The following is a 72,089-nucleotide window of genomic DNA, read 5'->3' on the forward strand; positions in this document are numbered from 1 at the left end:
AATTGTATTTTTTTAACTCTACAAGTAGGCGACAGTGGCAGACTCTTACATTAGTGGCCCTCATAAACCGTATATTTTAGTATACGCATTCTTGGGTAGTCTACTCTCACATCAGTGCAGCTTGGCCATGTGATGTAGTTTGACCAGTGTGGCATCAGGAAGCTTGGTACAAACAGAAATGCTTGTACATTTGGACTTGCCCTCCAAATGCTCTTTTAGACCTCTAAACCACTCTGTAGAGATATCCAGCAACTAAGCGTCCACATAGGAAAAGAAAAACAGATATAGTAGTTATTTTTTTAATGTTTTCAATTCAATTTATTACTTTAAATATTGATTTTTACATCCATATTTTATAAGGCAAATGTGTATTCCAAGTCACTGGATTTTAAATTCTGTTGACTGGCACTACCAACAGTCTGTTAAGGAAATTTTCTTTCTTTTTATTTTTTTTTCCTGGCAAATTGTCTTTTTATTCTTTATTTTTTAATAGTTTTTCTTCAGGTATAATTGACAAGCAAAATTGTAATATATTTAAGGTGTACAGTGTGATGATTTGGCATACATCGTAGAAAGATTCCCATCATTAAGTTAACGCATCCGTCATCTTATGTATTTTTTCTTTTTTGTGTAGGAGATCACTTAAGTTCTACTCTCTTAGTAAATTTCAATTATACAATACAGGAGCACCTGGGTGGCTCAGTCTGTTAAGGGACCGAGTCTTGATTTTGGCTCAGGTCGTGATCTCAGTGTCATGAGATGGAGCCCCAAGTTGGGTTCCACACTCATCAGAGAGTCTGCTTGAGATTCTTTCCCTCTGCCCCTCCCCTAATTCATGTGTGCATGTGCTCTCTCTCAAATAAATAAATGAATCTTTAAAAAATAAACATACAATACAGTGTTATCAATTGTAGTCACCATGTTATTATACATTAGATCCTCAGACTTTATTCATCTCAGTGAAATTTTCTTGAATTTTGATTCTGTGCTATTTGGCTGTGGTAAATTTAGGGGAACGCTAATGGGGCTTGCTGAGTTGCTTTTCTCTAAGGAGTATTTGTTTTTGCTTAAGCCAGGCAGTTTCCTACTGGCAACTGCTTCAATTTAACTTTTAAGCTTTGGATATTCCAGACCATATGAGTAATATGTGCTTTTAAAGCTGTGTCTATTTATCATGGAAGATGTTTTCACCTGCCAAGAGACATGGCTGAGATCATGGAAATTGTATATAATCTATTCCTGTGCCTGGGTCTTCATGTGATATTTTCAGTTCCAGTCTCACATCTAGTAGAGGCACAATACCTGTCTTTTATCCTCATCACAGATGCAAAAACTCATGTTTCTGTTTTTCTGTATGACAAATGCCAAGCAAGGGTCTAGTCTTTGTTTTGTCTAGTTTTCAACATTTAGTTTATATATATATTGGTGTGGTTAGCACAGCCTGGAGTTACTGAACAAAGTGTGGGGCAGCAAGCTCTTGAGATTGTCGTCTGTTGATACATGGCTCCACTGTTAACCAGAGTGAACCACACAGAATATAAAACCCTATGTATTAAGGAAACACTACCTTAAAGAGCCCATCAGTGTACCCATACTGAATTTATTAATAATTTTTTAAATTTTATTTTATGCACCTGAAGTTTCAACATATCCTGCATGAAGTCCTACTTGATGTCTCTTTTCACTGTCTCCAGCTATTTAGGGATTATAGTTTCTTGTGCATTTTGACTCTAATTTTAAGTATTTTTAAGGTCATCAGGGTCTATATTCTTGCATTAATCTTTAGATAATTACTTAACTTTTCTCAATTCAAGTTAACATTCTGATGTATGAAATACTGCTGGAAAAGAGAAGTATTTTAGAGGAAAGAATGTCTGAATGTGTATCTAGGACAACAGCACAATGACATTATAAGAGGATCATTCTTCTCTATATTAAAGAAAGCTAAAAATCTTACAATTATAAAGGATATTTGACCTTACATTTCTAAAGAGAATTCAGGGTCACAATTATATCAGCCAAAACATGAAAATACAAAGCAGATAACAGAATAACAGGTGAGAAAACCACAAAATTAAAATATTTGAAAATAGTTTATTAGATTTAGATACCTTTTTATTGTTTCCCTGAATTTTTTAAACAAAGAAAACATACATATTCTTTAAACTTGTCTTGGGTAAAAATAAGATTGAAGACAAGATAGAATTTTTCCTGGGTGCCTGGGTGGCTCAGTTGGTTAAGCGACTGCCTTCAGCTCAGGTCATGATCCTGGAGTCCCGGGATCGAGTCCCACATTGGGCTCCCTGCTCAGCAGGGAGTCTGCTTCTCCCTCTGACCCTCTTCCCTCTCGTGCTCTCTATCTCTCATTCTCTCTCTCTCAAATAAATAAATAAAATCTTTATTAAAAAAACATAGAATTTTTCCCTAAATAACAACATTCTTTGAAAGGCAATGTGGTATAAGAAAAATACATGGGACTTAATGTCAAGTAACACTTTGGCTCAATCTACTTTTCTTCACTTAATAACTGTCTCACTTTGAGCAAATAATTGAAACAATATGACTTCTAGTTTTTCTATGAGAATAAGAATAGTTATAGTTTGGATTGGTAGGGAAAGATTCACTATAATCTGCTTCCTAAAGGAGTATAAATCATGTGCAAGGTGAGGAGTGACATAGACCTTGCTCTTTTCTAAGGGGAAAAGTAAGTATGTAAACTCAGCCAAATATCCCAGAGAAGCTAAAAAGCATGTTATGTCAGCCCCTAGGGATATATACCTGAGACAAGTATGAAGTATGAAATAAATCAATGGTCTGCTTGGCATTAGAGTCAACCAGAAAGTAGTCCAGTAGGTAGGTGATCTAAAAATCTGCAAGCTTTAGTATCAATATTAAAAAAAAAAAATGATCCCAACTTCTATTAGAGTAATATAGAAATTATATAAATCAGCTCAAGCTGCCAAAACAAAATATCATACCATAGACTGGGCGGCTTAACAACAGAAATTTATTTTCAGCTACAACCCATACTACATACTATGTACTAAAACCTACTGAATAGAATAAGAATCAATGAATACACATTTGATATAAACAAGAGGTAATGCTCTATCTTGCACTATAAACTCAAAATGTAAACTTGGAAGATATGGTGACATTATAAACTCACTGTCTGGCAACAACCATAATAATTGATTTAAGCAAGAACTAACAATTGATAAAATTATTGGATAATAGCTTGATAAGTAATGGGTTATTTACATGGTCTCAACATATCAACTTATATTAATTACAATGGGACAATATTGACATAATGTGCCTTCTGATCTAATTCACTTAGAAGAACACAGCATCATTTCTGTGACGTTCCCGCTATTAAATGCATAACATAAATTTAATCATGGGGAAACATCAGACAAAACCACATTGACCAGCATTCTACAAAATAATTTCTCTGTACACTTCAAAATTATAAATGTCATAAAAGTAAAAGCAAAACTGAGAAATTTTTCCTTATAAAAGGGAACTGTTGAGAAGCAACATGATCCAGGATTTTCTTTTACCACAACATTACTAAGAAAATGGAAATCTGAATAAATGCTATGGACAATAGTGTTTGTATAACTTTTCTGTGGTTAAGTAAGAAAAGATTTTTGTTTAAGAAATACACACTGAAGTATTTAGAGATAAAGTGAAGTAATGTTTTCTAATCTAAAATATTACAAAAAGCATGCAAAAAGAGAGAGAATGATAAAACAAAAGTGGTAAAAGGTTGACATTTGGGGAAGCTGAGTGAAATGGAAGTTAGAATTCTTTGTATTATTCTTGTAACCTTTCTGTGTTGGATATTTTGTCAAAATAAAAATCTAAAAGAACAATGTTTTCAGTCTTTTTCAGTAATCTGTCTCTTACTTTATTTTTCATTTCTACACTGGGTAAGTGACATTTACAAAAACTTTCAACCTGTCTTGAGACTCTGCATCTAGACAATGATAGGTCACCTGCAGTAACTGACCTTGTAGACTACCCACCTGCAAGAAAAGAAAACTTGGATTATGTGTCTTTCCCATACAATATATCTTTCACTGATTGTTATCACTCCAGAAATAATTGGCAAGGGAGAAACTATGTGAAACTCAAATCTCTTCAATGGTTTTACTTTCAGAAGCTTGGTAAGAGAGTTAGTTGATACCAACTGCTAAAATTAGGTTTAAGGATTATCCATGGATAATTCCTTCCCAATTTCTCTGTTATTATCTATGAAACCATTTATCTGTCACCCAAAAATGGGCTTATTTTTTCACTCATCCTTCTCTGTGAAAAACCTTTGATTAGTTTCTAAGTCCCTTATTTTTTCCCTTAAAATTCTCTTTATTTTTTGCATTCTTGACTGCATAACTTTCTTTTTGTCTTTTAAGCCACTTTATTGAGGTAGGATTGACATGTAAAAAGCTGTATATATTTGATATATACAACTTGATAAGTTGGGGGTTGAGGGCATAACTTTCTTTTTAAGAACATTTTAATCTCTCCCTTTTTGCTATTGGTCGAGTCCAGTTTCAAACACTTCATCTCTATAATCATACCATATCTGGATTGATAAATTATTTATATCTAATATAATTATTTCTACTTTTTTGTTTGTTTAACTTTAGTGTTATTTTTCAACTTGATTTTAAATAAATTTTAAGCAAGTTCTCTTCTTCAGTAGCTTCATATACCCATTATATACATATTGAGCAAGTACTCACTAAATACTGATTAATTTATTTGAAAAATAAGGAATGCCTTTTGTATACCAGCTAATAATTCTACACTTGGTATATGTCAAACTGATCTTTTGAGTTTTGTCTTGTAAAAGGAGTAGACATATACAAGTCCATTAAAAATATGCATAAACAAGATAATTTCAGACTGAAACATGCTGTTAAGGAAATTGAAGTATGATTGATATGTGTGACCAGCAGGAAAGATTGACTTAGATTGGGTGGTCCTTAAAGCCTTAAAGCCTGGGAAAATGGCATTTGAACAGTGAGCATCTCTAGTCACCTAGGTTTGAGCAGAATCAAAGCATGTGTATAAAAGCAAATGTACGAACAATTTTGGTGTATTGGAAGAGACAGGCAATCTGACTATACCTTCGTCAATGAGGGATAGAGGTAAGTTAAGAAAAATAGGCAGTCGGGCACCTGGGTGGCTCAGATGGTTAAGTGTCTGCCTTCACCTCCGGTCATGATCCCAGTGTCCTGGGATCAAGTTCCGCATCGGGCTCCCTGCTCCTTGGGAGCCTGCTTCTCTCTCTCTCTCTCCCTCTGTCTCTCATGAATAAATAAATAAAATATTTTAAAAAATAGTTAAAAAAGAAAAATAGGCAGTAGGAGTATGGATGTTTTTTCAAAAAGCAATGGGAAGAGAAGTTGGAGTTTTCATCTTGGGACTGTCATAGACCAATTTTATTTTTTAATCACTCCAACTGGATGAAAATAGACTTACTTTTTTTTTAAGATTTTATTTATTTATTTGACAGAGAGAGACACAGCAAGAGGGGGAACACAAGCAAGGGGAGTGGGAGAGGGAGAAGCAGGCTTCCTGCAGAGCAGGGAGCCCGATGCGGGGCTAGATTTTCAGGACCCTGGGATCATGACCTTAGCAGAAGTCATATGCTTAGCGACTGAGCCACCCAGGCGCCCTGAAAATAGACTTATTGTCGGAGAAAGAATTTGGAATAAGGAAACTCGTGAGACAGTTATAATGATTCAGATAAATAATAGTGGCTTGGTGTGGGTTTATAGTGGAGATTCAGAAGAGTTAATAACATTTGGATATTAAGAGGACTAAGTAATGGATTTGATTTGGTCATTGTGGAAAAGGACAATAAATGAGTCCTAAGTTTTGAACTTTAGCAAGTAGGTTAAAAAAAAAAAAAAAAAAAAAAAAAGACTGAGGGACCTATTCTGGATATTTGAGAATGAGTGTATGGGGGAGATCAAGGCTACTGCCATAGTCATGTTAAATTCTGTCTGTGGACATCCAAACTGTGTTACCAAGTAAGCAGTTTGAAATCTGAGTTTGGTGCACAATGAAATAACAAGGCTGGAGACATAAATTCAGGAATCATTGACAAATAAATTTGGTATTTTAAATAAACTTTTATTTCCTTAGATAAAAAATTGAGTATCAAAACCTTTATTTATTATAAATACAGAATGATCCTAATGTAGTTTTGCACTTACATTGCTTATTTCCTTCAGAAAGTAAAATTTACTGAAAGCTTTTATTTCAAAATTAAACTGATTTTTATACTCTAAGGGCAATTCATTTTCAAATTAATTTTAATTCTGGAAGTTATTTTTCCAATAATCATGTTTAAAAAAAAACAACAAAACCCTATTTTGAGATTTCATGGAAAAAACTGAAGTATATTTTCCTTTCTTTACAAATAAATATTTTTCCTAAAGTAATGATTTCATTTATTCAGATTTTTTTAAATAGCCAGAGTAAAAATAAAGCACAGATAAGGAAGCACTACTTATCTGGTAACTTTTTGCTCAGGTCTTTTATAATGTCGACACAAATCAAAGTCAGAATTCAGAAACTATTCTAGAAGTATTTTCTCTCAAGTCCCATTGGCTGAATTGTGGCTGGTAATGGTCTGTAAAAGGAAAGTCAATTTGCCCCTTGATGGAGATTACTGTACCAAATGTAGCAAAGAGCTTTAGAAAATGTGACACGCTTTCTATTCAACAGTGAAAAAGTCGATTAGTTTCCTAGTTTTTCTTTTTGTGCAATGGAAATAGGTCTTGCTTGTTAATTCTCTTTAATCTCCCACATCAGTTTCTTGGCATTGTTGTTTATTTCTAAACCTGCATAACTGTATCTAAAACAAAGTGTATAATGCCACATGTTTTAAAACTTTAATTCATTGGTAAATGAGTAATTATTCTTAAAACTTGATTTGTAAGGTTAAAAAACTTTATAAAATATTTATTATAATTATAAATGGATGTTTTTGAGAGGAAGATGCATTATTTCTTCAGCATTTCTAAATTTTGTAATATCAATTAATATGACTTTGTTTCCCCTAGATTAAGATTTCTTTAAAATTTCCTGGTCATGCTATAGTCATCCACATAGTTAATATCTATGAAGATGTAGCCTTTATTTTTAATGCACTGTAGCACAGAAAAATATAAAATGCACTTGTTACATATGACCAGTATGTATATTTATAAACCTAAATCAACAGATAAATTATGAAATTAAATTGAGAAAATTTCCATCTTTCTGCTCATTTTAATATATATATTTCATAGTTATATCAGATACTGTTTTCTAACTAAATTATAAAGCAAATTGAGTCATCCTTATGCTAGAGATGTCTTTTAATCAAATAATTTATTGAGTTGAAATAAAGATTGAAATTATAATTCTGATGAATTATATAGATTATAAATAAATATAATACATAAATATGAAACATAAAGCTAACAATTACTTTATGTGTTTATACTGTGAAAAATGAACTCATAAATATAAACTTAACAACCATGCCTCTAAAAATGTCACTTAAAATATTTAAACACATAACATCTTCTGAGGTGTCATATTTTGTGTTTACAAAAAGCTATCATTGCAATAAAAAATTTAAATTAGAAATGTTCACAAATATTTTTATTAATTAATATTGACATATGTAGAAAACTTCTTATAGGAGGAGAGAGCAAAATAATTTTATGTAATTTACTGTGAAGTATATATATAAATTAATATATTTTAGAATATCCTGAAATTGAGATCATGGATAAAATGGCAATATAAGAGAATAGAGCTTTCCCATCCCTCCACAAAGATCAATGACTGGACAGCTATCCATGAATAAATACAGCTTTAGGATACCTCTAGAGTCTACTTAGAAGTTTTAGCAGCATCGTGGAACAAAAATTTGAGAATAATTACACAAGAGAAGGAAGAGAACTTCATTTTGCCTGCATCAATCCATTGTTCAACGCCAAGAAAAAACTTCCTAGCTAGAAAGAATTCTTTTTGCCAAGAAAGGAAGAGCAGGGTGAATAACCACCTTCAGCCTAAGGGCACATCTGGAAGGTCCCACTTGGTTTAACCCCACTCAGACCCAGCAAACCCGAGAGATACTGAGACGGCTAAGAACAGGATGAAATTTATAGAATCCTTGGATTTTGAATAGATCTCAAAAATATAAAGTTCAAACTGCTTGATAGCATAGGACTCCTGATCCTGAAGGTAGTCATTAGTGTTCTCTTTTAACACTGACAAATCTAAAAAAATGATGTTATTTCATGGGGCATTTATTTCATTCATTGAGCAAATATATACTGATTGCCTCCTCCAGATAGACAATGGTTTAAGCACTGAAAATAAGAACAAATCACAAATGATTCCTGTGCAATAGACTGACCACATGTGAACACTCTACTCCATTGCAAACTATACATGGGGGGAGAGTGGGCACCAAGTACATGAGGAAGTGCCACTCACATGGAGAATGTCCCAGAGGTAACACTTGAGCCATGAAAGAAGAGGAGCTTACTAGTACAAGAATGACAGAAAAGAAACAACATAAGCAGATATACACAAGAATATAAAAAGGCATAACATTCAGGGGAATGCAAACATTTGCTCATTGCTGGTATAGGAGATACCAGGAACAATGGCATATAGTAATATTGAGGATGTAGTCAAAGATGATATCATGAAAGACTCATGCTAGTTTCTCAGTTTCTAGCTGTGAGTCAATCATTTTTAGAAATCACTCCTATGATACTGGTAAATTAGTAGACAGACTAATAAAATAGAATACAAAGTCCAGAAAGAGAAAAAACAACTATTGAGATTTAAATTTTTTTGGCATTTGGATCACCGAGATGAAGATCAACTTAAAGTAACTACGTTGTAAGAACTCATAGTCATTGAAAAAAAATTGGATCTGTGTCACACCATATGCCAAGATAAACACCAAAAGAATTGAATATTTAAATGTAAATAATAAAATTAGACTAAAACAAAGCTGAATATGGGTAAATTCATTTAAATTATTGGAGTAGAAGAAATTTATCACTCAAAATGCAAAAGTTATAGTAAACTATGTTGATAGAATTGAACAATATTAAAAATCAAATAAATGAAAAATAGCTGATAAGCAACATGAAGGACATACTTGTAGGGGGAATGTAAGCAATATCAGAGATAAATAGTTATTGTAAAATGGCGTTATCAAGATAAAGGATTAATCTCTGTTACAGGATGTATTGTCTCCCAAAAATTCATCTGTTAAGACTTAACCCCCAGTACTTGAGAAAATTATTATTATTATTATTTGGACATAGGGTTTTAAGGAGGTAATTAAGTTGAAATGGCCATTCATGGAGATCTGACTGATTTCCATATAAGAAGAGATTAGGACATGCAGAGAGATATCAAGGATGTCCACACACAGGAAAAAATCCATGTGAGGACATAGGGAGAAGGCAATGGTCTGCAAACCAAGGAAAGAGACCCCAGGAGAAACTAAATTTACCAAAAACTGACCTTGGACTTCTAGCCTCCAGAACAGTTAGAAAACAAATTCCTGTTGTTTAAGTTACCCAGTCTATGTTAATTTGTTATGGTAGCCCTAACAAACTAACATAACCTCCCTTACATGCAAAGTGGGAAAGATGAAGAAAAAAAAATGCCCCAAACCCAACTGAAGAATGGACAAGAGTCATGAAAATACAGTTCATAGAAAAACATAAATGTTCCTTAAACATATGAAAAGTTTCTTAAGCTCATTCATAATAAAAGTCAAGGGCACGAAACTGCAACAGAGACACTGAGTATCACTGTTCAGAATGACAAAAACTCCAAAGATGTGGGAAAACTGGGGTTTTTAGCAAGGTCATCTCTCCCTACACAACCATGAAGACTCCATATTATGTTTATAAGCCAACCATAGGATTGGTAGGTAGTTCTGGTCGTGTAATTTATTCGAACTCCCTTAAATTTTTTAAAAACACACAGAACAAATTACATTTGAAAAATGACATCAAGAATATAATGTAATACCCTATACTTGGACACTGAGAATTTTTCAGGAGCAAGATTTTTTTTTTCCTAAATCAGAGGCCCACTATTTTGTTCACTTACTTACATGGCCACCTGTTTCCTGGTCTTGCACTTGAAGACCTAAGATTTGTCTCATTATTATTTGACTGCAAGTCTAACCAGCTTTTCAAGACTGTCCTCAAAAGCATCAAGATAGTTTTGACCTTTCCAAGACCCGCAGACCAATCCTCATCAGGACACTTTGCTCACTCAATTCCCTAGGGCAGGCTCTTTAAAAAGCATGCCCTCGGACTTGGAGGCAGGCAGTAAAATTTTCTCAGATTTGTCCCAATGGAACTGCCATCTCTCCTTCCCCATGTTGCTCACTTCTTTCTCTTTCTTTACTTTTCTTCTCAAGAGAATCATCTGAGGGAGAAAAAAATGTGTCAGGATACCAATGGAAGTTCAAAGGTTGGATTCTCCCCACTGAAAAATGCAGTGGTCTGGCCATAGCTCTCTAGTATCAGATTGTTACAGATCTGATGATTCTCTCTATATATCACATTTCCTCTTCAGTTTGCTTGGTATTTTATTCATACAGATAATGCATCAAATGGATAAAGCTTTCTGCTCCCTGAGCAGTATATATTCATAAAAGTTTGCATATATAAAACTACTTCTACGAAGAGGCCATATCTTGTGACTTCTAGAAAATTATCTACAGTCTTTTACATAAAAGACTATATATGTCCCTTGTGGTGAACATAGAATAACTATAAACTTGTCAGATCACTATGTTGCATACCTCAAACATGTGAATTTGGGATCACAAAGTTGTATTTCTTTTTAAAGATTTTATTTATTTGAGGTAGAGAAAGAGTGAGAGAGAGAGCATGAGCAAGGGGGCAGGGGGAGAGGGAGAAGCATGTTTCCCCCTGAGCAGGGAGCACGATGTGGGGCTCAATCTCAGGACCCCAGGATCATGACCTGAGCTGAAGGCAGATGCTTAACTGACTGAGCCACCCAGGCAATATCTTAATATTGCTCTTTATCATCACACTTGTTATATGAACAAATACCGATTTTCTAATGGTGTTTAATTTTGCATTCAGAAAAACTATCAATATGCCATAGTTTCTTCAAAAACATGGTAGATCTCCTATCTAAACTTTAGAGTCTTGCTTTCTTTTGAAAATGGTAAATTTGGACTCTTTTTTTCCAGAGTTACATTTTGTTATATTTATCTTGTAGTTCTTTATTGAATATTCTGTTTTTCTGTCTTCAATTTATCTAAGGTGTGACAATTGAAAAGATACTAGAAAAAATTATTTTGAGCAGAAAAATCATGATGCTTACTGTAGAGAGGATTTTTTTTCTTGTCTTTTATAGTTTTGTCTTTACTTTCATTTTAATTAAAGGAGATCAAAAATACAGAGATACAGGGGTGCATGGGTGGGTCATTTTGTTAAGCAACCAACTCTTGATTTCAGCTTAGGTCATGATCTCAGGTTTGTGGGATCAAACCCCATATCAGGCTCTATACTCAGTGGGGAGTCTGCTTGGGTTTCTCTCCCTCTCCCTCTGCCCCCCCACACATGCTCTCTCTCTCTCTCTCTCTCAAATGAATCTTTAAAATAAATCTATATCTATCATCTATCTATCATCTATCTATCTATCTATCTATCTATCATCTATCTATCTATCTATCATCTATCTATCTATCTATCTATCTAGACTTACAGACATGTTAAAGATACTTTGGAGTTTTTACTGCTCTCCAAAAATACTGAGTTTTATGAAACTTTTTGTTTTAGGAGATTCTAAGTTTATGAATTCATATTATCGTTTATGGCTTGCATAAATGTTAAAAAAAACTTTCAGTCGTGTCCACTGTATTGAGTTTGTATAATGGAAAGCTAGGGAGTCTCTGAACATTGTGAAACAATGGGAATATTTTATAATTACCTGAATTACTATAATTCAAATACATATATTTGACTATATATTTCTTTGAATATTATAAGGATATATATATCAAAATACAGATATATATGGATATAGGTGTATATATATGGATATATATGGACATATATAAGGACTAATATAACCACAATAATAATCATAGCAAGCAAGTGGTCCCAAACACATATTAATATATGTATGTGTGTGTGTGCATATGTGTGTATATATTATAAAGAATATAGGAATATATTATACATGTGTATATAATACATGTATTGTACCTTGTAGAGAATGTATTTTTACATATTGTATACCCACATATAAAGTAATTGTTCTAATTCCTAATATTTGAAACATTATATTATTTTAAATATTTTACTTTTCAGGTTCTTGATGTTTGCTATTATTCATATCATAAAACCCCTTAATATCAATAGGTATACTTTGTTCCTGTAAAAAATACAGAAATTCCTGGTATTCATTGTTAAGGAAAAAGTATAATTTAATTTATAGAATATTGACACCTATTTGTGAATTAGAGAATATTTATTTTTGAATTTTGAAAAAAATTCTTTTTCATAAAAAAGATATGACATTTATTTTTTTTGTTTCAGTTTTTTATTTAAATTCTAGTTGGTTAACATATAATGTAATATTAGTTTCAGGAGTAGAATTCAGAATTTAGTGATTAATCATTTACATATAACACCCAGTGCTCATCACAACAAGTACCTTCCTTAGTACCCATGACACATTTAGCCCATCCCCCATCCACCTCCCTTCCAGCAACCCTCAGTTTGTTCTCCTCTATAGCTAAGAGTCTCTTTTACGGTTTGCCTCCCTCTCTTTTTTTTTCTTCTGTGTTCATCTGTTTTGTTTCTTAAATTCCACATGAGTGAGATCATATAGTATTTGTCTTCCTCTGACTAATTTCACTTAGCATAATATACTCTAGCTCCATCCATGTCCTTGCAAATGGCAAAATTTCTTTCTTTTGATGGCTGAGGAATATTCCATTGTATATATATCCCCCTTCTTTTTTTTAAAAAAGATTTACTTATTTATTTTAGACAGAGAAAGAAAGAAAAAGCCTCCCTATCTTCCCCCCTCACACGGATGGGGGAAGGAGCAGAGGGAGAGGGAGGGAGAGAATCCTCAAGCAGGCTCCCTGCTGAGTGCAGAGCCCAACTCGGGGCTCAATCCAGGACCCTGAGTCATGACCTGAGCCAAAATCAAGAATGGGATACTTAACTGACTGACCCACCCAGGCACCCCTATACCCCCTCTACTTTATCCATTCATCAGTCGAAGGACATCTCAGCTCATTCCATAATTTGGCTATTGTTGATAATGCTGCTATAAACATTGAGGTGCATATGCCCCCTTTGAATCAGTATTTTTGTATCCTTTGTGTCAATACCTAGTAGTGCAATTGCTGAGTCGTAGGGTAGTTCTAATTTTAACTTTTTGAGTTACCTCCATACTGGCTGCACCAATCTGCATTCCCACCAACAGTGCAAGAGGGTTTCCTCTTTCTCTGCATCCTCACCAACACTTGTTTCCTGTGTTCCCTATCTGTCATTCAAAGCCATTGTTTCCTTATTGATTTTCTGCTTAGATGATCTGTCCATTGTTGTAAATGGGGTGTTAAAGTCCCACACTGTTATTGTATGTATTATTACTAATGAGTTCCTTATGATTGTTACTAATTGTTTTATATCTCTGGATGCTTCCAAGTTGGAGGCATAAATAATTACAATTGTTAGATCTTCTTGTTGGATGCACCCTTTTATTATCATATAGTGCCCTTCTTTTTCTCTTGTTACAGTCTTTCACTGAAAATTTAGTTCATCTGATGTAAGTATGGTTATTCCATCTTTCTTTTGACATTTTTTAGTATGATGAATGGTTCTCCATCCCCTCACTTTCAATCTGCAGGTATCTTTAGGTCTAAAATGAGTCTCTGGTAGGCAGCATATAGATGGGTCTTGTTTTCTTATCCATTCTGACACCCAATGTCTTTTGATTGGAGCATTTAGTCCATTTACATTCAGAGTGATTACTGATAGATATGAATTTGGTGCCATTGTATTATTTGTTAAGTCATTGTTTCTGGAAATTTTCTCTGTTCCTTTCTCGTCTTTGTTGCTCTTGGTCTTTCTTTCCCCCTCAAAGAATCTAGCAGGGCTGGTTTAGTGGTCATGAACTCCTTTAGTTTTTGTTTGTCTGAGAAAATCTTTATTTCTCCTCCTATTCTGAATGACAGCCTTACTGGATAGAGTATTCTTGGCTGCATATTTTTCCCACTCAGCATGTTGACTATATCCTGTCAGTCTCCTCTTGCCAGCGAAGTTTCTGTGGCGAGATCTGCTGCTAACCTTATTTGTCTTCCCTTGCAAGTTAGGACTTTTTTTCTCTTGCTGCTTTTAGTACTTTTTCTTTATCTGTACAGATATTTTGCAAATTTAACTACAATATGTCTTGGTGTTGGCCTGATTTTTTTGATTTTGATGGGAGTCCTCTGTGCTTCTTGGATTGGATGTCTGTTTCTTCCTCAGATCAGCTATAATTTCCTTAATGAAAACTGCCCTTTTTTGCCTGTCTTCTTCTTCTTCTGGGACACCTATGATACAAATATTATGCTTTATGGAGTTGCTGAGTTCCCTAAGTCTACATTTGTGATCCAATATTTTTCTTTTCCTCTTCTTTTCAGCTTCATTATTTTCCATAGTTTTGTCTTCTATATCACTTATTCATTCCCTGTTTTTTCCATCCTTGTGGTCATTACATCTAGTCAATTTCACATCTTGGTTATAGCATTTTTTATTATGGACTGACTAATTTTTAGGTCTTTTATCTGTGTGGTAAGGGATGCCCTGGTGTCTTCTATGCTTTTCTCAAGCCCAGCTAGTATTCTTATGATTGTTGTTTTAAATTCTCAATCAGGCATGTTACTTATGTCTGTTTCAATTAGATCCCTGGCTGTGACCTTTTCTTGTTCTTTCTTTTGGGATGAATTCCCTCGTCTTGGCATATTGTTTAGGTCTTTATCCTCTTCTGTGTGTTAGGAAAGCCTGTTATGTTTCCTGCTCCTGCAAATAATGGCTTTATGAAGAAGAGGTCATATACTGTCCAGGGTCTGGCACTTCAGGAAGTGTGTCTAGTGTGTGTTGTGTGCACTCTGCTGTTATGTTTTGGCTCATCTTTCTCTCAGGTCAGTCCTCTGCAGAGTTTCTCCTTGCCTACAGTGAGGAATGCTTGGACCTTGTCCAGAGGGTGGTGAGTTTTAACTAGGTGTGCTCTGGTCTGCTTGCTAAAAAGAGGCCTGCTCTTATTTCCACTAGAGCTGAAGCTTTACAGCACTCTGTGGTCAGTAGCCTTGGTGCATGCAGGAGAGTTTGTGCTGGTCCTCTGGAGGAGGGGCTTGCTGCTGTGGTTCTCAGACATACTTGCCCTAGTAAAGAAGCACACAGAGCACCGGAGGGTGGTGCTTGGTGTAAGCAGCTCAGGCCTCCACTGTTGGTGCTGTGCTGCTCACTGAAGTCCATCTGTGCTGATGGCAGAGGAGAAAAATGGCACCAGCCCTCATCCTTGTCCCTAGAGAGGGAATTTTGCACCTGCCGCTGTCCGTGAAGTCCTCAAGAAGAGCAAACAATCTCCCCTCATGTGTCCCAGGTGTCCCTCAGGTCTCTGTCTTCCCCCTGCCTGTATCCAGCTATCTGCCCACCCAGCAGTGCAGTGTGCCTGTTTTATCTCAGGCACCCCAGCAGAGGTTCAAAACTCCAAACTTTATGACCCTAGCACAGTGTGGACCCATGCTGGTCGTCTGGGAGAGGGTCTTGCTGTGCTGTGGCTGATGCTGGTTTGTCCCAGAAGGGCAGTCACACACACAGAAGCTTAGAGCTCAGAGTAAAGCACAGCAAAAAGCCTGAGTCTAGGTTAGCTGCTCTCAGCAGGTATCTCTGCCCCAAGCTTAAGGGGCGGGGAGTGCTGTGGTGCCCTCTGGCTCTTTCGTCCCCTGAGAGGCAATGCCACCTCTCCCAGATATACTCCAAGAAGGGGAATGGTCTGTCTCTCCCCGTGTATCCCAGGGAATCAGATTGTACTGTCTGCTCCCAGGTCTCTGCTCTCCTTCTCCAGAGGAGCAGGGCAGTGCCCACCAGGCTCAACACCAACCACAACACAGACTTCTAAATCTCCAGTCTTTGAGCTCTGCCAGTTGTAAAAACTCATGATAGTCATTCCCTCTTGTTTTCCCAGTCAGTGGCTTTGGAGAACTATTTTCCTTATGCGATCCCCTGTATGCTTCCCGCCCCCCACCCCTTGATCAGGGCTCTCTTTCCTCCACAGCACCCACAATCCTTTTCTGTCCCAAGTCACATCTCTGTACCTCCTACCTTCCAACATGCGGCCTCTTCTCTCTCTCTAGTTGTGCAGTTTGTTCTGTCAGTCCTCAGATTGATTTCTAGGTGTTAGAATGTTTTGATATTTATCTAGCTGTGTTCAAGGCACAAGGCAAGCATAGGGTCTTCCTAGTACTCTTCCATCTTAACTGACACTGAAATTTGAAAAAATTTAATGTATCATCTTCTTTTCATCTTAGAGAATAAAAGCAACAAACTAGTATAAAGCACTGAGGAATTTCTCTTAGGCTTCTTTCTATTTTCTACTTTATTTATTTCAAGATTAGACTGCTCAAATTGCTGGCATACCTTTATCGTGCTCCTTGTTGAGGCCCTAAACAGAATCTGCTAAAAACATACAACTTAACACCTTATATCATCAACCATTTTTTCCAGCTTTATTGAGATATAATTTAGATATAATTTTCCCAGCTTCATTAAGATATGTATTAACAAATGACATTGTGTAAGTTTAAAGTGTAGAACATATTGATTTCATACAATTACATATTGCTATATGATTACTACCACAGCATTAGTTAACACCTCCATCGTATCACATAATTACTATTTCTTTTCCTTCCTTTTTTTTTTTTTGTGATGAGAACATTTAACTTTCCTAGCAATTTCAGGCATATAATACAGTATTGTTAACTATAATCACAATGCTGTATTTTAGATCCCCAGAACTTATTTATCTTCTTCTTTTTTTTAAAGATTTTATTTATTTATTTGAGAGAGAGAGAGAAAAAGAGAGAGATCACAAGCAGTGGGGGAAAGGTGGAGGGAGAACTGATTCCCTGCTGAGCAGGGAGGCAGATACAGGACTCGATCCCATGACTGTGAGATCATGACCAGAGCCAAAGGCAGACGCTTAACTGACTGAGCCACCCAGGTGCCTGAACTTATTCATCTTCTAACTGGAAGTCTAAATTCTTTGACCAATGTCTACTACCATAAGATCCAGCAATCTCACTTATGGGTATATAATCAAAGGGAAGGAAAGCAGGATATCAAAAAGATGGCTCATTCCCATACTTCCATGTTTATTGCACCATCGTTCACAAAGGCCAAGATATGGAAAGAACCTAAGTTTTCATCAGCCATTTTTAATTTCTAGTTTTTGATCAGACAATGTAGTTCGAAGCTCCTGGATCATAGTATTTGATGCTGAATATTGTATATACACTAAAAATAAAAATAAGTAACACTATTGTGGGGTCCCCCGATCAGATGGGGGTCACCAAGTGTGGGGTGACCTGATCAGGTGGACCCCAACAGTGCAGGCGGCAAAAGAACTCACTTAAGGCAGAACAAAGAAGATAGAAGTTTGTGGAATACATTGCAAGGGAACTGCAGGCAGGATAGCAAAGCAGATACTGTCTGCCACAAGGCAACAGGGAGGTGTAGTTAGAGGGGGAAGGTGAAGAGGTATGGAATGTATAGAATCTTCCTCTTTTGGTACTTGTGTCCTGGTGTAAGTAACCCATTGATCAGCTAGGGCTTATGGATATTTTGAGGTGGGTCTCCTCATGGGCCTGTTTGTATTCAGCCATAGGGGTGGGGGTCACTGTGGGCCCTTCTACCTTACTCAGATTTCCATTGTTCAAGTTGGTTGCCTAAAAGTAGCCTCTACAACTATGAAATAGGAGAAAGGTTTTGATGGAAAGAGGGAAAATGAAAAGAACAACCAGACTCATTCACACAAACACACGCGCGCGCGCGCACACACACACACACACACACACACACACACACACACAGTTAGTGCTTATTCACTGTGTTTGTTCGTTTTGTCTCTGGACAGTCTTTGTATATTTTCCTCCTTTCCAATGACATTGATAATCAAAGACGAGATGCTGCCTTACTTTCTCTTTTAGGAGTTGCGTATAATAACGCAAAACCAAGGGAAGACTGAGGCAGGAGTGTGCTTGCATGCCCCAAGGACACAATGAAGGCCAGCGATCTTAGTGAACATAGGGGAGGGTAGTGGAAGGTGAAGTCTGAAATGTTGCTAAGGTTAGAATAGGGTGGGCAAAGATTATGGTAAGGATTTGGGGTATCATCTTGACCATAGTGGAAAACTATTGGAAAGTTTACAGCAGGAGTGTAATAAAGTTAGATTTACATTTTTGTTTCTAAAAAGCAATCTGCCTCAAGTGCAATGAATGTATGGAAGGGGATAAGACTGAACACAGAAAAATGGTTATGAGGTTGTTTTATTTATCCAGGTGAGAGAAAATGGTGATTTTGGTGTGGTTTGTTGAACCAGAGATGGCACAACTTATTCACATTTGGGTATATTTCACTTATATTTGACACGTAATTGTAGTTAACTACGTGATCATTTTTGTTCTGGGAATAGTGTTTGACAAAAGAACAGCGAAGAAAGAGAAAGAAAAATCAGCAATTTTCATATTTTCCTAGGTATAGGTCCAGGCGTGGGCCAAAATTAAAATATGCTAAGCATATACTTTCCCTCGTCATGTCTTTATATGTTATCTTTTCACATAACCTGTTCCCCGGAGTCCTGGGCTTACTGTGTCCTCATGCGATTCTCATTTCTTTGTGACATCGGAAGAAAGAAAGAAAATCTCAAGGGTTCCAGTTTGCTTTCTCTATATAATTTCTCAAAACATCCATTACCTCTGGGAGGGAAAATGAATGATTGTGTAAATAAAGAGGTAAAGAAATAGGATGAAAATAATTTTATGTAATTTCTGAAGGTGTGCTAGATCAGTACTCCTACCAGAATGTTCTTATTTTATTCATTGCTAGAAATGAATCCTGAGCTCACAGAGGATGGCAGGGTATAACCAGCTACTACCCTGTAAGTGTGGAAAGTAGACAATGAGACTTAATGGATCGAAGAAGACAGTTTATTGCTTACAGCATACCAATAATGAGCATTAACAGAATTAGATTGGTCCCCCTGTCCTCACGTCTCAGGTGGTGGCTTAGTAGTCACAAATAGATACCAGACACATAGTGGGTCTTGTGCCACAGCTAGGAAATAAGAACTTAAGTAATGAACACTTTTATTGGAAACAGAAAGCAAGGCTGCAGTTTGAAGACAAACAGGTAGGAACATGAAGGGCCCCGAGAGGACTACCTTCCAGCACTCCAAAGTGTATGTGTGTGCATTTACTTATTCGAAAGTAGTGTAAAGAAGAAAAGTAAAAACATTTGTGAAATATGAAGTAGGGATTATTTTGACCAACCAGCTGAGTGACCCCCTCATCAGGATTCAATACTCAAGTTTTACCTGATTTCAAAATTCGTAACTTCCTTAATCTAAATTCACAGAGTTCTAAAACTTTGAGTCTTTATTTTGTTTTGTTATATTTTTGGTATCTTAATTGCTCCCATAGAGGCAACACTCGGAGTTTTAGTAGGGAGAAAGGCTGCTAGGCCGGAGTGTTGTGGGTGGCATGGGAAGGGGAGAGGATTGCAACTGTTGGTAATTCATATTTTTGTAAATCAAGGCCTTCCTGCATTCATGAACTGGAACAATACATGTTTTTATAAATAGGAGTAGCTCCTACTGCGTCCGAAGGGATGAAGCTCAGAGTATATTTTCATTTACTGAGGTTTGTTTTTGTTTTTTTTCTGTGAATGTGATCTTGTAAAAGCTAGGAAGCTGAATGAAAAAGATAAAACATATAACAACAATATATATGCCTACTACTCACTCTATGGTCAGGCTCAAAGAAGTCCTTTGTCTTTTTCTTAATTAAAATACCATTTTTTCTCTATAAATTCAACATACAGTATTTGTTTAAGAAGGCAAACATTATCTCATACAGTAGTGGTTATAACACCTGTATAGTACCACCACGCTTACCCAGAAGAGATTTGGTTTATAATAAAATGCACTAAAACCTGGCCCAGGAACCCTGAAAAAATGAGATATCGTCATGCCGACTAATTATGCCAAAACGTTTAAAGAAATGCTCAAAACTAAAACTACTACAAAAGTATCTGTGATAGCAGCTGCATTTGTAAGCTATTTTGTGGCATATCCAATAAAATGAGAATTCAGTATCTAAATTGCAACACAACTTCCACAAAAGCTAAATACTATTCTCACTAGAAATCAAATTTTGAACCTCATGTTTTCCCCAAAGCCATTTATTAACAACTTAGTGGGAGACAGAGACAGAGATATAGAGAGAGACTGAGACATAGAGACAGAGAAGAGAGATATTAACCAGAAAAAGATGTTTCCTCGTTTTATGGAGTTTAAAAGATTTGATTCAATAAGCGTAAACTTTAGAACACTCAAGATGGTATTTCCAGGTGAGCCAATTAATTCTGTTCATAAATTTAACAACAAAAAAAATTAATGTATAAAGTAAGGATTGATTCCTAACAGAAAAATCATAAAATATGCCAACTTCCATTCTGATGTTGGCAACATATTTGCTCTCCGTACAACCCAAGCAGAGGAATCTACAAATATAAAGAGAGAATACTTAGATACATTATGCTTACTTAGAAAGATTGTCTCTAGAGTGAACCAGTCATTCTAAGTGAAACTACAGTCAAAGATGGTACAACTAATCATTTTCTTAGTGCAGAGAAAATTGTAACATCTATGATACTCTGCCAGATGTTGAATATATTAGATACTGCCAAGTAGTAAATTATTTTCTGAAAGTAAATAAAACAATTAAAAAGATAGGAAAAGATTTTCTTGTTATTCATTGTCTTAATAAATGGAGAAAGCATATTTATAAAACACCGAATTCATTTTAATGGAACAGAATAAGTAAGTAAGAGTTTGTCTATGTATCTGTGTGATTGGGCCTGAAAATAAGTATATATTTTCATTAGAAAGCAATGTAACAGCCACAGAAAAAGTTCCAACAAATTCTGGATTCCCGGGCGCCTGGGTGGCTCAGTTAGTTAAGCGACTGCCTTCGGCTCAGGTCATGATCCTGGAGTCCCGGGATCGAGTCCCGCATCGGGCTCCCTGCTCAGCAGGGAGTCTGCCTCTCCCTCTGACCCTCTTCCCTCTCGTGCTCTCTATCTCTCATTCTCTCTCTCTCAAATAAATAAATAAAATCTTTAAAAAAAAAAAAAATTCTGGATTCCCAAGGGTAGTATTATAGAACTATTTTTGTTTTCTGATGGACACAGAGTCCTACATGGTTTCAGTTGAAACTTTGGCAATTCAAAATAATAATAATAATAATAAATCAGAGATAGACATAAATATTAATATATATTTTCCTAAGAGGAGGAATGCCTGTATTGCCAGATTTATGAGAAGAGAAGCTTTGAGGGAACAAGGGATTAGAAGATTGTATTTTAATGGACTTTGATTAGTAGGCAGAGATAGTATGCATGTGTTATGTGGAGAAAATAGGAATTGATAGCACTTGAAATTAAGTGATAAATGAAATCCTAGACTTACAAAATCACATAAGTCTTCCCTAAATTGTTAAAAGAATTATTTATTTATTTTAGAGAGAGAGAGACAGACAGACAGAGAAAGAGCCTGCACAATGGGGGGAGGGGCAGAGGGAGAGGGAGAGAGAATCTTAAGCAGACAACCCAGGGCTTGATCTCATGACCCTGAGATCACAACCTGAGCCAAAACCAAATCAGATGCTTAGCCAACTGTGCCACCCAGGCGCCCAAATCTTCCCTAATTTTTAAAAATAGTGAGAGAGAAATGCTAAATCCACCTAACTCAGGTTAATTACAATGGAAGAAAGGGATATTGAAGTCTTCATGGCTTTTAATCAAACTGAAATGACAGAGGCTAGATGGACCACAGATGAGTTTCAATCACATATATGGGAACTGTAGCTCAAAGGGAAAGATGAAAAACTAGAAAAGAGGAAAATTCTGTTCCTCCAATATGACATCAGACAGACTGAGTCTATGAGGTCAACCACATAGCCCTAGGTGTCCCAAGATGACAGACATTTCAGATGACTGTGAGTAATGGCTGTTACACATACCTATTTCATCAGTCAGCCAGTTAGACATTCCACATCATTTTCTTTCTTTCTTTATCAGGTCAGGCAGCCAGCCATCTTTGTGTACTGCTTTACTTTTAATGAAGCTTTGTCACCTACATGCTTCATTTAATTCCTTATCTCCTCAGGTGAGGTAGGTTTTGGGTAAAAAGCAGTTTTTGTACATCTAAGCTGTAACATGCCTACATGCATGGCTAAGCAGAAGTTTCTAGGCTATAGGTCACAGAACAGGGAAACAGAAGCAATATGGAGATAGACATGCTAAGTTTCTCCCTGTTACATATATTTTACATAATTTTATGGTGATTTTTGGCTGATTATTTTTTCATATTTTTTGTTCAAATGACTTACCACTATTTTTTCTATTACCAAGTATAAAATCTCTACTTGGAATAGTCTTGGTTCTACCATCTATCTTCTTGATCACTTCTGTTGTATTCTTATTATTATTCTGAAATGGTGTTTCATTTTTAGAAATCTTTTAAAAATTCTTTTTTTACCTGTGACAAATGAGTTTAATTTATTCAAAATGATATAATCCATTAATCTCCTTCCTGATATATGGAAATTGAGTAAGTGTAACTATTAACATCACTAAATACCACACTTCCTCCTTAAACTCAGACTACCTCTAGGAAGTCACATGATCGATGGCAGTCTGGTAAATATACTGATTGAGAGTACCTACATCAAATCTTGTATCAAATGTTAAGAAAGTTGAAAATCACTATATTTTATAGAAATTATCTCGAGAGATATCACTACTTGCTCCCCATACCTCACTTGATCATCATAAAAACTGTTTGCCTTCTTCCAGGATCAGATTGGGGTGGCATTACAATTTGAAGAAAATTCACCATGAAGAGCTCCTAACAAACAGCTCAGATATGGCATTTCTATTTTTGAATGCTTCAGGGGCACCCTCTTTGTGGAACTTAATGATATCACAAACTTAGAGCAAAAATTCAACATAGTCTCTGCAGTTTAGCTCTCTGATCCTAGAGAATGAGAAGCAATTCCCTATTAAACATCTACCTTGAAGGGCACCTGGGTGGCTCAGTCAGTTGATTGTCTGACTCTTGATTTCCCCTCAGGTCATGATCCCATGGTAGGAGATCAGCCCCACGTTGGGCTCTGTGCTCAGTGGGGAGTCTGCTTGAGATTCTGTCCCTCTCCCTTTGCCCTTCCACCCACTCTCTCTCACCCTCTCTTAAAAAAATAAATTTTTTTAAAAAGTCCACTTTGAAATGACACACTTTTTAATGAAAGTACATTAAGCATTTCCCTCTTAAAAAATAGTTCATCCCATATTTCTTCTGGATCACACAAACTGTTTTAAAAATATCATATGACCAATCTACTAGAAGTAGAAATTTTAGGTAAATATCTAGTCATAGAAACTTAAGTGAAAGTTAATACTATTGTTAGCAGAAATATATATATCTATGAATAAAACTACTATAATAATGAAAACGTTTTTTAAGCCATTCAGATCAAACCATCAATGTCAGTAGGCTAAGCCATTATCACACCAGCCTACTCCATGTAAAAGTTCTCTTATGAGGGATTCATAAAGTCATAAAATTCTTAGGATGATGTAAAAGAAACTAGGCATGAAATCATGTTTTATAGGAATCAGGTTTTCTGCCCTATTTGTGTGTCTCCTATAAAAAGCCTTTAAAGCAATGTGAATACTAAGCTATTAAAGCATGTGTATTATATTTGTAGAAAGATGAATAAATACTTTATCTACAAAGGCAAATTGTACATTTTAATCTGGAATCATATGTCATTTTTTAGGCATGCATTTAAGTGGTGATTTCTTTGTCTACCTTTTTTATTTTTAAAATCGGTTAACATTTACAATCACTTTGCTGAGAATAACTAAAAAATGGGGTCCTGGGGTAAAATTTAATATTAATTTTCAATATTATGTGAATGGAGAGTAGTATGTGATCAAGATAGATCATGAGTGAAACCGGGCCTTGTTCTATAGCTGTTGATAAGAAAGTCTACAAATCTTGGAAGCACAGAGAGACAAAGTTATCCTTCTTAAAAATACTTTCTATCTGTCAAAGTACAAGCTCTGACCACACTCTATGCTAATAATAAAAGCCCTTTCCTTTTGCCCCTAAATTCTTCCAATCAATTCTTCTTTGTTCTTCCTTTAAAATAACACTTTGCACTTAACATTAAGTTACCAGAAGGTTCGGTGAATGCCAACCCACTGAAATCACCATCGTCCCAAAACCTCGGCAAGTAATAGAGCTCAAAATGGAATCAGCAGATAAATTACGAATGGCTAGAAAAGCATGTCTTTATGGTATCATCTAGGCTGATTGCCGTAGGGTTGAACTTTAAATTTCTAAAATATTCGTGGGAAGTTTAGAACCATAAAATTTCAAACCCATGATTTTTTTGTATCGTTATGGATCAAGTTAATAGCAGACTCATCATTTTAATAATGCATCATTAATCCATATATTATAGTAATTGGTATTTAATCTTTAGGAAATTGGACATTTTACCTTTGACTCTATTGACTTATTAAATTTCCTTGAAAATGGTAAGATACAGATAGAATGTTTTAGAAGGAACACATACATTTAAAGAAACTATAGTTCTAGGTCAAAGAACTTAACAAAACTATGGAAATACTGCTCATAACATATTTGAGGAGGGATAATATTCTCTTTTTAACATATCTCTAATAGGTCCCACATAAACTATCATCTGAAACAAATTTTATCCATGTGCCATGTCAAATTAATACAAAAATGAAAGGCAGTTTCTTCCCATAATTTCAAATCTGATTTATTTCTAAATCCGCAATCACATATTCTGAACATTGTGTGTGTATGTTGTGCTAGGAGTCAGAAGAAAAGCAAAACTGTGAGTCAGAGAAAGAAATACTTTGCCTAAGAGTGTATTCCTGGTACACAGCATGCAGAGATTGACATTCAGTTTGTCCAGACCTCCAATCCCTTCAGAATAGTATTTACTCAGCCTTGACCCCTATGGCAGAGAAAACCCACATTTATTAGAAGGGCACTGCTGATATTAAGTTTCTTTCTCTCCTATGTAAGAACATCTATCAAAATGAAGCAAAGGAAGTCACATTCTCTGCACCCTACCCACTCCCTGCCCCTAACCTGTAACTTCAGTTGTCTCATCTTTAGTTTCTTTCCCCACCCCTTCTTTTAGTGTATTTCTCTGAGGATTTTTTTCTTTTTTAATTCTACTGTACAAAATTCCATTCATTCCTGAAGATAATTAAGCTTAAGTGAGGATCATAATTCTTTCTTCCAGATTCCTTCAAGCACAGAGAATTCCAAAATGGTGAGTCCTTATCATATTGTTTTTATTTGCTTTTGTTTCTAAAACATCTTCTCCTGGGATACAGGGGTGGTATGGAATGGCTTTTACTTAGAAGGTTTATTTCTGTCTTTCCCCTGAGATGTTCAAAATATCCATCCTATATCAAATTTATGAGATATTGGTACAGTTTTTCAGGATTCTGCTTACTAAAATTTTGCCAGTAACTTTCCATCAGCAGGTTAAGTAAGAGTGGGTTGTAGGTACTGGGGTTGTAGAGGCACATTGGTAGATATTTCCCAATGACCATACACCATTGCCAGAAGCCACTTTTAAAGCTGAAGCCATGATGTTGTACCTCCTTCCTTCCTTAACTGCTACTGCTAATTCTTTATGCTAGAAATTCTGGTTTCGAATTTAATTTATCATTATATCCTAGAAATGTCTCACATCATCTGCTAACCTAAAGACCTGTCAAAAGAACATGTCTAAAGGAATTTGGGAAAGAACACTTAGATTGCTTAAAATTCCTTTTTCGTTGGAGAATGTACAATGTATAATGAGATAACCCTGTATTAAGTAAATTGTTTGACATAATTATTATTTTTTTCTTGAAGAATGAATCAAGCTTTTAGCTAGCCATACCACTTGACACAATCCCTGATTTTTCTTTTCCTCCTTTTAGGTCTTTGTAAAAAAAAAAAAAAAAAAAAAAAAAAAAAAAATTCATGTCACCTACTACCTTTGGTTTCAGTTACCTTTATTCCTGTGAAATAATGTTTAACTTATAAATTTAGATTATTTCAAACACACTTAAAATTAACTTTCCCTATGGAAGTTCTAGGAATGATGTGTTTTGATTATTTTAAGTATTTTAAAAAACATCAGATTGCTTTGACTATTTGAGGTACAAATCTTAAAACTGAAATTTAGTATCTATTTCTCTCATCGGTAAATATTATGTGCCTGGTGCGCACTACTACACTAGGTGTTGCAGATGCAAGGTTGAGACAAGCAAGCAGACAAGGATTTCTGCCTTCATGTAATTTAATTTTACTGGGGTGTATATGCTTAATCCCACTACAAAATGAATAAATGTGTAACTATTTTTAATAAGTGCTACTTTTTAAAAAAGAAATAAACTGTGCTATGACTATGCTTGCAAGAGGGAACCTGACAGTGAAGAGAAGAAAGATATGTGATTTAAAGAGTAAAAAGAGGTTAACTAGGGAAGATATAAAAATGGAGGAATAGGGCAAAAAGAGCAGTGCGTGCAAAGCCGGCCAGGCAAGAAAGGAGAGCCCAGTGCAACATAAGATGGGGTGATTGGAAAGTCCAAACCATGTAGACCCTATAGACGGAGGCAAAGAACTTTAATTTTTGTCACACAATTCATGGAAAGCCATTGGATTTTTGTTTTGTTTTACAGATTTTACTTATTTTAAAGTAATGTCTATGCCCAATGTGGGGCTTGAACCCACAACCCTGAGATCAAGAGCCTCAGGCTCCACTGACTGAGCCAGTTGGGCGCCCCAGCTATTGGACCTTTTTAAGGAGCCAGACGCCATGGTCGTTTTGCCTTTTGGATAATAGATGGGGGAAAAAATGTGTGTGTGTGTGTGTGGATGGACCAGTAAGAAAGATATTACAGGAGTCCAAGGAGAAATTATGGTACATTGGACTGGACTGTGGTAATTTGAAGTACGTAAAAAAAGTTCTATGTTTTTAACTTTTTTCGGTCAAGGGCCTGATCATAAATGTTTCATACTAGACGGCCTCTGTTAGCTCCGCTGTCAGAGCACAGAAGCAGTCTTAGGAAAAACGTTAACAAGTGAGCGTCGCTGTTCCAATAAAACTGTTTTTTTACAAAAGCAGGCAGTGGTCATATTTGGCTGACAGACTAGTTTGTCAACCACTCTTCTTTTTTTTTTTTTTAAGATTTTATTTATTTGTTTGAGAGAGAGAGAGAGTGCGCGCGGGAACGAGCACGAGTAGGGGGAGGGGCAGAGGGAGACTCAGGCTCCCTGCTAAGTGCAGAGCCCCATACAGGCCTTGATCCGGGGACCCCTGTCAATCTCTGTTCTAATGAATAAACCAATAATGTTTGCGAGGCTTTTTTGTCACTATGGAAAGTCATATTCAAGGTTAAAGACAGCTTAACCCATGAATAACACTTTTCTTTGATAAAAAGCACATTAATTTTTTTGTCAAATCTAATTTGTAATATAAAATAATTATATGAAAAATGGTTAAATTATTTCTTTTTTTTAAAGATTTTATTTATTTATTTGTGAGAGAGAGAGTGTGAGAGATAGAGAGCACGAGAGGGAAGAGGGTCAGAGGGAGAAGCAGACTCCCTGCTGAGCAAGGAGCCCACTGCGGGACTCGATCCTGGGACTCCAGGATCATGACCTGAGCCCAAGGCGGTCGCTTAACCGACTGAGCCACCCAGACGCCTGGTTAAATTATTTCTTGATAGAGCTGGGAATATATGTGAAAACTTTCCTTATGTGTCTTAATATAAATATTTGATATAAAAAGTGTTAAGCCAAATGCATGAATTACAAATTTGAATAAATATTTGATATAAAAAAATGTTAAGCCAAGTGCATGAATTACAAATTTAAGGTTAAACATTATTTAAACGCATGCACAGTGCACAGCTGGCATGTCATCATTTCTGCACATTCTCTGATTTTTTTACTAGACTTTATTATATCTATTTTTGTGGAAATGTAGGAGAGGAAACTGGTATGGACACAAAACTCAATGAGCCATTAAATAGGTGACAATAGTCATGATAGTCTCTGTGCATATTAATTAGCATAAAGATACACATACTGAAATTATCACTTATCTTAGCCTAAAATGAACATTTCCATAAAATCTAAGTTACAACCAAGAAGGGAAATTATATTTTTGTTTATTAGCAACTGCTTTAAGTAGTTGAATAGCTGAATTCAATTTTAGGATCTGTTTAAATATATCTCTTGATATTTATACTGTAATTTTTTTCCAGTTTTATTTAAATTCCAGTTAGTTCACATACAGTGTAATATTAGCTTCAGGTGCACAGTATGGTGATTCAACACTTCCATACAACACGCAGTGCTAATTCACAACAAGTGACCTCCTTAACTCCCATCACCTATTTCACCCAATACCCCTGCCCACCTGACCTCCAATAACCATCAACTTGTTCTCTGTAGTTAAGAGTCTGTTTCTTGGTTTGCCTTTCTTTCTCTTTTTTTTTCCCTTTGCTTGTTTGTTTTGTTTCTTAAATTCCACATTTGAATGAAATCCTATGGTATTTGTCTTTCTCGACTGACTTATTTTGTTTAACATTTTTCTCTCTAGCTTCATCCAAGTCATTGCAAATGACAAGGTTTCATTCCTTTTTATGGCTAATATTCCATTGAATGTATATATACTACCTCTTCTTTATCCATTCATCAGTTGATGGACACTTGGACTGTTTCCATAATTTGGCTATTGTAGAAAATATTTCTATAAACATCGGGGTGCATGTATCCCTTTGAATTACTATTTTTGTATTTGGGAAAATCCAGCAATTGCTGGATCATAAACTAGTGCTATTTTCAACTCTTTGAGGAACGCCCATACTGTTTTCCACAGTGGTTGCACCAGTGTGCATTCCCACCAGCCCCACCAACAGTCCTTTTTCTCCACATCCTCGCCAATACCTGTTGTTTCTTGTGTTGCTGATTTTAGCCATTCTGACAGGTGCAAGCTGATATCTCATTGTAGTTTTGATTTCTATTTCCCTGATGATGAGTGATGTTGAGCATTTTTTCATGTGTCTGCTTGCCGTTGAGATATCTTCTTTGGAAAAGTATCTATTCGTGTCACCTGCCCATTTTTTTATTGAATTATTTGTTTTTTCAATGTTGAGTTTTATAAGTTCTTTATATATTTTGGACACTAACCCTTTATTAGATATGTCATTTGCAGATATCTTCTCCCATTCCATAGGATGCCTTTTAGTTTTGTTGATTGTTTCCTTTGCTGTGCAGAAGTTTTTTATTTTGATAAAGTCCCAATAGTTTGTTTATTTTTGCTTTTGTTTACCTTGCCACAGGAGACATATCTAGAAATAAGTTGCTATGGCCGATGTCAAGGAGGTTACTGCTGCCTGTGTTCTCCTCTAGGATTTTGATGTTTTCAGGTCTCATATTTAGGTCTATAATCCATTTTGAATTTATTTTTGTGTTTGGTGTAAGAGAATCATCCAGTTTCACAGCATTTTGCTGTCTAGTTTTTCCAACACCATTTGTAAGGAGACTGTCTTTTTTCCATTGGCTATTCTTTCCTGCTTTGTCAAAGTTAGTTGACCATAGAGTTGTGGGTCTGTTTCTGGGGTCTCTATTCTGTGCCATTGACCTATGTGTTTGTTTTCATGCCAGTACCATACTGCTTTGTAATACAGCTTGCAGTCTGGAATTGTGATGCTTCCAGCTTTGCTTTCCTTTTACAAAGTTTCTTTGACTATTTGGGGTCTTTTGTGGTTCCACACAAATTTCAGGATTGTTTGTTCTAGCTCTGTGAAAAATGTTGCTGATAGAGATTACATTAAATGTGTAGATTGCTTTGGGTAGTAGAGACATTTTAACAATATTTTTTCTTTCAATCCATGAGCATAGAATGTTTTTCCATTTCTTCGTGCCATCTTCAATTTCTTTCATCAGTGTTTGATAGTTTGCAGAGTGCAGGTCTTTCACCTCTTTGGTTGGGTTTATTCCTAGGCATCTTACTATTTTTGATACAATTATAGATTATTTGTACTTTTAGATGCAAAGGACAAAGAGTGGTATTTCCTTATTGTTGATTTCATTCTCTTTTGATGTATCATGTTTTAAGCAAAACTTTTGCAGAATTAAAAATGCCCCAAATTTCCACTTAGTCATACAATAATTTAAAAACAATAGCTAATATGTTTAAGGCATTTTGTTCCAGGCACTGTTCCTTAATACAACAATGTAAGATAGATATTGTTAATACACCTGTTTTACTGGTGAATAAACTGAGGTCCGGAGAGTTTATAGAACTTAAGTATGGTCCAACACTTCCTAAAATAAGGAGTCCCAGACAACTGGTCATGAGTCTGTGCTCTTTTTTTTTTTTTTTAAGATTTTATTTATTTATTTGACAGAGAGAGACACAGCGAGAGAGGGAACACAAGCAGGGGGAGTGGGAGAGGGAGAAGCAGGCTTCCCACAGAGCAGAGAGCCCAATGCGGGGCTCGATCCCAGGACTCTGGGATCATGACCTGAGCCGAAGGCAGATGCTCAACGACTGAGCCACCAAGGCGCCCCATGAGTCTGTGCTCTTAAACTCTATGCACATAACGTTGCCAAGAGTAATAATATAAGGTGGCATGACCTCATCTGTGTTTTACTAGGAATTATACAGTTCTGAATAAGATCACATTTCAGGGCACAAAATGGAGATTTAAATTCTTTTAATAATATTTTAATTTCACAAACATATCTTGATTTCCTTTTATTTTCCTTATTTTTTATTTTCTTTTACTTTATTTGATTCTGATAATAAGCCAGATAAAAGAAAGCTGCTAAAGAAGTAGCAGAATATGTTCTGTTCCCTTGGTGAGGTTAGGCAACTGAAAAGTTAGATCTATACTCATTAAACCATACTCTTTCATGATATCTATTTGGTCCTTTTTCTTGCACACACACACAGGCACACACAGAGACACAAACACATCTGCACATTTGCATGTACACACTGTTGAATAAACACACTCCACATAACTGTACTGAACAGGGTCTAGACCTTTCTGTACTATTACCTGAATAAATTTTGGAGACCGTTTATTTATTTGTGACATATATCTATTTCTGTTTGTCACACATACACATACACACACACAGCCATAAACAGTCATGCACAAAATAACACACATATGCACACACAGAAAAATGACCACACTCTCTGCAGTGTCCACAGAACTGAACTGAACTGATTCTAGATCTTGCTCTATCATTAGCTGAATAAATTCTGGAAATTGATATAGTGCTTCTTGTCGCATTTATATCATCTGTGAAATTGGGGTGGGAGTCTGGTAATCAGGATGGTCTTTAAAATACTTGTTTGCTTTCGAAGTATATAATTTTGTGTTAATTTTTATAATTGCGGTATTACAGGGTAAAGTGTTCAGTGATTATTTTACAGAATTAGTGTCATAAATATACACATCGTTCATGGTTTACAAGTATATCATACAGAGAAGGAAAAGGAAAGTAACTCATGGCAATATTAGAGGTTTCTATGGTCTGAAAATCCCATGTCTTAGTTACGTGATCTGTCTTTGGCTCTGATTTCTAATGGGTCCTTTTGTGAAAGAAGCCACTTCCATTTTTCCATTTTTAAAGAAATATTCATGGGCATTGTAGGTTGACAGTTTGTTTCTATAGCTGTTCTGCTACAGATAGGAACCAGATGAAAATGAATTCTGTAGATAATCATGGACTACCCACTAAACAAACTTGGTTATAAAAATCAATATGAGCCCAACCATAGGAAAATAATTGTCTTTTGCTGCCTGACTGACCATTCTGCTGAATGCATCAGACTTACACAGAGCTCTGTCGTTCTGGGGCTTATTACAATTGAATTTAAGGTTTTTGTGTGTCCTGACAATTATCTAGCTTGAGTCATAACAAATATACTCCACTACTTTTTTTTTAATTTGTAGACTTTGATCAGTAAGGATATGCTAGCTGTCTCATTATTAGAAAATAATGCAATGTAGTTTCCACCAGCAAACACAATTTGTCAATGGCATTTGTTATTGTTTCCTATGGAAAATAATTTCTGGTTACTGTGGGTTAATGTAAAAACCACACACCATGTCCAAGTAACTTGGGAAATGAAACATGTCAGCACACTATATTCAATGACTGTTAAAAAAATAATAAATAAACCAAATTATTCTGCAGTGTCATGATGTATGGGCATGGTTTCAGGAAGCCCGATATATTGCTTCATAGCATTCAGATAGATATAATGAATTAAGAATCATAGTTTCAAATTTAAAAGAACATATCTGTTGCTATGATAGAAGTTGCCATTTAGCTAACTTGTACAGATAAATTACAATTTAGAAATCGTTTTTCTTTTAATGTTTCAATTCCTGAATCTGTATTTTTATGTTTCAATTCCTGAATCCAAGAGAAGAAAATTAAAACTCCAGAAGAGAGAAAAATTTGTATCTGGATTTTAGTCATAAACACTAATGTTGAAAGAATTTTTATACTGAAAACAGCCTAGAAATTTAAGTCATGAAGTGTCACTACAGAGGGTGATTGAAAAGAAAAAGTATAAAATATAAATTAAGTATCAGTATAAACAAAAATGATAACATATAAACTGCAATTACTTTCCTGAATATGTTTCTTTTGGTCATGTTATACCCTTTTCAGATTTTAATGTGTCTTCTTCTTTGCAATTGGAAACAAACAGCATGTGTAGCCTGAAATTTTGGAGACTGGATAGTTAGAGCTTTTCATCTGAATTTTTGCATCAAGACATGATCATGTTTCTTAACTTCCTCTTTTAAATTTCCCATCTTTAAAAAGATTAACCTCAACTTTTCAAGGAAGTATGAACATAGTTCATAATGATAGACAAATGTTTATCTGCTTATTTGCTGAAAGTTAAATTAGGAAGTTGCAACATTAAGTCTGTGAAATCTCATTCTTCAGAAATGAACTTTACTCTTGACCAGCTCAGACTATTTATTTTTTATTATTTGTTAAAAACCTGAAAGTCAATAATTCTTAAAAATCACACTGAAGTATAATCTAAATGGGCATATACACTGAAGGACTATGTTTTCCTCACAAACTTAATAGAATTTAGGTAGCTCATATAACCAAATATAGAACTAGAATGAGTAGTTTGTTGTTAAAATAAAAACCATTGTCAGACGTAGCTAGAATTCATTACCTATGTTAATATTACTTATGAATAATCAGTTACAAAACAATGGAATCTCTAGGGAATAGTCAGATACTCAAACACCAGAAAATATTCTTTGAATGCTGTTGAGCCAGAAATGTCCCAGCATCTCAGTAAATAGATGGATCATTAGGCTCAAAAGGTAGCACCATAAATATGTTCTGCTTATACATAATATTGGATAAAAAAGTAAAATCATGGAGAGGAAATAAAGTAAGTTTTTACATTTAGTTGCCATCTATTTATTACCTGTAAGAGTGATATTATTAAAAAAACTAAAAGTTTTGTGAATAAAAATTTTAATCTATTTAGTGATCCCTATAGAAGTGCAAATGATCCCTTCTCTGTCTCTGCTAAATATTAATATCACTCTTTAAATATAGTCTTTCTGTTTTCACATTGATTCTATCGTGGCATTTTTCTTTCTTCTAACATGGAGGAAATTCTCATATGTTTTTGTGGCCTTTAGGCTTCTGAAGCTGTTTTAGGTTTCTTTGTATTTTTCCTTGTATTTATTCATATGTATTTATTTGAATTTAGCTATCATAGTATTTTAAATATCAGGAAAAAATTGGCTCTTTGGGGGAAACTATGATACATAAGTAGTGATGGAGGAGACCAATTACCATGTGTCAGTCACTGTGTTAATTACTTTGGTGATTTCATCAAATTATTAAATATGTACATAATTATGTGTACACATTTGTATATGTGTAGTGAATAACTATAGGTTTCTTATTCTATGATACTCTACTTTATTATGAATAAATTTGACCCATAATCTCAGAGTACTTCCAGTTATAAATCTCTTTGTCTTGCACATATCACTTAATTTTAGCAACGATCTTGTAAGGACAGTTATTATTCTGCCTATTTCACTCATGCAGAAACTGAGACCTAGTGAAGTTCAGCCAATTGACAAAGGTCACAGAGCTAGAAAGGGGTGAAGATTGTACTAAAGCTTAGGTCCACTGGCTCCTAACTCGATTTTCCCTTTGTAACAGTGCACTATTTAGAGGTTTTTTTTTTTCCCCTCTGTATCAACAGTGGCAGTGCCCTTTCTAACTCTTACCTGCATTGACTAACAAAAATTCTCTCCATACTCATTATTGTCATCCTTACATACTTATTTCCAATAGGTGTTATCAATTTTATGAACCAGGTCAACATCTTTCTATTTATAAAGTCTCTAGAGACTTGTTAATGCTTACCTCACATCCATTCGTTTTATATTCCAACCACCTCATCCGGAATCCAGTAGCACTTGTCTTCTCAGTAGTGTCAGAAGTCGTCTAGCTTGCAACAACCTCTATAAAAAAGAGTACTCTTCTGCATCTGTAACTCATCAATGACCTAATAGGCTGTGCATCTCTTCAACTACGTTTAACTTCCTTATCAATTATACATATGCATATATCATTATATAAATGATATTAATCATATACATATGACAGCATTAACACATATGCATACATAATGCATTTCTGCACTTTTTTGGGGGGAGTCTCTTTTAATGTTTTACAACAATACAGTAGTATTCAAACAAATTCATTTACATATTGGACTTATGGTGTAAAGATGCTGTAAAAGATAAGCTGCAAAATATATAATTCCCCAAACCTAGATTTTATATTTTAAAACAGAACAAGTTGTTATGTGGATCACTTTTGTATTTTGTAAATAAGCTCTCGTGTTTGTGCGATTACATCTATTTGCTGCTCAGTCTAATGGGACCTTACCCAGTTTAATGAATCCTGTTGTAAAAATTAGAGAATGTTATCTGGTGTTGACGGATCTGAAGTCTTCATGAAATTTTATCTACTGCAAAAGAACAGATAAGACAGGTTGTCTAAAATTATACCTGGAACATGCAAATGATGGGCTTTTTATGTGATAAGGAGGGCAATATCACTCCAGACCAATGACACCAAGTCAGGGAAGCTGTAAAGCAATGAATCCAATCTCTTGCTACCAAAATAAGATCTATGCAGGAAAATTAATAAGTAAATGCCTTCCTTTCATCATGATGGCATTTGGGAGTTTTAAAGCTCTGTAGCCCATTAGTCAGCTTAGTTAATGACTCTGCTTATCCTCTTAATCATGTGCAACACATTGACTGAGCTTCATTTAGTTCAAAGTGCCTTTCAGAAGCCTGAAATGAATCCGAGTTGTGGAAAATCTTACCTTCTCAGAGTATAAAACATATTTAGTTCACATCCCTTATGTTGTATGACATCTTCAGAAAATTTGCAATGCTTCTAAGTACAGAAAATGAAAATCTAGATAAGGCCCAAATAGGTCATGGTTTCAATGCCTGGCTATTTCCATTACATTCACAGCAAATTCAAATAATAAGAAAGCAAACACAGTACATACAATTTTAATCAAAACTTTTTTCCTTATATAACATTTAAATTTATATAAATCTATATGTTTTGGAAAAAATACTTTAAACTTCATGAAGATACATTGCTGAGTGAAGGGTTAGATTGATTTTTATAGTATGGGGGATATTCAAATTATTCCCCACCCCCATTGAGGTGGCAATAGATTGATGCTGTGTGAGGTCAGGGAATTTTAAGCTATTGCACTCAAGTGAAACCCAATAAATTTAAAAAAGTATTTATTCACTGTAAAGTTGAGAAAACATAATGGTGATTAAGAATTTTGAATAAGTGGATTTGAAACGTATAGATTTTGGAAAGGATATTAGGTGCAATTGTATGGAATTGTTTGATTATTGATTGTTGGCTACTAAAATAACCGTGGTGAGCATTCCGTAATGTATATAAGTGTCAAATCATTATGTTGCACACCTGAAACTAATATAACATTGTATGTTGGTTATACCTCAATTAAAAATAAATAGCAAAATAAATAAAAATAAATAAAATAACATAATAAAATTTCCATGACTCAAAAATATCAGTACTATTTTCTTTTTTCCATCTTCCTTCTTTCCTTCCCTTCTTTCCATTTACCTTTCTTTCCTTACTACCCCCTAACTCCTACAACAACCCAAATATGTCTAATGGGTATTCTTGTCTTCTCTTGTTGATTTACAGGAATTCCTCTAGAAAATAGTTTGGCAAGCTTGTTTCTGTAAAGGACCAGATAATAAATATTTAAAACTTTCTGGAGTATACAACTTTGTCCTAAACAGTTAACTGTCATAACAGCATGAAAGTTGTCATAAGCAATACAGCAGCAAATGAGTGTGGTTTTGTTGCCATAAAATTCTGTTTACAATAGGCCTTTGGCCAGATTTGACCCACAGGCTAGAGCTTGCTGAAACCTAATGTACATAAGGAAAAATCAGTGAGAACAATGTCAGGAACAGTGAGAGAAAAAAAGATAGTGAGATAGGCACAAAAACTATCAGAAACTGACAGAGAAAACCCAGAAGTTTAATCGTGGAGTTATGAAAGATAAAATTATAAAATTGATAGAAATGAGTTTAAGAGAATATCTTTGTGATCCAATCCATCAAAGTCATAATGCAAACAAAGAAAGTGGTCAGCAAACAAAAACCCTGATGAATTCAGACATTTTGTTCAAAGAAAAACATTATAGAAAATTAAAATACTAAGAATTTAATAGGAAAAGATTATTGTAATGAATATAATTAACAAGGGACTAATATCTAGAACAACAAACTGGTAGTGTCTTAAATGTAATTCATTTTTAACAAAAAAAAAGGAAAAGTTGGAGAATAGTTAATTAAATGTCTTTGGACAGTTTTAAAATACCTTTTTTTTTTCTGGAAAGTGCAGGTTTTCAAAATTATCAGGAGTTTAAGGCTAAAGCAGAAAAGATTCAGATTGAAGAAAATCATACTCCTCAAGTTTTGATAATTTTATCTTCAAGGGAAAGAGAAATATACCCATGTTTAATTCTGACACGTTGAGCCTATCAAAGACCATGATTTAATAGTGATGCCAACATAAACAAGTTGCCATGAGGTGGTCAGAATGCAGCTGAAATAACAGAATTATGAAGATAATAACATGTGTTGAATTTATTTTTAATTTCAATAAAATACGTATTTATAAAGACTTTGTTTTTTCATTGAGTATAAGTGAGGATATATGTATGTGAGAATATAAATGAGTGTATATGCATACATATATGTATGTGTGAAATATATTGAGTATATTTTAAATATATATGTATGCATTTATTTATGTATGTGCTAATAAGAAAGAGTAAGAAAAACAACTATTAGGGAATCAAAGATAGAGGTAAATAGCAGCTGTAACTTAAGTGCTCCAAGATGATGTATTAGTTATAAAACCCAAAGGGAAGAGTTAGCAGTGCAGTCATTATCCCTTGAAATAAAATTTCTAGATGACTGGACTAATTTTAGAGAGATATTGCTAAGATATACGTAAGTTTCCAATTATAACAATATAACAATATAAGTAAGTCAATATATAACAACGACAGAACAATAGGTTAGATACTTCTGGTCTCATAAAATTCAGAGAAAACATCCTTTCTGGGAAATCTACCAAGACTAAAAAAAATAAAATCTATATGAAAGTAAAGAACTTAAAACACCAGTGATAAAACAAATAAAACTTTATTATAAAAGGAAACTAAATTCTACTTTAAATTATCTTCAGTAGCAAAAATAGATATTATGACCCAACCAAGAAACAACTGACAAAAACCCAGATCCTGATACCTCAGCCAATATGAGACTATTTTTCTTCCTTTTTTTCCTCCCTTCCTCCCTCCATTCCTCCCTTCCCTCCCTCTGTCCATTATCTCTCTTTCTCTTACTTCCTTCCTCCCACCCTTCCTTCCTTTCTTCCTGTCTCCCTTTTGCTTTTAGGTTTGGTTTGAAGATTCAAATCTTATCAAAATGCAAAATTTTTATCTGGTAAATATCCTTTAAATTGAAAAGGTAGCCCTGACAAGTGTAAAAATAAAGAATAAAAAAGAGTAATGAAGAAATGTAAACATGTGTAATAAGAACATGCCATCCATTTTACTATGTTTGTACTTTTTTTCCCCTAAGATTCTATTTATTTATTTGACAGAGAGAGAGACAGCGAGAGAGGGAACACAAGCAGGGGGAGTGAGAGAGGGAGAAGCAGGCTTCCCATTGAGCAGGGAGCCCGATGCGGGGCTGGATCCCAGAACTCGGGGATCATGACCTGAGCCGAAGGCAGACACTTTACACTTTACGACTGAGCCACCCAGGACCCCCTGTTTGTACTTTTTAAAAATTTATACAATTGTGTATACTTTGTGTATTGAGCGCATAAAAACCTGATATATACACATATGAATTGTGATTTTGAATTTTAGAAGCAATTACTTAAATTTTCCATCACTCTAAATATTTGTGGGAATGTGATTAGTTAAATCCATAAGATTTCCTAAACTCTGGGTAAATACTGAAACTATTTGGAGAAACTGTTAATATTTAAACCATTGTAAAGAAATTAATTTATCAAATTAATAATGTTGATATTTAAAAAGTATGAATAATATCAAGTATGTTTCTGAATCCAGCAAATGTTAGTGAATTTTTTTAAAAATTATACAATCTCACCCGCTCTAGCTACCATCTTGCGTCCCCGCGTGTGTGCACCTAATCTCAGCTGGTCCGCCCGAGATCTTCTGAGCGCCAACCCTGTTCTCCCGCGCGGTCCCATTTCCGCTCCTGAAAGAAACTATCACAAACCAGGAGAAACTCGCCAAACTGCAAGCACAAGTGCGCCTTGGTGGGAAAGGAACTGCTCGCCGAAAGAAGGTGATTCGTAGAAGGGCTACAGCCGATAATAAAAAGCTTCAGTTCTCCTTAAAGAAGTCAGGGGTGAACAATATCTTGGGTATTGAAGAAATGAATAGGTTCACAAACCAAGGAACAGTGATCCATTCTAACAACCCCAAAGCTCAGGCGTCGCTGGCCGCGACACCTTCACCATTACAGGCCACGCTGAAACAAAGCAGCTGACAGAAATGCTACCCAGGATCTTAACCCAACTCGGTGCAGTCTGACTAGTTTAAGAAGACTAGCTGAAGCTCTGCCCAAACAATCTGTGGGTGGAAAAGCACCACCTGCTACCAGAGAGGGTGATGATGATGAAGTCCCAGATCTTGTGGAGAATTCTGATGAAGGTTCCAAGAATGGAGCAAACTGAATTGAGTCAACTTCTGAAGAAGATAAAACTTGAAGAATTTACTGGGAGCTGCTATTTTATATTATGACTGCTTTTTAAAATTTTGTTCATGGATCTGATAAAAATCTAGATCTCTAATATTTTTTAAGCCCAAGCCCCTTGGACACAGCAGCTCTTTTCAGTTTCTGCTTATACACAATTCATTTTTTGCAGCTAACTAAGCTGAAGAAACCTGGGAATAAAGTTTGAAACAAGGTTAATAAAGTTCTTTGCCTAGGGAGAAAAACAAAAAAACAAAAAAAAAAATATATATATATATATATATATATATATATATATATATATATATAAAATCTCCCCAAATCTCAAATTCAAGCACCCCAGACTCTCTCCATCTCTGATCTTTTCAGGTAACTTATTCTAGAAACTACACTGCAGTAATTCTTCATCCTATGGGGAGCTCCAGCCAGTTGATACTAGCAGTTTTTTTTTTTTGCCCGTAATCCCTAAATCCTCAATTTCTTCCTTACCTAGATTTGATTCCATGGTGCATCATTAATAATTCTCATCTCTCTTCTGACACCCTCTGCCACACTAGACTGTAAAATTGCACCGTTCTCAAACTTAGCGCTTCACCTATCCACTGTTCACACAAACAGCTAAACCTGGATGGAGTAGAGTACATCCTGCAGTGAGTTCCTGAACTTTATATAACATGTTTCATGTAATTCCCAAACAGTTCACACTGGATATATTTGCCCAGTCAATTTCATCTCTCAATTTTAAAAATAGAAGTTTTACATCTTTTTTTTTTTGTTGTTCTTCCTAAACATTTCTGTACCCCTCTCCTTCTTTATACTGCAGAGGTTTTTAAATCTGGCATTCATAAGGCTTCTGGGGTCTTTGGAGGAAATTCAGGTTTTCATAAACTTGACTGAGAAAATAAAATAGAAAATGTTGACTAATATCTAACTAAAACTTAACTTTCCATTTAACTGTAAATATAGACAACAAACCATTGTTGTTTTAACAAAGTCTGTGACTTTGTCATCAATAGAAAATGCATATATTTAATGTCACATTATAGTTGTTACAGCAGACATTTTGAATTATGTATATTTTTATCACTACTTCTAAGTAATTTAGCTTTAAAATCTGCTCAGCCCTGTAATTTAATACACATTAATGCATTCATTATTATGTAAAATTAGTCCCTATTAACATTTTGGAAACTATTCAGTAATTTTTCAGTATAACTGGTTTTCTTGTAATCTTACGTATTTTATTTTATGAATTTGTGAGAAGGGGTGTACCAGAGCACTAAAAGATCCATCACACACACACATGCGCACACACACAAAATTAAGATTTTTTTGACTGGTGACCTAAATTCTGAATTCACAGAAACAAAGAAAACAGAAGTGAGTTATTTCATCTTTACCCTCAGAATCTATTCATCTATTTGATCCTGTGTCCTTATTTTCTGCTTTATTTCCAGTTAAAATGATGACTCTGTACTAGCTACTAAGGTCAAACATTTCATTTATGCATGGTATTCTTTTCTCTCACCTGCTTAAGAAATCTGTCCTTGAATGGATACCCTCTTTCTTCTGCATCAACTTTTTCTTCCTTACAAGCTGATAGAAATGCATCAACAATGAAAGGGGCTTTCGTATCTTTTATATTAGAAATTAATAAATATTCCTTAATAAATATGCCAATGATCCTTGTCTATTCTTAATCTCCTTCAATTTTTGCAAGGGGCTTACTTCCAGATATTATGTAGTTTTTTGCCTCAGGCCTGTGTTCCTCACTAGAATACAATCCTTGAGGGCAGGACTTTTGTCTGTTTTATTCACCATGAACCTTGAGCCTAGGTCATGGTGGGAACTCAATAAATATTCAGATAGAGGATTTAATATAAAAAGGAACCTGCAATAGTAGGCAGGAAAGTCATATTTTCCCAGGATAAGATATGTTCAGTGATTATAGACTTGGAACCACAGTAATATCAGTATATTATTTACTAAGAATGTCTAGGATCTAGAATATATTTACAAGAAAAATTCTATTGTAATGAGAATGGGCCACTGTTAAAGGGTGAAATATTAATCTCCAGAAAAGGAGAGACAAAGAATGGTTGATGATCAGATACAGATGCTGGAATACCATATGTAGCCCATTTGCTAAATGACACTGTAACACTCAGTAATGGGGCCAGTTTCATGATTATGAGCATGTGGCCTGAGAAATCTGCTGTGCTTTGGGCTTAGAGGGGTTCCAGGCTTGGTTTAAATGCTCTATTCTGTTGCTTGAAATCCTAATAATTTTTGAGCAAGGGGCCCTGCATTTCATTTGATCTTCAAGGTAATGTAGCCAGCCCTGCTGGCAAATAGGAAATTACACATTTAATTTATGCAATCTTTGGTTAGCCAGAGAAATAGAATACAATAATTATTCTTACTTCGAATTTGTATTACACATATGCTAGGTGTTAGATTCCTCTAGTATGTCCAAGTTTTATTTTTACAGTAAGCTGTTGTAAGATTTTATTTTGTACAACATATTGGTGAATTTGTCAAGTAATAAGATGATTACTTAAAATGCTTACTCAGATCTTTTATATGCCTACGTCAGAATTTTAGTTAAGAACACAATTAAATTTAGTTTTACTACAGAGTTTAAAGGTGTAAGATTTTTAAAAATAGAATTATTCAAAATATGAACTTACTAAACAAAATTTCTAAGTGAAATTTTTTCTTTCAGAAGTAATATACCTTTTCATTGAGTAGATTAATTTTATTTTACATATGAATTTTGCTTTTATTGTACCTAAAGCTTTTCCAGCTAATCACAAAATTATTGTAGTAAATAAACTTACCATAATTCCTAACATGTTTAATATCCTTTTTACATTTAGAAGTTACCATTTTTGTTAACTGTGATTTACAAAAATTCTGAATTACCTTAGTACCATCATATGTCTCAGGAACCAAAAAAAAAAAAAAGAAAAGAAAATAGTAGTTCCATTGCCTTTGGAAACCTATAAAACCTAAAATACAACATTAACATATAAAAAATATTGTATATACAAAAAAAAGAGTTGCATACAAATAAATTAGCAAATAGAAAAATATCACATGATAATGCAGACCTACACACTTTTTGGAATATGTATTCAAGGTACGTCTTTCCTTGGTTTTGATCTTAATATAAATCACAGGAAAGAAAAAAATTAAACATCTTTCTGTATTACAGTTTTATATCCTGAGAATTTGTACTAGTCTGAGGCTCAGATAGTAAGTCGAGTCAGATTCTAGTCCTAACTCTGTCATTTACCAGTTTTATGAATAGGAAGATACTCTTAACATCTTTGAGCATTGACATTGAGATTATTATTTATGAAAAGTGAGTTTTTTACCTGAACTTCTGTACAGGGAGCCTAAATATAAGTATTTAAATCCTTATAGATTAAGCAAGATGAAATAGAAGTCAAGGGCACTTGATACGATGAGCACTGGGTGTTGTATGTAACTGATATCACTGAATCCTACTCCTGAAACTAACATTGCACTGTATGTTAAGCAACTAGAATTTAAATTAAAATTTGAAAAAAAAAAAGAAAGAAGTCATTCACAACTGTGCTTTCATGAAAACATCGTCCTCTATGTTAAATTTTAATCATTTAAAATTTTTTAAAATCATTTTACCAATTCTTGAATTATGAAACAGTGTCGAGGTGTAACTATGTAAATCCTAAATTCTTACATATCAATGGTTGTTTGATACTCATCTCTTTATCCTTAGGGCAAAGTTCATTGCCTTGCAATGGAAGGTTCTCAATACATTTATTCCTCAAAGATGAATATGCTATTCATTGTTTGGTCCACCAGGAAACATAAATATATTAATCCCCATTCCCAAGGGCAATAAAGCAGCTTGGAGGGTTTCTGTTTTGCTATATGAAATCCTAAAGTCTTGTTTTCTGTCCATATGTAATTTATGAAACTCAAAATGAATTGTCTGGCTAAGCTTATTTTAATTGATTATATCTTTTCAACTAAATTAAACATAAGAGTTAGCATTATGAGAGCACAATGTTAAAATCATATTGGCCAAGCAATCCACAGTTTAAATAGTAAAATTTTGTGGTAATAACTTTAATATTGTCTAAAATTATAGGGACTAAAATGTCCATTTTAAACTATACTAATAGTAGAAACATTTAGAAAAATATGGTTGCACATATATGCACATTATGGCAACATAAGCTTGTGAATTTAATGAGCTAAGAACCTTTATGGAATCTACCATTTATTTGTTTATTCAAAAACTGGTGCGGGTGTGTGTGTCTGTGTGTGTGCGTGTGCATGTGCATGCTTACTATTCATCGTATATTCCATTAAGTTATGTGTAGATAACAGCAGATATGATTGCATATAATCAAGTGTCATCAGCTGAATGGAAAACCCAAAAAAAGATTAATCCATATCCTAATTTCCAGAAACTGTGACTATTGCCTTCTGTGGTGAAAAATATTAGCTTATATAGTAAAAGAAGTGATCAAACTACAGATTTTGAGAACTGAAGCTTATCCTGGATTATTAAGGTGACCTCTAAATCCAATAATAAGTGTCCTCATAAGAATGGGCAGAAGGACATCTGACAGACTAAAGAAGAGATGGCCATGAGATAGAAGCAGAGAATGGAATGATGTGACCCACAAACCAAGGAATGACAAGAGCCACCAGAAGCTGGAAGAAAACAAGGAATTGAATTTCCTCCAGATACTCTAGGAGTCATGCTGACACCTTGATTTCAGAATTCTGGCCTCAAGAACTGTGAGAGAATAAATTTCTATTGTTTTATGTCTCCAGGTTTGTGGTACTTTTTGTGTGTGTTTTTTTTAAGATTTTATTTATTTATTCATGAAAGAGAAAGAGAGGCATAGGGAGAAGCAGACTTCCCAAGGAGCAGGGAGCCCAACACGGGACTCGGTCCCAGGACCCCAGGATCGTGACCTGAGCTGAAGGCAGACGTTAACTGACTGACCCACCCAGGTGCCATGTGGTACTTGGTTACAGCAGCCCTAGGAAACTAATATGCCAGGTTATCAAAATGTCTTCTGAGAACATATAAGAACATTCAGTTCAGTCATAGGGATCATGTGAAGCTTTCTGGTGGAGGTAACATCACACCTACTTTGAGATTTATACATTTCATATGATCTATGTCTCTTCCTTGAGCATCATGTAAGTGTTTTCATTGGAGACGGAAAAGGACTGTTCAGAAATAACTTAGTATCATTCTAATATAATGATTCCCAAGCTCCAGAAAATTTGAAGAATCACCTGGAAAATTTTTTAATGGAAAGAAGCCAGAATCTACCCATATCTATAAATCAAAATCGCTGAAAGTGATATTCTGTGATATATCTTTTAAAAGTAAATATCAGAGATATATCTCAAGAATCAGATATGCTCAGGTCTTTGTATAATTACTTGGGACAGTGCCCCACTTAGCTTGGGCAAACATCTCCTCTGACCCAGGTCTTGAACTCTGGAATTCCTCCTTTATATTTTTGAAGTTTCCCTCAGGTAAGCTGGACTGGTCAGGCTACCAGTGCCATTTTGGTGGAATTCACTTAGCCCAGAGTGGGACCTGAGTGGGCTCTTTGCCCTGTTTCTTCCCTTTGGGATGCTCTGGGATTGTCTCTGCTCCAGTCAGGAAGCCTGGTCCTAGAATCACTGTAATTAGCCCAAGTGGTATGATATTATGTGTTAGACTAAGAATGATGGGCTATCAAAGCTTAACCACTAACCCTTGACTTGAGCCACATGTGTGAGTCTCTGTATGGGCTCTAACCTGTCCATGTTTCAACCCTGGTGTCACCTCTGGTACAGCTCCCAAGGATTGCATGGGTGGTGGCCGGTATCCTATACCTTGTGCATCCTGTGCTCCTGCCCCTCCATGGTGATCCCTCCCCCCTTAACAGGCTCCAGGCACATGTCAGATAGTCCTTTAAGGTGACTGTGTTCCCATTTGTGCAAGGAATACCCATTGACACGGGTTTAAAACAGAGGAGGTAAATTCATCAGAGTCAAGAGAGGTCATCCACTGGAATGGAGTTGTTCTTCTCCCTCTCATGAAGGCCATTCCTCTGAACTTTCTGCTGGAGGCCACATTCTAGGAGTGCGGAGGATATAGCCTAATGAGTTCAGGAGAAGACATGATTGGAAGATGTGTTGTTTTACCTTTATGCTATAAAATTCCATTAGTAAATTTAACATAAAGAGAAAATGAATCATCTTTCATATTTTTTAGCATATTTTTGAAAAGACTTGCTAACAACCTTTGAGAGAGTCACTGAAAGCAAGTATTCACTGTATGACGGAGCACGCAGTGTCACGAGTATCACTAAAAGTATCAAAAATGGCATTAGGGAACTGCATTGGCAAGAAAATTTATATTGCTTCGATAAAGATTCAAAAAAAATGGCAATATGATTAATAATTTGCTACTTTGTTTTATGGTAGGAAATAGGAAATTATTTAGGAACACTGAACTTAATAATAAGGAAAAAGAAGAGATGATTTTTGGATCTGAATAATATGAGGAGGGACATGGGCCCATGCACTAATTAGACAGTAAGATTAAGAGAGATGAAAGTACTATTTTATTCTAAGTCATTGATAAATTTCCATGTCTACCATGGACCAATTGGTTTTGTTATGCATGTGTTCCTCAATTTACACAAAGTCTCCCATTTAAAAATACTTGTTTTGAGCCCTTCATTCCTGGGAGCAGTCCAACTTAGGGAAGAACTGCTTTAATTCCAGGGCCAGTTACACCATTTGCTGGGCCCAGTCCCATAGAAAAATGTCAGGTCCTGCGTTAAAATATTATTACAGATTTCAGGATGGCAATGGAGCAGAGCATTAAACCAAGCCATGGGCCTTTCTAAAGGCACAGCACTTACACCCGTGCAGCTGCCCCTGAACTGCACAATCGTACAGAAGTTTTTCACATCGTGTTCTTTTGTTCCCCCACCACACCCCATATTTGGAAAAGACTCAAATTGTGACTTCTGGAAATGAGTTCTCAGTTTTTCACCTACAGACATCGTATCTACATTTTAAGATTGATTTCTAATGTTACTAATCCCAGGATATCTTTACTGATGTGCTCAGTCATACAAAAATATCTCTCTTCCGTATGCGTCTATGGCTTATTTTGTGGTGGTGAGTAGATTTTGTCTGCAAGATTGAATTAAATAAGATGTGGCCCATGTCCTCATATTTTTATTAAGTTGGGGGATAATCACAGCTTATATTAGATATAAAATATATTCAATATGTCAGATTATTAGGAGACAATTATTAGATATATAAGAGAATAATTTCTTTTAACAGTGTGATTCAAACCGAGATAAGTGTTCAAAGAAAGAAATGGTCAGAGTAGCCAGGACTAATAGAAATAATATCAAACTGCATCCTGATAATTAGAAGTCACTCAAAGACAGATCATCAAGGAGATTTGGGAATCCTGAGAAACAGGTAGAAGATTTAAGCCCTAATGTGATAGAGAGTACAGGGATATTGGAATCTTACTAGATTGTTGAACAAGGAAATTGCTTGACAACAATGGTATGATCAGAATGACTTGAGAGTGGAATCCAGTATGGCAGAGGTGAGAGGAGCAAGATAAAGGATGGTGGAGGTATAGGGGAAGATACACCGTTTCTGAAAGAAAGTGGTGAAGCTATGGACCAGGATAGTTGGTAGAAACGTATAGGTAAAGACAAAACTAAGTGAATTTCCAAGAACAAACATGACAGAATATGGTAACATTTAGGTATAAGGAAATATTAAGATGATGAACCAGCAAATGCATAGCCTCGGCATAGCTACATGGATTCTTCTTAGATTTCCTCAAACATAAGGAAATTTCAGTATTTCCTCAATGTCCTTAAATTAGTTGGAGGACTTTCCCTGTTGTACCATCCAGGATATTAATTATTTTGGACCATCTAAAAATTATGTATTTTAATATTGGTTTCATACACTTGATTTTTGAATCTAAATACCAGTACTTTTCAATAAAAGTTAAAATCTACTATCCCAAAAGAGCATATTTAGTTTTAAAGTGCCTAAGAAAGCATATAATGCATATTTTAAAATTAAATATAAAGTAATAAGAGTTTTGGTAACTTCATTGCATGTAAACTGGAGTATAAATATAAAAAAAATCAATGCAGCTTAAGAGTAATTTATGCTTATATGATTATTGGTTTTTGCTCTTAGGATATTTTAGTTGCTAGCTTTGAATCTGAAAAGCTATCTCCAGTTAAATTTAATATCGATTATTAATATATTGAAATGTAGTATATATGTATAACAAAAAGTAGACTGTGTCACCATTAAATTATATTAGTTTTGTTCAAACAATTATATTCTAATTAAAAGACATTGTATTTTAATTCACAGAAGGACCAAAAAATATGTTTATATAGTCTCTTGGCATAGATCAAAAGATTTCACAATTTATTCAGCCCTCAGTGATATGTTTTGATGACTCTCTTTGCATTTTAGTCATAACATTTCTCTAAAACACAACTGCAATTACTACCCCCCCAAGAAAGGTCCTAAAAAATTCTTTACACGTGGTTGATTCTTGCCATTATGTTGATTTTAGAAAGACTTTAAAGATAATGGATTTAAGTAATATATTTAAATTGTACCCTTTATCAAACTTGTCCACAATCACAACATAGAAAATAAAAATACAAAATTACAACAAAAATGAAAATATTAAATAAGTAGGACTTTCCAGAAATATTAGAAAATAACATTGTTACATGTAACTATTTTAATTAAAAGTCATAAGAAAGAGATGCCCGGAAGGTCAACATAATGCGACCGTGTTAAGCTATTGCAGCACAAGGATTCCGAAGAAAGCGATGACCCTGTGAAGTGTTCTTCCCATTTTAAATAAAGCTCCATATGCCTTAAATTTGGGAACTCTCATCAGGAGTATACTGCCTGGCTTCAATTGTCATTATATGGCAGAGGGAGAAAAGGGATTTCTGAGGGAGCCAGAGCCCAAACTATTAAGAGCTTTATAGAGTAAAGTCAACATCTTTGAATTGCAATTTTAAGCAAATGGGTAGGCAGTGCAGGCTGTGGAAAATTGGTATTATGCACTCCCTGTGGCTTGTACCACTTAGTTGCTGAGCCGCAGAATTTAGCCTAGGTAGAAGCTTCTGGGTGGCATTGAAGGCTGGGGCTATACTAAGGGAAATAAAGCCTACGTTCATCCAAGCATACCTTCAACACAAACTTTACAATCATTTGGATGAGTGCAATGCACAGTTGAAGGGAAAGCTCAACAATTGGAGTCAGGGAACAGAGGAAAAATTTGGAAGTTGAAGCCTTACCCTCAGCTCACTTTGGCTTTCACTAAATAATTCTTATATGAGCAAATGTTAAAGAGAGGAGTGCCAATGTATAGATTTTGCTCCCAATGAAAGAGAAGAATTGAATCTTCATTGTGAAAGAATCCTATATCTCATAGGGGATAATAAGATGAAACTATTTGTGAACTACTCTTTTATATAGTCTCCCAGGTCCAGTCCTCCACTTGACATGTACAGATTTCATTACTGGTCAAGTCATTTGTTTCATATGGTAAATGGTACACAAAAAGTTCTATGCCAAATAATAAACCATTTGATGTATTTCTAGCTTGATGGCACCATTTCCTCATTCTTTCAATCCTAACATTGTTTGCATTTTCTAAAACTTCCGTACTCTCAAATTACCCTCTGCAACCCAACACTTTCTATCTATCAATCACACACTTTTATCCACACAGGGCTTTATGGGAGAGTTAATAAATAAAAGCATCATTCTTCCCAAGGTTTTTGACATTTTAAATATAAATAATTGATTAGAATTGTATTGGTTCAAGGAAAAGAGTTTCAAATTTCATCTTATTAATAAGATTTCATCTTATTACCATCCTTTGTGAAGAAACTGTATAGAATATTTAGTCAATTTCAATTAAGTAGCCCCCCTGCTAAATGTAGGTAAGAATTCTGATTTATATTTCCTACATATTTTTAAAGAACGTCTCTCTCAGTAATTTATTTTTTGTATTTATTGGACAACTACCAAAAGGTGGCATAAACATTTGAAGTGGTCAGGTCAGATTAGAAAGTGATAATAAGGATTCAGATAAGCTACTTTCCCTCCATGCTGTTAGTAAAAGAACATATAAGTAGTACAAAGATAATAAACCAAAATCCTGCATCAGTTTCTGACCTTAGTGGCAGCTTTCCACCATAGTCCTTGTTCCTCATGGAAAGACTTCCACTCTTTAGTTGTCTTAGTTCCCTGCATGGAGTAAGGAATATAACAGGTTAGAGAAACCAGGAAGCATAGACTTATTGCTGCATGGGGAGAAGATGACCTTGCCAATCCACCCAACTCACACAAGCAAAGAGTCCCAGTGCCACTTACATACTCCTACTTGTGATTCTGTGGAGCAAACTCATCACCTACGGCACCACAGGAGAGAGACACTATCAAAAGGAATAGTATCTGTTCCTTTTTCTTGGTTGAGGTACTTTGTTATAGCTGAAATGTAGCAGTAGTGTGATTTACTGCTGCTCACATTTAACTCTTTCATTATTTTATTTATTCAGCTAGTACTTTTAGGGGTGCTCTATTAGATTTTTAAAAACCATCCCTTTTATTAATGCTAACACGACTACTACCATTGCATCTACTACCCTTAGTACTATTAATAATTGTTAAAATTTAATACCACTATCTTTCAGGCATTCTGCTAATCACTTCACATTTATTAACTCTTTCATTTCTCATAGCAATGCTATGGTATATGAGGTGTTAATGTGACCATTTTACCAAAGAATTAAGCTTAAAGAGGCTCAGTAACATGCCCAAAGACACATGTATTGAACATGGTAAAAATGGGGTATGACTTCATATATCTTCCATGAGTCCTACGCTAACAAGCTTGACTTCTACATGGTTCCACTCCTGTCGATGAATAAATTATCCCTTACTCTCAAAAAAGTAACTTTTATTAGGGAGCTATATAGTTAAAAAAGGAATATAATACCATTTAAGTACTAATGAAGATACAAAGAGCACTGCTCGAAGTGCAAGAGTTAAGACAAACTATAAATTGTCCTAAAAGATAGGAAATATTTTCTTGAACATATGACCTTTATGCAATATCATGACCAGGAAGTGACCAAGTGAAAAAAATTGACAATGTTATTTCTGCATATTGGAAAAAGCTTGTACAAAAATATAACAGTGAAAATGGAATGACATTCTTGAGGAATGTAACATATATAGATAAGGACTGGATCAGAAAATACCTATGTATCAGGTTCAGGAATTTAGATAATACTCTTTTCTAAAGGCAATGGAAAGTTCCTGAAAGCTTTTTTAAAAGAGTAAAATGGTTTCTACAGATGTGAGGCCTTACGGGACAAACAATTAAAATATAAGACACAGTCTTTGGCTTAAAAATTAGCTTAGGAGGAAAAAGAACAATGGTAAAATAATTTCAACCTATTTATAAAAATTATATTTAACTATAGAGTTCTGATTAATTCAATAGGAATGTGTAGTAAATGACCAATAATGACAGGAAGAAGGCGAGCTTCAAGAATGAGGTCACAATTAATGGGAAATATTAATTTTTTTTTAGTTGGAACCTAATTGTGAAAAGCTTAGAATCAGCTAGATGACTCTTAACAGTAAATTATTGTAAATTCTTAAGGCAAAGAGTGATGAGTTGTGGACAATGTTTCTGGAACTTTGGTTTGGTGTTGGTCTGTGGAGCAGAAGTTATTGATGTTCTGTCCCTGAGTTCTTGCACATTGCAGTGCATGGGGAACTCTTAAAAGTACCTGAGGGATTTCTAGTGAGACTGGAGCTGCTCTACCTTCATACTTAGCAGGCTGGAATAACCAGAAACTTAATTATGGCCCTGCCTTTGAAGCAGCCATCAAACAATGACTGAGAAGAGCTGGTATGTAAAGTCTTCAGATAACTCTGAAGTGAGGTAATTCTATTTACACTACTCACTCCCAGAGTCCCGGCAAGATTATTCATTGGTTACCCACAACTGACTTGATAACATACCCTTTATTGACTACTTTCCTTCACTTTCTCTGTTTCCTACACTCCTGTGAGTGATACCTGGTTGCCTATACTTGAATCCTTGTCTCAAAACCTATCTGAGAGAACATAAACTAAGACAATATATAATATATGGAGACAGAGATCTTCAACAGCAGTAATTTAGGTTAGAGGCCCTTTTAAAAACCTGTTAAAATTTTTAGACTCACTGCCTAAAAATATGGGTGCATGCATACACACATAGTCATTTATGCATTAATTAATCTAATAATTGTTCATTGATTTCCTGCAATAAGACAGACACTATTATTCTAGGTCATCTGTGAATATTAGAGAAGCTCTTATAAAACTTATATGCAGACATACACATTTTTATGATTTTATTTTGTTCTTGATTATACTGAAGTCTAAACATGAGGACTCTTGATACTATGGACCTCAGATTTAGAATCCCTGAAGAAGATAGTTGGAGACATAAATGTGAAAAAATAGATTCAAGAATCACAAAAGTAATCATGGGAATTGAGCAAAAACAGGAGAATGAGAGAATCAGATGATACAACAATAGGTATTATCTTTACTGTGGAAAGAAAAATTAGCAAGAGCCTATCAAGGATGCTCATTTAAAAAAATGGGTGATTGAAGGGTGCCTGGGTGGCTCAGTCGTTAAGCGTCTGCCTTCGGCTCAGGTCATGATCCCAGGGTTCTGGGATCGAGCCCCGCATCAGGCGCCCTGCTGGGCAGGAAGCCTACTTCTCCCTCTCCCACTCCCCCTGCTTGTGTTCCTGCTCTCGTTGTCTCTGTCTCTGTCAAATAAATAAATAAAATATTAAAGAAAAAAAAGGGTGATTGAAGCTGGTAGGCTTACTGCACTGAAATGATGGTCTATTGGGCCAGAGTCTAAGTCATTGAAACTTTGATGTGAGAGCACCTGAGGACGTCTGTGGTAGCTAGTTTTCTAATGAAGCATATATCTCAGGATTCGTGCCCTTATGCAGTCCCTTTCCACCTTGAATTGGCTCTGTTTCTGTAACTTTTATAAACCAATAGAATGTGGTGAAAGTGGCATTGTACAAGTTTGGGGACTAAGCCATAAGAAGTTTTGAGAATTTCTTTGGCACACTTGGAATACTAAGCCACCATGTCAGAAGTCCAGTTACCCTGCTAGAGAGATGATGTGGAAAGAAAACATTGAAAACCACACAGAGAGAGAAAGAGAGAGAGAGAGAGAGGGAGAATGAGTCTTAGGATAACAGTGAAAGAGAGAGGGATTCTGGCTTACAGCTGCTATTCCTGACAAGATGTCAGATATATGAGTGAGCCATCATCTTGGATGTCTTTGATTTGTAAGCCCCCAGATAATTGTAGTTCCAGATGATATCATGAGGAATACAAAAACTGCCCAATTTAGTTCATTAAGCCATGGAGTTTGTGAGAGATCAATACATAGTTTTGTATTAAGCATTAAGTTTTGTGTAAGAAGCAAACAGAGAGCTATTTAGCTCCAAAGTTGGGTCATTCCTTATGGAAAATGAAGGGTGACTCAGAGTGAAGCCATTAGCCAAAGAACTGGGGCATAATCTATACAGATTCCTTACCTCCTGAATGGTGGAATTTTTTGCATGCACGTCGGTGACTTTAGAGTTACAATGGATAAGTCACTGGTATAGTTTTCTACACCCCCTGCCCCTTTTAAATATAAGTGTCTATTGTAGTTCTGGTCTCTATGTTATCTCACCATTGTACGTGCTATGTGTATATTTGGGGAGATGGCACAGATGACTTGTCTTTTTAGGTCATAGATCTTCAGCTAAAAAGGTATCACAGTAAGGAAACCTCATCTACAACTGGGTTTGATTCAGATGATGAGCTTCTAAATCTGATGGCATAAAGGAAGGGAACTTGGGTGGGGTGTACTTGGCATATAAAAGGAATGTGAATCATTAGGGATCAGAGGGAGGATTATAGTCTCCAAAGGTGATCTCTCAATAAATCATATCTTCTGTATTAATGCTGTTATGTAGTTATTTGCCACATTCAATCAGGACTATCTGTAGACTTTAAGTGTGGCAGAAATGTTGCTCTGCCAATTTTGTACTGTAGCTTTAAGAAAGCCTGATATAGGGCACCTGGGTGGCTCAGTGGGCTAAATGATTAAGTGTCTGCCTTTGGCTCAGGTCCTGAACCCAGGGTCCTGAGACTGAGCCCTCCATGGGTAGGGAGCCTGCTTTTCCCTCTCCCTCTGCCCTCCACTAATGCTTGCTCTCTCTTTCTCTAGTGCTTTTTCTCTCAAATAAATAAAAAATCTGAAAAAAAAAGCCTGATATGCTTTGTTTATTCATTTTTTGGGTGGTGTGTAAGAAGTCTGGCTATTCATTTGGAATACTCAACTGAAAAACACATGTAGAAGGGCTAATTGAATAACTTCACAAAGAAAAGCCTAACTCTACCATTTTTCCAGCTATTCCAGGCATTCCAGTGACCCAGCTGAGCCAATATTCCAGCTATGCCCCTCAAAGTTTCCAAATGGCTGCAGCCCCATCACAAAAGCTGAGTGGAAGACCTGTCCAGCTGAGTCTGGTCAACCCGCAGAATCAATCAAGAGATGATGAAAAGCTTTTTATTTTAAGTTGCTAAGTTTTGAGGGGTTTTGTTGCAGGAATATATATCTGAAAATGTCTTACCTGTTTTGGAGATTACTTTACTTCCTGTGCTGAAATAGTATGTCTTGTTCAACAGCTACTTTTTGAGTTCTACTCCCTTTGGGTCTATCTGGATGTAACTTCTTTTAGCATACATATGAAATTAAAAAATTATTCTCTCCTAATCATTTTCTAAAACCAAGATGTTATAGTGAATGGCCTACAACTGCTTTTTCCAAACGAACACTGTTGACTAAGTTCTTTTCCTGTACAAGAATTCCTAAAGGGATCACTCTTTTGATGAAGCCTAATCAGCCAGAGGCCATCAAAATCTAGCCTGTAGTTTAAAAGGATCATATTTATTGACTTGCTGCAAGTGACATATTTCAAGTATACAATACAATATTGTTAAATACAGTCACCACGCTGCATATTACATCTTCAGAACTTAATTATCTTAACTAATTCAATTTTAAATTCATAAATTAATTCAACAAATATATTTTGAGTATCTACTAGGTTATGTTTAGAGGTTTTCAAATAATGGATAATGTTGTTGACACATAAAACTTTATCTCTTTATTCCAGTTCAGTTCTTTTTTCAATTAGCTAAGCTACTTACTCTAACTATATGATTGCTTAAAGTACAGTAGGTCAAATTGTGTGCACTAATTTAGAAAATCCTAAAACTCAAGGAAATTTGGTAGAATTACTTCTAAGCATGCATAGCAGATGTGATGTAAATATGGATGTAATCATTCTCAAGTACTAGAACCTTTTTCACAGTCTTTGACTACAAAGTAGAAAATTATCACATACCATATGGTCTGTGTTATATCTATATGGCAGCTTCTCTAATGTAAATTGTTCAAGGTCAATCTTTATGTAAACTCCCTAATGTGCAAAATCTAATATAGGCTTAACATTACCATATAAAGGCAATTAGCATTGTTTGTATCAGACAACTGCAAAACGAAGTTCTAAATTTCACACATGATTTCCATAATGTATTCATCATTAATATTAAAATGAGTACTAAAAGTTTAAAATTTTCAGGAAATGGAGTTTTATTTAATCAAAAATCAGTTTCTGAATGACACTGGACTGATAATTTTAATTTCTTCTACATCTTTGTTTCATATTTAAAGCAAGTAGGTAATTTCTTTTTTCTGTCCAGAGTATTGATGTCAAAATTGTGGTTAAGCAATTCTCTTATGTGTTTTGGAGATAAGCCTTATTTGAAGGAAGGTTTTATGCATCAACCTTTACCAGATATGTTTCATTTCTACTCAGGACTTTAAAAGTATACATATATATACTTTTGTGTTTGGGGATGATTAAAAGTGTATATATACTTTGTATTTGGAGGTGATTTCAATAGAATATCAGTGAAAATTTTAGTTTAACTTTTTTTCTTTTCCCTGAATTGTTGGCCATTTCTTTTATATTAAATCTGTGCCTATGGTACAGTAAATAACTGATAATGTCTACACAATTATTGACAATATAGTAGTTACTTCTAAATAAACAAATAAACAATCTGCTTAATGTCCTGAAGAGAAAATGGTGGGTTGACTTAAATGCTCATTTAAAACAAGTAATTGTTTTGTTTTGTTATAGAAACATCTAAATTATTGTGTTATTAAAATCAATGTGTAAAAGAAAGAAAATGAGTAGTAAAACAACAATGATGCTGGTGGAATATGTGATGGGGTAGGAATCAGTATCATACTTGCCAACACCAGTGGTTGTTAGAAGACAATGAAATATGCGCTGTAGGTTTCTGATGGAAAAGGAACGTAGTGTTAACATTCAACTGTTTGTCAACTTTGGACATTCAAGACCTCACAAACTTCACCTCTTACAAATATTTAGGAAATTCTTTAGGATGCATTTCATCAAAATGAGATACCAAACCAAAGCAGCAGAAGATATAGAATCCAGAATATAAAATATTTTACCCAGTGAGGATAGGAAGTCACATGCTGATGCCTCTGCAGGAGGACAGAAGAACATTTCTTTCAAAGTGGACTAGGGAGGGGACTCCAAGAGATACATAGCTCTCATGGGAAAAGAGTTCTTATGAAATACTATCCCCCAAATTAGGAACAAGTTCATGAAGTGACAAAGTAAAAAAAGGAAAGCAATCATGGTTAAAGAATGCAAACGTTTGGGTCAAAGTTATTGAATTTTATGAAACCAGATGTACCAAGAAATAAATCAAATTAGAGAATTCAGAAACTTGTAAGTTGTTGAAAATCTCAGATAATAAATAGTGCTTTTGAAAAGAGTTAAGCATGAAGTTTGGGAAGAAGGGGTGAACAGGTCTTTTCTCTGGGCTCAGAGATGCTTGGGAACTTGCTTTTTATTCTAATCTTGCCTCTAATCCTAACTCAAGGTATTTATACCAGCACTAAGGGAACTACTTAGATTACTATATATTGATCTCACTCTGTACCTCATTGTCAACATTATTTTGTTGTTGTTGTTGTTATTGTTGTTGTTTGCCTAATCTGTAACTGATTTATAAATGGTAATTGATGATGTGCAGCACCAGAACAGGAGCTTCTCACATACCCTTTGGGGGTTCTACTTGACTAGGAAACTTTTTAAGCTGAAGAGGTCTCATAGTTGATGATGTTTCTGTTTTAAGTTAATCATCACTCACCTACCCTTGTCCGAGTGACTGCATGTGTCCCCAGTGCTGTGTACTTTGGGAACAATCAGCAGCTGCATCTGAAATCAGGAGGCTCTTGCTATACTACTGCTGTTCAGGAGGTGTCATCTTTGGCTATTATTCTTTCTTAAAGTCAAGTAAACTTTGTTGGGGGAAGCCTGAGCTGTCAGTTCTCTTTGTCAAGAAGCAGATGTCTGGGAATGTAAGTTGGTACATGCAATATGGAAAACAGTATGAACATTCCTCAAACAATTAGAAAAAGAACTACCATGTGATCCTGCAATCTCACTTCTTGGTATTTATTTCAAGAAAACAAAACACTAATTTGAAAAGATATATGCACCCCCATACTTATTGCAGCATTATTTATAATAGCCAGGATATAAAAACAACCTCACTGTCCATCAATGAATGAGTGGATAAAGAAGATATGGTATACAGATATATAATGGAATATCATATATGTATATATAATGGACCTTGAGGGCATTATACTAAGTGAAATAAACCAAACAGAAGGACAAATCCTGTACAATCTCACTTATAAGTGGTATTTAAAAACAAAAACCAAGCTCATGGATTCAGAGAACAGACCGATATTGGCCAGAGGCAGGGGATGGGGACCACATAAAATGGGTGAAGAGGGTTGAAAGGTACAGACTTCCAGTTATAAAATAAATAAGTCATAGGGATGAAATGTACAGCATTGTGACTAAAGATAATACTGTATTGCCTGTTTGAAAGTTGCTAAGAAAGTGAATCTTAAACTCCTCATCACAAGAAAAAATAGTTTGTAACTATGTATGGTTACAGATGTTAAATACTTATTGTGGTGACCATTTTGCAATATATATTAATATCACATCATTATTCTGTACGTCTGAGGCTAATATAATGTTATACATCATTTATACCTCAATAGAAAAAAAAGGAAAGTAGCAGATGCCAACACAAGATTACACATGCAAGAGATGTATTTGGTGAACAAGAAAGGGGAATAATCTAGAGTAGGCAAGGAGCATCATCAAACTTCCAACTGACTCCTGTGGCGAGAAGGAAGTAAAAAGGATTAGGTAGGAAGATTTTCAGACTGCAACACTATATCCTAAGAAAACTTTAGTCAGGTCAATGGGGCACCCTAGGGCTAAAATTGCCTATTAAAAGAATTCTCCATCTTGTCATAATGGTCCTGCATAGTACCAGTGCTTTGCTCATCATACCACGTCCTTGCTCAGTCTTTGGTTAGAAGCAACGCATGGAAATATGGCCTCAGTACAACTGTGGGGGTGGATCTAGGAGTACCTCAGCCATTGATTAATATGTTTTCTGTAGGATATATGAGATCCTTATTTTCATGGTCTTCTTTCAGAGCCTTATTTCAAACAGTCCATCATTTGTTAAGTAGAAAGTAGTTGAACTGAAGTACACTACAGTTTCCAGGAACAGCTCCTCCATGGTTTCCTTGGGGTTCTTTTCCTGAGAGGAAACTTAAAAGAAGCAGGTCAGTGGAACAGACATTTTTTGTTACTGTTGGTGTTAAAGCCACAACAGGTAGTCCTCCTCTCCTATTACCTATCCTCAATTTCCCTCACCTTCTTCTATCTCGTTGCATGTGTTGGTATATTACCTACATATGTGACCCGAAGTAAATTCCTGTGGGATATTAGTCCTTGGAAATCATGCCTTTTCTAAGTTGGATCACTACAAGAGTCCACTCAAAATTCATGAGGCAAGGAATACTGGAGGTACCCAGTGGATTACCTGGGTTCCACGTACATATTACTCTGACCTATTTATGCAAAAGCAGTCCTACCTTCTCCTGCTGATTGCAGTCAATTACACTCACTGTAATGTTGCCTTTTCTACCAGTCTGATGGTCCCTGGACATAGAAGTTCAAAGTGCTCAGGTAGTGGTTGTAGTTCAATGGAACATTTACCGTGTCCTATGGCAAGACTGAGTCACATTTGGGGAAAAAACATTCAACCCTGCAGAGCCCAGAGTTGCAAGAATGGGAAGCACAAAATACTCTTGTGCATTACCGAGAATAATGTCAAATGGGGCCACTCCTATTACTACCACCTGGTTTCCAGACCTATTTGGGAACACAGAGCTGTATAGAGGCTTCTAACTTAAAGCATATTCTGCATCCTGAAGGATAGCAATTTATCCTTTTAAAGGATTGCCTCTAAGCTGGTGCTTCATCTTTGCTGTTAGAAGGATGTCCCAGCCCTCTGTGAGACCAGCTATTTCTAAGTAGTACACTGGTGATACAACAGGTGGATTCCCTGGTTATGCCCCCATACCCACACCACTTTTGCTATGAAATGAGTCTCCTGGTTGCATGCAGTGTTGTCTGGCCTCCTGTGGTAAGAATAATTTTCAAATGACCCCTAAGATTCCTATCCCTTGATATGTATGCACTGTATAATCCAGTATCTATCATTCTCATTTTATGACTGCCTATAAGCTCCTCTGAATTTATAATTTGATAGGTCTGAAAGAATAGAGCTTTTAGGACAAATTTCAGATACCTGGTCACTTGTTGCTTCATGGTCAAGTATTCTACCTCTACCAAGGCTCAGTGACATACCATGAGCTGTTTCTTAAAAGGCATATTAATCTTCGCTGGAGATTTTTTGTTTTTACTGGGAAGAGGATGCTTTCAGATTTTAATTTGGCTTTCCCCTCTATGAGGCCTCTTACTCCACAGGCCAAGGAATCAATGTCAGAGTTACTCCAACTGGCAAGTATATCCTCCCCCTTATTGTGGGTGGCCTTACCTAATCAGGTGAACCTCTTAAAAAGAGGATTAGAGATTAGAGACAGAATAAATCAGAGAGATTTGAAGCTACAGAAAACAGTCTTCTGTCGGCCTGGAAAAACAAAATGTCCTGTCATTAAGAGGCATTTGGCAAGAAATGATAGGCAGCCTATCAGAGCTGAGAGTCGTCCCCTGCTGACAGCCGGAGACCTCCATCTTACAACTATAAGGAACAAAATTGTCCCAATGACCACATAAGCTTGGAGAGGACTCTGAGCTCCAGGAAAAAATATAACCAACATCTTACTTTTTAAGATTCTGAGCAGGGGATCTAGCTAACCTGTACCTGGATTTCTGATCCACATAAACTGTGAGATAATAAATGGATATTGTTTTAATCCACCAAGTTTGTGATAATTTGTAGTGAGGCAATAGAAAACTTATACAGATTCCATACCTGTGAAAGAGAAATCTGTAAGCCCTCATGCAGTAGTCTTGGTCAGGGCTCTGTAGGCGGGAAAGCCAAGCCTATACCTGGAATATGTTTCAATATAAATTCTGGCTCTTCTAGAAAAGTGATATTTGGCACCAAGTAGCTTATACTTGAGGAATAGTGTCATACTTGGGGCTCAGAGTAGGTCTGTCTGGCAGGTTGGGCATTCCAAAGAGGTGGTAGTTAGATTAGCCTTTGATAAGTAGAAGTCCATATGGCTGGGTCAATTCGTAGCTTCAATTTCTGCCACTCACTGCACCAGCAGTAGAGGTTAAACAGGGTTTGATTGCTAAAATAAATTCATACAATCCAAGATGAAATACTTATAAATCTACAGTTTATTACCACAAAAAAGATATATTAGTGACAGCATTAAAGTAAGCAGATGCATTACAGCCAAAGTCTGTCTCACAGCCAGGGATCCAGAGACATCAGGTGCGGGCTCCTATTATAACCCATTTCTAAGGGCCACGGATGGATGCACTTTTTTTCTTGGATCAGGAACCACCAATGTGTGCATGGAACACCTTGGAATTAGGGCACTCAAAATGGAATCTTGGCTGGAGATTTTTATTTTTTTTATTTTTTGCTGGCTATGTACCATATTTCTGCTACATAACCAGCTTTAACAGCAGAGTCCTCCAGGGTCTCACAGAGACCAGGTGCGAATCATCAATCTCATTGTTATCAATAAACAGTGTTGACGAGCTGGAACAAATGGGCCGGAAACTCTTTAGACCCATGGTTATAAAGCAACACTATTAATCAGAATGTTTCATGCCTTGATTCAGGGTCATTGCCATGCACAAACTTTTGCAAGACAGTTCAAGCTAATTCCAAGCTGGCTGTCATTAACCTTCACAACATAACCATTATTCCATTTGTGTGCCTATTGTGCCGGTCCCAAGATGGCATATGAAGTTTAGCTAACATCAGATGGCTAAGTCATTTTATCTACTTGGTTATCCAGTACTACTTTCATGGTGGATGCTTTATGATGGGCATCAACATGTGACACAAATATCTTCACACTTGGTGCCCACTTCCATGTGCTACTTAGCCATGTGCCAGTTCTGCTACCACACTAATTAGATGACCGGCTACAATGTCAGCAGCTCCACCCACTGGGAAATATTTTCTTTCCACTTTCATTCATAGCCACTCTGAACATGACTGTAATGTTTATGGCACCTCTTTTCAGCTTGCACCCACCTACTGAGAGAACGCAATTATAAATGAAGCCTGGACATTATTGTTTCTCCTTCAATTGAACATACAGGAACACCCATACAAACAAAGATGTGAGTCGTGAAAGGTTTATTTGTTCAACTTTAGTGGTGACATGAGGGTCTAGGCTACCCACTCATGCATAGGTGTGACTGTGGGCTCATCGAGTCCATGGTGAGTTAGACTTCAGCCGGGGCCCCAGCCCCATTTACTGTCTGTTCTCCCTAAGTCCCCATTCTAACAAGGGAGCTATAACAACAGTTTGTGTCTCTGAGTATCATTGTCAACCAGATCTTATGCCCAATAGTTCTCAAGATATCTGTTTTTTCGCCTAGTGTAAAATCTCCCAAGTGAATGGCTATAAGTTCTTTCCTGAAACTGGGGAATTCGTTAGAGTGTGTAACTGCTGTGGTGTTAGGGTCCTTCCTTTTAGGGAGCTAACCACTTTTATGCCAGCGAGTTCTGGACTCAAAATTGGTTCCCATGTGAGTACTGACTAAAACATTGAGTCCTGTCTTCAACTTTTGCCTTCCTACCCTTTATGGTTAGGTATGTTACGTAGCACTCTTTTTGCTGCCTATTAATTTTGTCTATAGGGACATCATGCTCTGTTTAATGTCTTCACAACTTCTTGTCATTCAGTTCCCCTCAGCAAATGATGCCCCTTTACCACTGGTGGAGAAATTTGAGCACTGGTAAGTAGGCATTGAACATGAAGTTTAATGATTTAGTCTTATATAATTTTTCCTTTCTCATAAAAAAACAGATGGCTGAATCACAAAGAACCACATCTGACCTAGATGGAGATAAATAAACATCACCATAGATAGTGGAATAAGATGAATACTGTATCAAGATGAGACTTAAGTTGAGCTTGCATAAGAGATGGAGAATTTGTTCTTCTATGTGAAGAAGTGTGCTGGTTTTGGTGACCAGAGGGAGGGAGAGACCGACCCACACACAGTGTGCTCTGTTTTCTATATTGTACAGTTACTGCCCAGAAGTGCCTTGTGAGATGGGCACGCCATTTCTGAGACTTCCCTTGCATCTCACAATGGAACGCTTCTTGCCTATGGGCTATGAATAGCATTGGCAAGTATTATTACTTCAGACCCTGGATATAAGGAATGGCTGTGCTTTCTCTATGTTCTCCTACTTCCCCCAGCTGTATGCAGACAGAGACAACACCTCTGTTGTCCTAAGACAACTTAGGATAGGGATTCTCACAAATGTGCAACAACATCAGCAGCATCTGGGAACATACTTGAAGCAAGTTCCTAGGCCTACTTCTGAATTTTTAAAGAAATACGGGGTGCGAAGTGTGTGAGGGGTCAAAGCAATCTTTGTTTTAGCATGTCCTCTGCAGTAATTTTATAACAGCTGTAGGGTTGAGTAGATACAAAGGATGGGAGGAGAGTGCATCCCTGAATTACCATGTAGAACAAAGCCCTTGTGATCCACAGGTACTGCTATGAACTATGAGTAAGAATAGTTGCCCTTTTATATATGTTATAAATTTTAAGTCTATTTGTTGCAGTAGCTTAACATTGTCATAACTAATACAAATGCAAAATAAGGGAATGGTGATAATGAATTTCAAGTGTACTATGAAGAATACAACTCATCAAGAATAAAAGAGATGGGTTGATAACGAAGGTGGGCAGAGATGCAACAAAAGAATTGCTTTAGTTGGGAGGGTTTTATAATTTGTATAACCTCACAAGAGGTATTTTTAGTTTATGCATTTTTAGTTTGACAATGATCTGGTGAAATAAAGATGGTTTTGAAAGCACTCACCTTTCATTACATGGAAAAACTATTATAGATCTACAGTAATTCTGTTACCTTTTTTTTTTTTTAGCTCAGCAGTTTGTCTTTAAGATCACTCATGACCATAGACGGACAGCTAATTTGTTGCTTCTAACTGATAAATAATATTTTATGGTGTGCATACATTCTACTTTACTTGTCTCCTTTCCCAGTAAGGGAACACAGATGGGCTACAAGATCCAAATATTGAAAATACAGCAGAAATGAGAGGAAATGTGACAGTCTATGAGAAAGGTGATAGTGTTAGAAAAGGCTAAGTACAAATTTTAATTCTTTAAAATTATTGATTTTGTTTTGTTGCATTTGATCTGTATAACTATATAATTTCATAAACCTTTTATGTGACAGGTAACATATAAACCATAAGCCTCATTATTTCACTTTGTAACTGGAGACCACACTATTATTTTGTGGATGAACAGGATTTCTAAGGTTTGGACCAATTCAAATCAAAAGCCAGAAATGTTTGCTCTAAATACCAGTCAATCAATTCTCAGTTCATGCTCTGCAAGGGCCTAGAGATTCCCCTGTTTACCTATACAACATTTTTTTTTTCCTGTCAGCTAATACTTAAAAATTGGAAGGTTTCATATGCAAATTAGGTAACATTTGTTTTATTTCATGGAAAATATTCTAAAACATTTTTATACCAATATATATGCAATAATATGTAGTAAAATCTGATTCCCCCTAAAATGTTATGTAATGTGGAAAATTCTGAGATAAGGTTCATGCTTGTTGAACGTCCCTCTAGGCTAAAGGCCAGGAGTGAAAGTGAACTTCTCTCCACAGTTAGAGATACTACCTTGATAAAATTTGAGATGCACTGCCCTAGGGCATTCTGTCATGTCATCCCCAGACTCTTCCTTCAAAGAAAACAGCTAAACGTAGTCCAATACTTCTGGCAACAGATGGTGAAGTGGTTTTAAGTATAGCATTCATTTTTATTAAAAATGCAAATTCTCAATATTGTGAATAAGAAAACAAAGCAATATATTTTACATGGTATTTTTGATGAATTATTAATGTCAGCTGTTGTTTCTCAAAACTCTGCTAGTGTGTTTAAAAGCACATCACAAGGAATTTGTATCGCTGATGAAACTCTTTATCCAGGGCATACACTAATAGAAAATCATTCCTACCTTTCTTCTTCAGTTGTTTAACAATTAACATTTATATTCATTTAGAGTTTGTGTGTTTGTGTGTGTGTGTGTGTGTGTGTGTGTATTAAACTTCAAGAGGAGCAATTTTCAAAAACATTGTGGCCTTTAATTGTTTTATCCTCCATTTGAAAATTTTCATGGCATTTTTACCAAATTTGAAATAAAAAACAACTTTGTTATTTTGTTTGATGTGTGGTAGTGGCATTAACATTATACTGAGTAATTGTCTCTAATTTCATGGAAAATCTCATTTTTTTTCTTGAAATTGATAGATTTCATTGTGTGTGTTTGTGTATATTTAATTTTAGGATATTAATGTTGTACAACTATTTCAAATTTTATTTCTAAATTTTGAAAAACTGCTCACTTACTACACTTGAGGAAATGATTTCTTTACTTCTATATTTTGTATTTTGATTTTTTTGGTAAATATACCACTCACACAAAATAGTGACCATGCTTATTTGTCTAAATTAGAGAATAATTCACTCTTAATTACAAATACCCAAGTTTATCAAATAAAACAAGACTTTGAATCATCTTTTTTCTTTCTGTCTCAATCATGCATTTAAATAGAGGGCTTTCCCACAATATTAAATAGTTATCATTTTAGTTAGCCATGTTAGATAGTTTTATTTCTGAACATTCAATCTGTTATATTGTTAAAAATAAAATATATTTTCAAACATAGTTATAGCAGAGATGCATATTTAAGTGTAATTTTATTCAGCATGTATCTTTATAAAGTGCCTTATTATCTCTAATGGCTTTGCAGTTGATTGTCTTTGATATTTTTGGTAGAAAATCCTATTCATTTGCAAATAATTATCATTGTGTCATCAAATTTCTATTATTTCCTATTTTAATATCTTATTTTGTTTTACTTTTCTAAGAGCAATATTAAGATATTGATGACAGGTATCTTACTGCCTCTTTATATTATGAATAATGCTCAAAGAGAGTACAAGAGATAAAAGATGGAGAAAAAGAACAAGATAGACACAGAGAAGTATTTGTGAAAACAGATTTTTCAACACATATCAAAATATAATATGTTCTCTTTTTTTATTTAGCAGAGTAAAATATATGAACAACTGTCTTAGTGTTAACAATCTTATAACCCTCAAAAATAAAATAAATAAAAATAAAAAAATCCTATAATCCATGAATGAACCCACTTTTTTTTGAACCCACTTCTTTTATTTTTTTGAACCCACTTCTTAATGGCATATTCATAACTCCTTTAGCAAGCCATAGCTTCTATGAGGTAATACCATGCTTAGAATTTTTGCATCAATATGTATAAGTGAAATTGATGTGTGTAATACCACTATGTGCTATCTCCATTTTGTTATTGTTTCAGATAATGCTAACTTAGTAAGTGCCATTGGCAAGTTTCCTTGTCTTTGGTACTTTGGAAAAGTTAAAATGGCATAGGTACTACTTATCCCTGGAAGTAATTTTTAGAAGCTTTCTTAATGTTTAGAGTTATTAGTCTTCTTGGATATTTAAAGTTATTCTTAAGTTATTTTTCTATTTATATTTTCTCAGATAACTAAGATAACTAATTAGAATGAAATCTTCAAATTTATTGAAATGAATGTGTGAAAATTATCTCTTTAAGCTATTAAGTTAATCTTATAAATGTGGTTATATGTTTTCCTTATTGTAAGTTTTGCCTATTTGTGGACATTTTCTTCATTAAGCTTTTATCTATTTTAGTATTACAAACCAATAACTTTTAAATAGATTTGTCAAGATAACCATTTTCAAGTTAATCGTTTTTTGTGTTTCTAGTCAATAATTCCCTATTCCTATGATATTTGATCTCTAGTAGAGTTATTTTTACTACTGAAATTTAAGGTTTAATTCATTTTTATTATATTAGGGCTATTAATTAAAACAATTGGTTATTATATCTTTTGTTAAAAGCAAATCTGAATTTTCCTTATAACATATATTGCTTTCTTTCTATTATAAAAAAATTCAGTTTTATCGAGATATAATTGACATATAAAATAGCATTAGTTTAAGGTGTATAACATATTGATTTGGTATATGTTTATATTACACAATGATCACCATAATGAATTTAGTTTATCTATCACCTCACACACATAGTTAAAATTTTTATCTTGTGATAAGAACTTTAAGATCTACTGTCTTTACAGCTTTTCAGTATGCAATACAGTACTGTTAACTATTGTCATCACATTGTATATCACATCCACAGAAGTTTTTATTTATTTATTTATTTATTTATTTATTTATTTATTTATTTATTTTAAGATTTTATTTATTTATTTGATGGAGAGAGACAGCGAGAGACGGAACACAAGCAGGTGGAGAGGGAGAGGGAGAAGCAAGCCTCCCGCCAAGCAGGGAGCCCGATGCTGGGCTCGATCCCAGGACCCTGGGATCATGGCTTGAACTGAAGACAGACGCTTAACAACTGAGCCACCCAGGCAATATCTTAATACTGTTCTTAGAAAAGTAAAACAGGGGGCTCTTGGGTGGCTCAGTCATTAAGACTCTGCCTTCTGCTCAGGTCATGATCCCAGGGCCTGGGATCGAGCCCCGCACCTGGCTCTCTGCTCGGCGGGAGGCCTGCTTCTCCCTCTCCCACTCCCCCTGCTTGTGTTCCGTCTCTCACTATATCTCTCTCTAATAAATAAATATAATCTTTAAAAAAAAGAAAAGTAAGGGCGCCTTGGTGGCTCAGTTGGTTAAGCAACTGCCTTCGGCTCAGGTCATGATCCTGGAGTCCAGGGATCGAGTCCCACATCAGGCTCCCTGCTCAGCAGGGAGTCTGCTTCTCCCTCTGACCCTCTTCCCTCTCGCGCTCTCTGTCTCTCATTCTCTCTCTCTCAAATAAATAAATAAAATCTTAAAAAAAAAAAGAAAAGTAAAACAAAATAAGATGCTAAAATAGGAAATAATAGAAATTTGATGATACAATGATAATTATTTGCAAATGAATAGGATTTCCTACCAAAAGTATCAGAGACAACCAACTGCAAAGCCATTAGAGATGATAAGGCACTTTATAAAAGATACATGCTGAATACAATTACATTTAAATATGCATTTTTTTTTTCAGACAAATATCTTTATTTAAGAAATCAAATAAATAGATGGGGTAAAAAATTATGGTAGCAACTTCAACAAGGGTATGAGACCAAACTTAGAACTACTTCCTCAAGTTATTCAGGATGGAACAAAATTAAGTGCTCACAATTAGCACAGAAAATATCTGGTTATAGTACTTGTTTTTAAATGGACATTTACTAGTTTACAGTAAGATCCTACTTGTTAGGGACCACTCCCCACCCCTTGGTGTACAACCTAAAAATGCTAAGAATGCAAATGTTAATGTAATATAAACTTTTCTTTGTTTACAATTCCAGAATTACAACTTCTTAGTAGTATAACTATCAACAGGTTCACTTACTTCAGTTTACTGTTGGAGGGAAAGGGAATATAAGAACTGAAAGTTTTTATCTTTTAATGTTCCTCACCCATTTCCACCCACCCCCACCCACTTCTGGTAACCACCAATTGTTCTATGAGCTCATATAGAAGCATAGAAGCTAATTTCAGGATACCTTGCTAGCAAAAACACATTTTCTGCTTTTTGATGAGACTACCAGTGAAAGGTAATTACTATCAATTAATCAGTTTATGTTTCCTAGAATTTTAATGTTATTGCTACTACTGAGTCCATACAAACCCTTATAAATAATGATAAGATCCTTCATAGAATTTGGAAGTAGATGTTGTTTCTTTTTGTTATTTAATTATCCCTTTCTGTGTTATCCTTCTACTCTTTGTAAAATTCAGTTTTATTTCTACAGATAACAAAACCTTTCTTCTACCTCTTAAAGAGTCAACCATTGCTTTTACTTCAATCTGTAAATCTGAAACTCATTTATTGAGAAATATTATCATTATTATTGCCTAGAAAGGAAGAAAAAAAGTGTTACATACTTTCTATATGCTCTTGTTTTATTAACTCAATCCTTTTTTGAATATGAGTCTAAAATAAAATTTATAAATCATATAATCAAAAGAAATCAATTTTGACTCAAGATGTTACTATAGTACAAAAAACACAACCCCAACTCTATTTCTCCTATTAGGGAAAGAAAGAAAGAGAAAAAGAAGGAAGGAAGGAAGGAAGGAAGGAAGGAAGGAAATCAAAGAATAACCAAAATAAACTTATAAAAAGTAAATACTGGATAAACAACAGAATAAGGGAATAGAAGAGCATTTATAAATAATAAATATACATAGTGGAATTTGAGAACTTATTCTATCCCTCCAACACACACACACACACACACACACACACACACACACACACACACACACACTAATTAATTCATATAAGAACCAGATACCATGAAACAACACCACCATCTGAGGATAACAAAGCAGTATTTATAATTAAAACTTTGGTCACTAAGATGGAAATAAGATATTAGTAGTAGGTCTAGAAAGTTAAGATGAGACAATAGCCATCACAAAGGAAGAGAGAGACAAAGACACAAAACTGAAAGAGACAGAGACAGAGAGATAGGGTGGGGAGAGAAAAAGAAGGAAGGGAGGAAGGAAGGAAGGAGTTACAATGACTTTAGAAAATTGTCAGTTTCTTAAAAACTTAACATATCCAGTTATTTACTCGAGAGTTAACATATCCAGTTATTTACTCGAGAGAAAATGAATCATATGTCTGTGTGAAAACATATGCATGAATATTCAAAGAAGCTGTATTTGTAATTGTCAAAATTGGAAACAACCCAAATGGACATTAACAGTTATATGTATGAACAATTTGTGGAATATTTATCCAGTGGGATGATTTTAGAAAAAAAAAATGAAAGACTACTGATAAACAGAACAACAGGAGTGAAAGTCAAAATAATTATGCTGAGGAAAGCAGCTAGATAATAAAAGAATATATACAAATGTAATTCCAATTATATAAAAAATAGAAAATGCAAACTAATTTATAATGACAGAAAGCAGAATTTTTTGGTGATAGATGTATTCATTGTTTTGATTGCAGTGATGTTCCACTGACACACACACAAACATACACATTCCTAGCAAATTGTACAACTTATGTGAATTTTATTATGTCAGTTGCACCTCAATTAAATATTAAAAATTAATGTCATAGAGGTTAACATTAATAGCAGTTTCAAAAGAGAAAAGAACTTACAAAACAGTAGGAAAGCAGTTTTGAATTCATAAAAGTAGATAACATTCTAACATTGTAATCAGGCATGTGTCCCAACAAAAAATAGTGCATTGAATGTCAAGCTGTTTATACTTATTAATTTTTTTAATTTTTAGAGAGGGAGCTGGGGAGGGGCAGAGGGAGAGGGAGAGAGAAAATCTTAAGCAGGATCCACACCCAGCATGAAACTGGATGGGGGCTGGATTTCACAACCCTGAGATCATGACCTAAGCCAAAATCAAGAGTTGGACACTTAACCAAGTAAGCCACCCAGGCTCCCCTCAATCTGTTTATATTTAAAAGGCCCATAAAAAAGTATATTCTCATGGAAATTTCAAAACAATAAGAATAAAATTATAATCTAAAGACTTGAAGAAGAATGTAGTTAACCATGACAAAATAAAAATCAAGGTTGCCCACACATTTTTCTGTAATTAAATGAAGAAGTGCCTCATATTCCAAAAGAGTGATTTGGAACATAGATTTTTTTGTCTTATTTTTGTAAAGATTTTATTATTAAGTAATCTCCACACCCAACGTGGGGCTTGAACTCATAACCCCAAATCAAGAGTCACTGAGCTAGCCAGGTGCCCTGATTTGGAACTTTTAATTCAACACAACCAAAATAGAAATCAACTGTGAAAGCAAGTAAGAAACAGTATGAAGAAAATCAAGAAAATTAAGACGTATGGTCTATGTATAATAAAATATTGACCTACGACTGAAGTACAATGAAGTTAATTCCCAGGATTGAGCTACAGTGCAATCCTAGAAAGCAGAGTGGAGCAGGAAGGTAAGTCTCTGAAAATTATAGTGTAATAGAGAAGAATGCTAATATGTTTAGAATAAAGACTTTTGTTCATTGTGTAAGCAAAAACAAAAGAAAGAATATTAGTAATATCAAGTGAGAATATTTAAAAAGAGTATGACCCATTTATGAAGCAAAATGGGACATGATTTTGAATAAGGAGGGAAAATTAAAAAAATACTGTCTTTAAAGTTATCATTTTAGATGGTTTCTCTTGAACTCGGCAAGAATGAAGGCAATGGAGCCATAACAAAGATAATGTAATTCTATCCCTCAAATTGGTTTATGTATTCAACAATGTTAGCATAGTCTTAATGCTGTAAATGTAATATTTTCAAAGATTTTCAATTTTGAGGGTCAATTTATCTGCAAAGCATGGAGAATCTAATTATGCCTATAGAAATAAATATTAAATAGCTGTACTTTGATAATTGAAAAAGTTATTTTATACTTGAATATAACTGGAAGCCATCTTGTCTTACACCGAGTAGGTAGAAAGGCAAAGGATGTTAACAACAGTCTAGCATTAACTGTCCGACATAGATGTAACAAAAGGTAGGAATGCAATTATCACAGAAATATTTGTATACTTCCATAGATTTAATGGCAATAATGATTATGATGTTGGATAATATTATTACATAGTTGAAAGTGCCAGGTACTGTTCTGACTAATTTATATGCATTCTCTCACATAACTGCCTCCAATATAGCCGGTTGTCTTGACATTACAGACTAGAAAATGGAGAGACAGAAAAGTTACATAACTTTCTTAAAATAAATATATGCTAAAATATATATATATTTTTGAGAGAGAGAATTTCAGTCAGGATTTGAATCCAGGCAATCTAAAAAATGTGCTAATTTATTTATTTATTTTTTTTTTTAAGATTTTATTTATTTATTTGACAGAGAGGCACACAGCGAGAGAGGGAACACAAGCAGGGGGAGTGGGAGAGGGAGAAGCAGGCTTCCTGCGGAGCAGGAAACCCTGGATGCGGGGCTTGATCCCAGGAGCCTGGGACCATGACCTGAGCCGAAGGCAGACGCTTAATGATTGAGCCACCCAGGCGCCCCTAAAAAATAAACTAACTGAATTGAATTAGTTGCTACCTAAATAAAGTTAATAATATGAATATAGAAAGTGAGTGATAGTAAGATGATCATAAGTGAGTAAAACTTTCATTTCCCAAAGATGGAAAGACA

The 72,089-nt window shown here is 35.2% G+C and overlaps 1 pseudogene; it reads left to right on the forward strand.

The window, feature by feature from the left end:
- The first annotated feature begins 20,341 nt into the window (after positions 1 to 20,341).
- LOC114210104 (transcription factor BTF3 homolog 4 pseudogene) lies at positions 20,342 to 39,882 on the forward strand (annotated as a pseudogene).
- Positions 39,883 to 72,089: the final 32,207 nt, after the last annotated feature.

The sequence above is a fragment of the Eumetopias jubatus genome, unplaced genomic scaffold (genome assembly GCF_037043125.1).
Source record: "Eumetopias jubatus isolate StellerSeaLion01/CBP00866 unplaced genomic scaffold, mEumJub1_p1.0 scaffold_3, whole genome shotgun sequence".
Classification (NCBI taxonomy): domain Eukaryota; kingdom Metazoa; phylum Chordata; class Mammalia; order Carnivora; family Otariidae; genus Eumetopias; species Eumetopias jubatus.